General features: G+C 38.1%; 4 protein-coding genes and 2 pseudogenes across 4 annotated transcripts; 1 reads left to right on the top strand and 5 right to left on the bottom strand.

The window, feature by feature from the left end:
• Window positions 1-12,407: 12,407 nt before the first annotated feature.
• LOC142831927 (olfactory receptor 4A5-like) lies at window positions 12,408-13,349 on the top strand. Its single transcript, XM_075942349.1, has one exon. It carries the CDS (start codon window positions 12,408-12,410, stop codon window positions 13,347-13,349), a length of 942 nt encoding a protein of 313 aa, XP_075798464.1.
• A 10,961-nt stretch (window positions 13,350-24,310) lies between these two features.
• On the bottom strand, window positions 24,311-25,249 carry LOC142831926 (olfactory receptor 1468-like; annotated as a pseudogene).
• A 16,130-nt stretch (window positions 25,250-41,379) lies between these two features.
• LOC142831925 (olfactory receptor 1496-like) lies at window positions 41,380-42,318 on the bottom strand. Its single transcript, XM_075942348.1, has one exon. The coding sequence runs from the start codon at window positions 42,316-42,318 to the stop codon at window positions 41,380-41,382; it is 939 nt and encodes a 312-aa protein (XP_075798463.1).
• Window positions 42,319-52,845: 10,527 nt separating this feature from the next.
• LOC142831924 (olfactory receptor 1468-like) lies at window positions 52,846-53,784 on the bottom strand. Its single transcript, XM_075942347.1, has one exon. It carries the CDS (start codon window positions 53,782-53,784, stop codon window positions 52,846-52,848), a length of 939 nt encoding a protein of 312 aa, XP_075798462.1.
• Window positions 53,785-59,975: 6,191 nt separating this feature from the next.
• LOC142831587 (olfactory receptor 1-like) lies at window positions 59,976-60,967 on the bottom strand (annotated as a pseudogene).
• Window positions 60,968-70,350: 9,383 nt separating this feature from the next.
• On the bottom strand, window positions 70,351-71,289 carry LOC142831923 (olfactory receptor 1468-like). The gene has a single exon (XM_075942345.1). The coding sequence runs from the start codon at window positions 71,287-71,289 to the stop codon at window positions 70,351-70,353; it is 939 nt and encodes a 312-aa protein (XP_075798460.1).
• Window positions 71,290-72,089: the final 800 nt, after the last annotated feature.

Raw genomic sequence — 72,089 nt, 5'->3', positions numbered from 1 at the left:
CTCTTTCATTTGACCAAAATGTAAAGAGCTTAAAGTTTTAACCCTGTGCATCACAGAGATATTTAAAGAATTGAATTCACATTCAGCTTCTACAATGCTTAGTGCCCAGTAGCAGAAGCTACAACCCAGGTTTCTGACCCAGGGTAAATCTCACAGGTATTGAATGGGTTTCACAGCTCAGAATGGCATGAGATATGAACTCAGGAAAAGAAGCCTACAAAATCCTTCAGTAAATCCCACAGGCATAGCAAATCCCAGTTCAAACACTTCAGCCACAGACAGGAGACCTGAGTTGACTCAAGCCAATACCTGATGTTCAGAAAAGGACTAGAGATAGACCCTTTGCCCCTAACAATCAATTTCATGGGGGAAAATACTATCTCACCCATACAATGACTAAGTTTTATTCTTAATATTGTAAATACTTCCATTGAAAGGAGAATTGAACTTAAAAGCTCAATAAACTAACTTGAGACATATAATTTTCACAGTACAAACAAACAACAGAACCCCCACATCTGGAAAAAAACAAGACAAATTGTCCTCTCCAAAATTCAATAATTTTATATGATGGCTCCCACTGAAGAAGACTTGGAAAAACTTTCAGACAAAGAATTTAAAAGAATATTAGTAACTATGTTCAAACAATTCATTAATGAACCCCTAGAAAACAAAAACAAAGAGCTGAAAGAAATAAGGAGGTCAACTCAGGATAGGAAAATACAGTTTAATAAAAAGATACATTTGCCGAAGAAAACCTAAACTGAAATGAGGATAGAAGTAAGGAACTCAATAACTAGAATAAAAATCTTTTCAGAAAGCGCCACCAATAGAATGAAGCATGGGCAAACAGCAGGGCTGGATAATGAGGAAGAGGAAATGGATCTTTCAGTAAAGGTAAATGATTTTTTTTTAAAAAAAAAAAAGAAGAGTAGAATGGGAGAGTCCTGAACATCATAAAAAGATCAAATCTTCTAATTATGGGCCTAAGTGAAGGAGAAGAATACCATACCAAAGACATAAAAAATATTCTCAGTAAAATCATAGAAAAAAAGTCTAAGTCGAGAGCAAGAGATACAAGAGGCTTGCAAAACACCACATAGACAGAATGAGAAAAGTAAACATCATACCATATTACACTTTAGAAAACTAAAACACAAACAAAAGCAGGATATTTAAAGTTGTAAGAGAGAAGGGTCATAAGTCTAAAACAATAATGAAAAATCACGTAAGTAAAGTTCAAGGCTAGGTGGATTCACTGCACATTAGTACTAATATTTCAAAGGTGAACGAATATCAATATCACCAAAATTATTCTATAGAAAAGGAAGGAAGGCTTCCAAATGGTTATGAGTCAAAAATACCTGGATATTTAAAAAAGGTAAAAACAGTGCAAATAGAAAATTACATCTGAACTTCCTTATGAACGTAATTGCAAAGATTCTCAGTAAAATTTGAGCAAACAAAATTCAACAACACATTTAAAGGATCATTCAAAATCAAAAGCGAAAAAGTAAGAAACTTAAGACCTTGTGATCACATGTGCATAATGAGTACCAGAGACTAGGTGCCTTAATGAAATCACTAGAAATATAATAGGCCAGGAGATTCAGGCTTTTTACAACAGTAAAAAGTAAAGACAATAGTAAAAAGATTTGAAATATTTGAGGAAATTATTGGAACTGATGCACAGGGAAAGAAGGCACATGGACAGGATTCAGCATTGCTAGTGGCTGTCAGAGATGACTTTCCCAGGGTTATAGCTTTCTACCTTGTAATCTACTCTGACAAAGCATCAAGTTCTAAAGGCCCAAAAGGATCCAGAGAAGGTAGAGGAAAGCAAACTGTTGTAACTTACGGATTGCATTTCCTATTTGATAGGGAGATGGTAAAGACATGAACTTCTAGCAACAAAACAATCCCACATGATTGGATTCAGTTAGTTTAATCAAACCTGGATGATGGGCCTCAATTAATGTCTAGAATTTATTTCAGAAAAGAAGCAAAAATTTTGGGACAACAGGGAAAAGCAAAAGGCCTTGAAACTTCCCAAGATCAAACTATTGGTGAAGGCACTTATGCTGACCCACAGGTTCAAACACTTTACAATGAACAAATCTTGTCCCTATGCCACAAAGCAGCCTTAAATGCTTGGGACAGGATTCAATAACTAGGAAAATGAATTGAATCATATATCAGGATTAAACAGGGACAGAGAGAACCCATTAGTGACATTTTACAAAGATTAACTAAGGCTATACAAGTAAGAGTAACAGACCCAAGTGCTAGATGAGTACTTATTGTATATCTGGCTTTTGAAAATGCCAATTTAGAATGCAAAAAGATACTTGGGCCTTTAAATGTTAGATCAGCACCTACGGATGAATGGATCCTTCAAACAATGAACAGTGAGACATTTGAATATAACTGAATCTTTTTTTTTCTGTGTTGAGATTTTATTTATTTATTTATTTTTTTATTGGAAAAAAATTTCTGCCTCCTCCCAGCCTCCCATTTCCCTCCCCCTCCTCCCACTCCTCTCCCCTCTCTCTCCAGTTTGAAGAGCAGTCAGGGTTCCCTGCCCTGTGGAAAGTCCAAAGTCTTCCCCATTCCATCCTGGTCTAGGAAGGTGAACATCCAAACTGGCTAGGCTCCCACAAAGCCAGAACATGAAGTAGGATCAAAACCCAGTGCCATTGTCCTTGGCTTCTCAGCAGCCATCATTGTCCGCCATATTCAGAGAGTCCGGTTTTATCCCCTGCTTTTTCAGTCACAGTCCAGCTGGCCTTGGTGAGCTCCCAATAGATCAGCCCCACTGTCTCAGTGGGTGGGTGCACCCCTTGTGGTCCTGACTTCTTTGCTCATGTTCTCCTTCCTTCTGCTCCTCATTGGGACATTGGGAGCTCAGTCCATCATGGTATTAACCCTTTTGCTCATATTATCACTCCTCCCTCACTTTGACTGGTCTCCAGAAGGTTAGCCCAATGTTTATCTGTCAATATCTGTATCTGCTTCCTTCAGTTGCTGGATGAAGGTTCTATGATGACAATTAAGTAGTCATCAATCTTATTACAAGGGATGGCCAGTTTAAGCATCCTTTCCACTGTTGCTTAGAATCTTGGCTGGGGTCATCCTTGTTGATTCCTACTGCCATATTTCTTGCTAGCCCTTTAATGGCTTCCTCAATCAAGATATTGCTTTCATTTCTCTCCCTCTTTGTCCTTCCCCCTCATCTCTTCCTCCTCCCTGGTATGCGAAAAATGTCTATATTCTGTCAATTATATTTTAAATAAACGCTGATTGACCAGTAACCAGGCAGGAGGTACAGGTGGGACACCCAGACAAGAAGTAGGGGCAGGTCAATGAGAACAGGAGAATTCTAGGAAGGAGGAAGCCCATTCCTCTGCAGTCCCGGCCCAGACACAGAAGAAGCAAGATGTGACTGCCCTGCTGAAAAAGGTACTGAGCCATGTGGCTAACGTATACTAGAATAATGGGATAATATAAGTTATAAAAGTTAATAAGAAGCCTGGGCTAATGGGCCAATCAGTTTATAGTTAATGTAGACCTCTGTGTGATTTCTTTGGGACTTAACAATTGCAGAAACAAGGCAGGACAGAAACCCCAACAATACCTCCCCTTCTCCCTACTTCTCCCATTTCACCCTTTCTACTCCAACCCCCCCCCCAAACACTCGCAAGTTCCTTAGGAAATCTTGTTTGTTTCTCCTTCCTAGGGTGATCCATGTATGTCTCTCTTAAGCTATTCCTTGTTACTTAGCTCCTCTTGTATTATGTATTATGGCCTGTTTATCTTTTGCTTTACATCTAATATCCACTTATGAACACATACCATGTTTGTGTATCTGGGTCTAGGTTATCTCACTTGGGATTTTTTTTCTAGTTCCATCCATTTGCATGCAAATTTCAAGATGCCCTTTTTTTTTTACCACTGAGTAGCACTCCATTTTGTAAATGTACTACGGCATCAAATTAAATGGAGAAAAATGTAAAGATATTACACTAAAATCAAGCATAAGACAAGGCTGTTCACTATCTCCTTATCTATTTAACATAGCACTTGAAGTACTAGCTAGAGCAATGAGACAACAAAAGAAGATCAAAAAGAGCTGGGCGATGGTGGCACACGCCTTTAATCCCAGCACTCGGGAGGCAGAGGCAGGCGGATCTCTGTGAGTTCGAGACCAGCCTGGTCTACAGAGCTAGTTCTGGGACAGGCTCCAAAGCCACAGAGAAACCCTGTCTTGAAAAAACAAAACAAAACAAAAAAAAACAAAGAAGATCAAAAAGATACATTTGGAAAGGAAGAAATCAAAACTTTGCTATTTGCAATGGTATGATAGTATACATAAGTAACTCCAGAAATTCTAGGAGGGAACACCTACAGCTGATAAACAGCTTCAGTAATGTGTCAGTATTTAAGATCAACTCAAAAAAATTATTAGACCTCTCCTATATACAAACATTAAAGGGGCTGAGAAAGAAATCAGAAACATCACCATTTACAATAGCCACAAATAACGCAAAATATCCTGGGATAACACTAACCAAAGAAGTGAAAGATCTGTACGCCAAGAACTTTAAGCTTTTAAAGAAAGAAATTGAGAAGATATCCAAAAATTAAGATATCTTCTATGTTCTTGGATAGGTAGAATCAGCACAGTAAAATTGGCAATCCTACCAAAAGCAATCTACAGATTTAATGCAATCCCCATCTAAATCCCAGCACAATTCTTCACAGATCTCAAAAGAACAATACTCAACTTCATATGGAAAAACAAACTACCCAGAAAAGCCTGAACAATCCTTTACAATAGAGAAACTTTCAGAGGTATCACTATCTCTGACATCAAGCTCTATTATAGAACTTCAGTAATGAAAACAACTTGGTATTGGCACAAAAGCAGACAGGAGGGGCAATTGAATTGAATTGAAGAACTTGATATTAAACCACGCATTTATGAATGCCTGATATCTGATAAAGAAACTAAAATTATACAGTAGAAAAAAGAAAGTGTCATCAGCAAATGGTGCTGGCTAACTGGATGCCATCATGTAGAAGAATGCAAATGCCTATCCCCCATGCACGAAACTCAAGTCCAAATTGATCAAAGACCTCAACATAAATCTAGCCACACTGAACTTCATTGAAGAGAAAGTGGGAAGTAGCCTTCAATCCATAGGCACAGGAGACCACTTCCTAAATATAACACCAATAGCACAGACTCTGAGAGCAACAATTAATAAATGGTTCCTCCTGAAGCTGAGCAGCTTCTGTAAAGCAAAGGACACAGTCACTAAGACAAAATGTCAGCAGGCAGAATGGAAAAGATCTTCACTAACCCAACATCGGACAAAGGACATAAAGAAGTCAAGAAACTAAACATTAAATTACCAAATATTCTAATCAAGAAGAATGGTGTACAGATCTAAACAAAATTCTCAACTGAAGAATTGCAAATGACCAACAGACACTTATGGAAATGCTCAACATCCTAAGCCATCACGGAAATGCAATGAAAACAACTCTGAGATACTATCTTAAGTCAGTCAGCATGAGTAAGGTCAAAAACACCAATGATAGCTTATGCTGGAGAGAATGAGGAGTAAGGGGAACACCCTTCCATTGCTGGTGGGAGTGCACACCTGTACAACCACTTTGGAAATCACTAACTGTTTCTCAGAAAATTGGGAATCGATCTACCACAAGACCCAATAATACCATTCTTGGTCATATAACCAAAGGATGCACACTCATATCACAAAGACATTTGCTCAACTGTGTTTATAGTAGTATTATTTGTAGTATCCAGAATGTGGAAACAATTTAGGTGCCCCTCAACTGAATATATATATATATATATATATATATATATATATATATATATATATATATATATATATATACACACACACACACAAAGATAGCCTAATATTGGATAGAAATTAACGGATAAGATGAAAAGAATGAAGATTATTATGGTTCCATCTCATACAGATCCAACCCTTAATCCAACACTTTGTTTCTCCAAAATCTCTGATTTTTAGCTTTAGGAGATGCAAAAGGCTCAGTTATCAGACTTGGCAACTCAAGGCTTTCTAAACTTGAGACCATGCTTTGCAGCAGTGTCCTTATCTACAGGAATCAAGGCTGTTAACATTTCATGCTGGTTTAATCATTGCTTTATTATGTACATGCATCATAATGTGTAATTTAATAGTTCTTATACATTGCACTTTGGAAATTTTCTTCTCACATCATAGGTTTTCCGAAGCATTTTGAAAGTTAGCTACTCATTTTTGGCAAGATCTGAGGCCCTTACCTCTGGGGACTATGGAAGTGAATAAGCCTGTCCAGGAGACATTACTTCTTTTGAATTTGTTCCAAATATTTTAATTAGATTATCTACTAAAATAGAGATGCCCACACAGCTAATATAAATTAAAAACCATTTTCTAGTTTAATGATCTAGCAGCTTGTGAAAACTCAAAGGCTGCCAACCTGGATCATGTTGTCATTTGATATGTAATCCTTGAGATATTAAGTTTTTCTTGTAGTGATTATCTTTGATCATGAAAATTTGTGGAAAGTTTTGGTTTTCCTGGACCTTCAATATATAAGGACATGTTTCTAAGCAAGAAAGAAGGGGCCTTAGTGAGATTCTACTTCAAGATCTTTAAAGATAGAAGATTTCTTTTGCTCATTAAAATTCTTCATCAGTGTTTCAAAAATTTATATTATTACCTTTGAATTATTAGGTACTAATATACTTATGAGGTATGTCAATCCTATCATATCTCCTTAAAGCAAGAACGTTTTTGAGTGTTTCTCTTCAGTGGACTGAAAATAGAAAAAGTGGCAATTAATTTAGAGATAAAACTTTTTGTGTCAGAAAATAATGAAATTGGACAAATTAATTTTCATTTATTCTATTAACTTTTGCATACTTGTATAAATGCAGGTTTTTTCTGTAGATATTTTCTCATAAGATGAAACTATCCAATTGTCTTTTACAGTAATTATTGATTTTGTATTTAAAGGTTTTTTATTTTAGTTATTCACTTGGATACACTTATACCTCTCAAAAAGACTGAGATAAAGGGAAGTATTAAGGAAATATGCTGGGTACTGTCACTTGATAATCTTTTTTTGTTTACTTAACAACTCTAAGTTAGCATGTGTTGTCGAAGGCACACAGGCACATAAAGAATTTGTAATCAATACATTAAATGACCCTTCATTTTTCAGAACAAAAATTAGGCCTAAGATGTATGATTATGATGCCAGAAAACAAAACATAAATTAAACATTCCTTTGCTAATGTCTTAAAGGTCATGCATTCTCATAAGAAATACATAAATTGGAGATATTAAACAAAATTACACAAAACCATGTGGACAAAAACAGAATTTACAAAGTATTTCCATAGACTGATTTGATTTATTTCCTGTTTTACAAAATAAAAAGTGAAATACATTTTAAGGTTTAAAAAACAAGAATGGATTTATTCTTTCATTTTATTCCCTCTGTTATGTGGAATGCATTAACAAAGATGGGTAACTATTTTTAGATACATTTAAATTAAGATATTTAGATTAGCATATTATTCCAAGTCGTTAGTATGTGGGGAAACAAATGTCAATCAAGTAGCTATTCTCTAATCTTTCTCTTTTAGCTACACAAAAAGCACACATCCACCAGTCACTTGGATGTGTGCTTCTGAATGTAGCTAAAATTATTCAGTATGGTAGCGTCTATGTAAAAAATGATCCATAGGGAAATACCTCATTCACTTAGATTTATTATGTTGGTTTTGTAAAGTATTTTACTTAAACAATTAAAAATGTTAAATTTTATTGTGCTGACTTTCATAAGTTCATTTTCTCATAAGTATATAATGCACATTGAGCCCATTTCCTTCATAAGCATCTACTTGTGCCACGTTCACCCCACCACCTCTCACTTACATTGTTTATTCAGATATATCTCACTTATACCCTTTATATTCTATACATATACAATTTGACACGTCTTTGAAAATTCGGGATCAACAAATAAAAGACCATGCAATATTAACGTTTCAAAGATGGACTTAATTTCCTTAATATAATCATATCTAGCTGCATTTGTATTCCTTTAAGTAACATAGAATCATCCTTCTTTATGGTTGAAAAGAATAATAAAACTATGTTTCATAAAAGCAATTAATGCCTGGCTTAATTCTTTTTTTTCCGAAAGTTAAGAAGAGCAATTTGAATTTAAAGCATTCATAGTCTCCGATTTTTATGGAATCAGAGATGTAGTAATCTGTAGTCTAGTTTACGTGGTTTACGTATGATATGGCTGAAGGACTCTGTTCTCACTTTGCTTTGTAATAACTCTATTGATTTCTAGAAAATTTGTTCCGGTGAGACCCAATGCTGATTAAAGTTTTAAAGGTGCTAAAACACACAGAAAATAAGGTGTGAAAGAGGCAGAACCGGATGTTTTCCTACACTTATGCTCAATTATGTGTGCCTTCATCAGTCTGAAGCTTCAAGACTGGCAGCTGTAAATCTTCTGTATCAGGTAACAGCGGAAATGTGCTTGAATTACATAGAAGGTTCATCACAGCTGACATCTGAAAGAAGTGAAGATATTGCATATATCCTTAACCAGTATTATACCATGTAGACGAATCTCCCCTTGCTTGTTTCCAGTTGAAACATAATTCTTTACAGGCGATGATTGTAAGCTCTTAAATGTAATAGAATAAAAAATTCCTAAAATACGTTTTACCTATGCACTAAAAGTGACACAAATGACAGCTTTACTAACAACTGAAATTCATTTCGAGGTCACAAGTAGTGAGAAGAGCTTGAAGAAAACTATTAAAGTAAACAAAGCACCCTAGGATAGAGACATTGCAGAACCTGTAGTCAGATAACATAGATCGTAAGTAGATGATCCTGCCACTGTAGCACAAGCCCATGGCCCAGAATCCACAGAACTCTCCACTGTGTTACTCTCTTTTAAAGTGTGTTTGAGATTCTTTGATTATACACTATTAATAAAAGCCAGAATCATTATTTAGTGTCGTGTTCACCTCCCATTTATTCCTGATTTTCATTGTTAAAGAAGTAAATATGAGCTTAAAGATTAATTATGCAATTAAACTTCGATAACATCAGGATAAACCATATTGTGAGTATAAGAGACCACAAACAAGAAATGCAAGCAAAATATTCCTGTGATACACTGAAATGCAGCTGATATTTTATTCCTGTGATCTCACAGGAAGTATCTAAATTGGAAAATTAAAATGCTAATCAAACATTAATCATAAAATGCAAGCATATTTGCTATCTTTGTAGCAGACTACTTTTTTTTGTAGGGAGGTTGTACCACTATCCTTCATCTGGTCAATTAGCAAGTGAAATATGTACATATTATGAACAACAGTGTTTTATTATTTTTATTTATGGATGCTGTGTTTTGTGTGCTGTTTTTTAAAGGATGCATAACCCGTTAAGATATTTTAAGCAGAAAATTAAAAATTCTGTATCCTCACAAGTGCTTAAGCTGTACAACATCAAAATCTATTATATTTCAGTTTCTTGATGTTGTATTTCATGTGTGCATCTTAAAAATTGCAAAGGAATATGTTAATATAAATATATATATATATATATATATATATATATATATATATATACATAGCAATGCCTCACATTTTAACACTGACTTTTGTTAGTTTGGTATTGTGTGCTACTGTACATGGTATTAGAAAACTGAATCGTTTCCCTGCATATTTTCCCTTCCACTCTTATGTTTTCTGTGATATATAATTTTATATATCTCCTAAATGTCTAAAACTGACAAATGAGAGAAAATGTAATAGCGTTCCTTCTGATTCCGATTTAAACAGTCTAATATTTTTCACTTGTATCTGTGTTTTGTCAAGTGATATATTTCACTCTTCTTTATTGGTGATAAAATTTCAGTGCTATGCAAAGCATTTTTTAAAATATAAGACTATATTTCAAAAAAGAAATATTCTTAATAATGGATAATACTATTATTTTTCAAGAAGTGTGTAAACACCCAGGTGGTGGTAGTGCACACTTTTAATCCCAGCACTCGGGAGGCAGAAGCAGGTGGATCTCTGTGAGTTCGAGGCCAGCCTGGTCTACAAGAGATTGTTCCAGGGCAGACTCCAAAGCTACAGAGAAACCCTGTCTTGAACCCCCACACACACCAAAAAAAAAACCAGAAAAACAAACTGAAAGTAGTCATACTATTCTCCAGTGTTTATAGAATCGCCCCGTTGATAATGTACATTATGCATAACTCTAGCATTATGTAGCCTATGTACTCTGTTTTTCTCTATTACATAAAATTTAAGAAGGTTTGGATTGGTGAAAACCAATGCTAATCAATACTGAAGCAACTGAATGTGTAGAAGTACAATGTAGAAGAAAGAATTGAACATAAGTTACGTGATAACCCTGTGTTCCGTGACAGGCATGCCTATGGCAGTTGGGAACTTCAGGATGGACAAGGACAGATGTTCTGATTCAGGTGGCAACATATATGTGAAGGAGACATGTATAAGATCCATCCCAACTGCTCTTACATCTGCTCTGACTCTGCACATATCCTCTGGTACCAAGTCCTTGGACATGAAATTTTCTTGATTGCTATTAGTTCAATTGTTTTTCTTCACAGGTAAATATTGATAATATCAGTACATATAACAAAACAAATTATACCTAAAATGTATGATTTTAATCCAAGTCCAGAAAATAGTTCATGAGACACACATAGGCTGTTTTTTTTCTAACCCAGACTATGTCTACATTCCTGTAGCTCAGACAGAAATTCTCATGACTTATTCTCAGCTGATGCTAACAGTGAATCATCCAAGAATAGTGATCACAGCCACCACTGAGATGTCTTATATGCTGGGCAGTGTTTAGGCATTTCATAAGAACACCAACAGGTACTCTAGAAGATGGATATTATGGAAGTCGCTGTGGTACAAATGTTGAAACAGAGGCAGAAGGAGCTTTACTAAGATGGTCAGGATCAGGATGATACAAACGGAGTGAACCTCATGCTCTAACCAGGTGTGGCTTCAGGGTCCACGACTTTCCTCACTGCTCTGTTGGTGTCCAAGTATTTCTCAGACTCTTTCTTGATGGACAATGTATAAAAAAATGAAAGATAGTATTCTGTCACGGTAGTTATTAAATTTTATTCTCCATTTAATATCATTCAGGAAGCCATGGAAATATTGTGCAAATGTAAAAAGGGAAAGTTATGACAGCAGCGGAGAAAAAGGAAAGGTCAGAAGAGACAGTGCTTAGAGACTAGGAGATCTGAAATATTCTCCAATCTCCTTGGTTTTCAGGATTCAAACAGAGACATGCTGGTAATTATGTTTAGAAAATGAACTCGACACCTTTGCATTATATCTACACATTTTCTTTGAGTGTTCTGCTTTTGAAGATCTAGGCACTGATTTTCTGTGTGAGGACCCTCAGTACCTAGGATGTATTAAGATAAACACTGTGCCCCATTTAGTATTCACTCTCTCCTCTCTGTTTCTATTTCTCTCTGTATCTCTGCCTGGCTTTTCCTGAGAGTTCTGGAAAAAGTAAATGGACTGCTGTTGCAGGACCTGGTAAGAGCAATGGTTAGTTGAGGTAAAATAAAAATAATTGTATCACTGATTATTATAAAAAGCATCACACAGAATTGTAACTACTAAAATATGTCAGAGTCAGATGAATTAATTGCTACTGCTAATGATATGCTCAATAATATTTGAGGTGTTTGGTGTAGTTCAAAATCTACTTAATTTCTAGATTGAATGAGTTGCAGGTGGTGACCAAAATTATCTTGTGAGGTGTAGTTTCTATGTCTACTGGTATGAATCTTTGAAGACCAATGTCACTGTGGGCATTACACAAATTCATATTTTAAAATATTCTCCACAGGCATCACCAGCTCAACCTTGCTCTTTATTACTAGTAGATATATTTAGTTTAATGACACAATCATTTCTCAACTTTCTTAAAGGAGAGAGCTTTACTGTTTGCTGCTATCAATACCAAGATGTAATGTGCTTTAAATAACCACATTTAAAAGTATTGGGGACAGAGATACCTCTGTATGCATTTGAGAATAGAGATTCACAAATATTGAGACAAACCTAGGACTCAGAGATTTATTGAGAGAAAGTGATGGAACTTGTTTCAAGGGGAAGCTCAATAGATATGTGTTAACTCCTACTACCGGTTCGCTGCTGTATTATAACAGAATGCTTTCATAGTCTTGTTCAGTTTCTGGTAGACCCTGTTCTCATGAGCTCCTTCTCTGGAACAAACCCAATAGGAGAATAAATGCGCCAGAACAACAGTGTCACCGAATTCATCCTGCTGGGCTTCACTCAGGATCCTGCAGGGCAAAAAGCATTATTTATTATGTTTTTACTCATCTACATTGTGACAATGGTGGGAAACCTGCTCGTTATGGTGACAGTGATTGTCAGTCCCTCCTTGTACTCCCCAATGTACTTCTTCCTTGCTTCTCTTTCATTCATGGATGCTGTTTATTCCACTGCCATCACACCCAAGTTGATTGTAGACTTGCTCCGTGATAAGAAGACCATCTCCTTCACAGCATGCATAAGCCAGCTTTTTATAGAGCATTTATTTGGTGGTGCTGATATTGTCATTCTAGTGGCAATGGCTTATGATCGCTATGTGGCTATCTGTAAGCCCCTGCACTATTTGATTGTCATGAATCGGCGGGTATGTATCCTTTTCTTAGTGTTGGCTTGGGCAGGAGGGTTTGTACATGCTCTGATTCAAGTACTCACTGTGTATAAACTTCCTTTCTGTGGTCCCAATATCATTGACCACTTTGGCTGTGACATATACCCACTATTGCTACTTGCATGTACTGACACCTACTTCATTGGCCTCTCTGTCATTGGCAATAATGGGGCTATGTGCACAGTGATTTTCATTCTCCTCCTACTCTCCTATGGAATCATCCTAAGATCTCTCAAGACTCACAGTCAGGAAGGGAGGCGTAAAGCCCTGATCACCTGCAGCTCCCATATCACGGTGGTTTTCCTCTATTTTGTTCCCTGCATTTTCATGTATGTTAGACCTGTTTCCTGCTTTCCTTTTGACAAGGCCATCACTGTCTTTTGTACGGTTGTCACTCCCATGTTGAATCCTCTAATATATACTTTGAGAAACTCAGAGATGAAAAATTCTATGGAAAAACTCCTGCACAATTTATTAAGTCCCAATAGAATAAGACTTTCTTCTTGATGCTTGTATTTCTAAACACTAGGCAGCAATCATGAATGAATTCTAGTAGTATGTGTTTACATCTTGAACATTCACACTAGCCCTTGGTATTGTGAAACTACTGGAATTGTGACTGTACTTTGTAAATATTGTTCATTATTGTGATTTTTACAAAATAAATACTGTAGCTGCTTATTGTATCATTGATTTTCTAAGCTATCTATTTTAACATTTTTGATGAACTGTTTATTGTAGTTTGTGTCAAATTTTCAATAAATAATTTGCTTTAAAATTTTCCTACAAAATATTTTTATCACTTTTTCTTCTCCCGTCTTTTCCAGAATCTTCTCCCTTCCTGTCTCAACCAACTTCATGTTCTCATATTCTCTTTCTCTTTCTCTGTACTTTTCCATCTCAAACCTCCCAAAAGTAAACATAAAAAATTAAAAACAAAAACAAAGAAACAAAAACCAACAAGATAAAAATGGCAAATAGAACAATATGAAAGAACCCCCCACACACAAAACACAGACACACACATGCTCACACACACACATGTACACATACACACATGAAGCAAAACAAACCAAAACAAATCCATGGAATTAATTTTCTATTGGCCAACTACTCTTGGGCATGAGTTTGTGCTGGAGTGTGGTAGATACACCTAGTGACATTCCATTGGAAAATACTGGTTTTCCCCTCAGCAGGTATCATTTATAGGTAGCCTCTTGGTTAGGTATGGGACTTGGTTTCTATTTTCTTTTTTCAGTACTGTGATACTGTAGAACTTGAATCCGTATAGATAATGTGCATGCTGTCAGTCTCTACGAATCCATACATGCAGCAGTTTCTCAAAATCATTGCCCCATTAATTCATCTACTCCCTCTGACTTTTATAATCTTTCCACCTCCTCTTCTACGGAGATACTCCATTTAGAACAAATGTGATGTATTTAGGCCTAAATGGGTTCCTTAATATAATAAGTTTGGTGGTTGGTGGAAATATTTAGGTTTTCATTTCAGCTAATTTTATATTGTCAGTTGGATTACAAAATCTGCTCTATTTGTAATTTTTCTATACTACTTTTATTTATTTTGATTAATAAAAATTCCCAATTTAATTTAGTTTAAAATAATTTTTTTGTTCTTTTTTTTAAAAGGCATTTTTTTCATTGGGACCTTGGGAGCAGAAGGAGGGGGAACATGAGCAAAGAAGTCAGGACCGCGAGGGGTGCACCCACCCACTGAGACAGTGGAGCTGATCTACTGGGAGCTCACCAAGGCCAGCTGGACTATTACCAAAAAAAGCATGGGATAAAACTGAACTCTCTGATCATGACGAACAATGAGGGCTGATGAGACGCCAAGGACAATGGCACGCAGTTTTGATCCTACGCAATCTGCTGGCTTGGTGGGAGCCTAGCCAGTTTGGATGTTCACCTTCCTAGATATGGACGGAGGGGGGAGGACCTAGGACTTACCACAGGGCAGGGAACCCTGACTGCTCTTTGGACTGGAGAGGGAGGGGGAGAGGAGTGGGGAGAAGGGGAGAGGGGTGGGAGGAGGGGGAGAAGAGTGGGAGGAGGGGGAGGGAAATGGGAGGCTGGGAGGAGGTGGAAATTTGTTTTTTTTTTCCTTTATTCTTTTATCAATAAAAAAAAATAATCAAAAAAAAATAAAAAAAATAAAAGGCATTTTTTTATTGAGAAAAGGAGAAAAAAAAAGCAAGTTTCCACCTCCTCCCAGCCTCCCATTTCCCTCCCCCTCCTCCCACTCTTCTCCCCCTCCTCCCACCCTTCTCCCCCTCCCCTCACTCCTTTCCCCCTCCCTCTCCAGTCCAAAGAGCAGTCAGGGTTCCCTGCCCTGTGATAAGTCCTAAGTCCTCCCCCCTCCGTCCATATCTAGGAAGGTGAACATCCAAACTGGCTAGGCTCCCACAAAGCCAGCACGTTACGTAGGATCAAAACCCCGTGCGATTGTCCTTGGCGTCTCATCAGCCCTCATTGTTCGCCATGTTCAGAGAGTCCAGTTTTATCCCATGCTTTTTCAGTCACAGTAATTTTTAAAATGCTTTATAGATTAAGATGCTTACAATCTGTGATCTACTCATGATGTGTAAACATTATATAGTGGTAAATTGACTTAATTTTCATTTTGTTACCAATGATAGTGTTTATTTCTGTATGGTGAGAAACCCACAATCTACTTGCTATTCTTTGTTAGCTGTGTTATTTTTCTTATTCTTTTAGTAATTGTCTCTTTTGGTTGCTCTAAAAGTATTTCCTTGTTTGGTTGCATGCTATGTCCTGTATACTTATGTTTATGTTCTTATGAATTTCTTTTGTTCTAATTTAATATTTTATTATTGTATGCCAGTAAAGAAGGTATTGAAAAGCAGCAAAATACATTCTATTTAAATAATTTTATTTAAACAACATTTCCACAATAATAGTAGTTTTGACCGGTGATGTGTTAACCGTGAATCCTGCAATTTTCAGTGATTGTGACCAATATATAAGGAAGTTAAAGCATGAATTCAGACACTTTATCAAGAATCTTTGTACAATGTGATGAAATTTTTGTTAATTTCTTGAATTTGCAAGATAAAAATGATACTGTAACACTGATTTAGTACTTTTGTTTCTAACAGTTTCTTCCCAATATTTATAACATATTTTCTATTGTGCCTCTGTACCTCAAGGCTTTTAGAACTAGTTGAGAACTTACTTTGCTGTGGTATCCTTAATTCAGGAAAAAAGGCTGTCACCATTCCAGCTGTTTTAATCATTACTTGCCTTATGCAAATACATCAAGATGCGCATAATTCCTATATGTTACACTTTGGAAATTTTCTTTTCACATTATGTGTTTTCCAAATCATCTTGGGTGTTAGCTACTCACTATTGGCAAGATCTGAGTCTCTGACCCCCAGGGACTATAAAAGTGAAGAACCATATTCAAGAGACATTGTTTCGTTTGAATTTGTTCCAAATATTCCAACTAGCTTATCTGCTAAGATAGATGTGGTTACACAGCTAGGATAAATGAAAGAACTATTTTCCTAATTCAATTATCTAAAGACCTTTGAAAAGTCAAAGACTGCCAAGTTTATGTATGCTTTCATTTGACATTTCGTCCTTGATTTGTTTTCTTGTAGTGTTTTTCTTTGATCATAAAATTTGTGGAATGTTTCTACATTCAAGGACATGTTTCTAAACAGGTAGAAAGAGGCCTTGGTGATATTCTACTTCAAGGTCTTTAAAAATAGAATATTTCCTTTATTCATTGAAATTCTTCATCAGCATTGTTTCAAAATTTAAATCTTTACCTGTGTATTGTTAGGTACTACTATATTCATGAGATATGTTTATAGCTATATTTTGTTTGTGTTTTAACAAGTAAAGCTTGCCTGAAGATAAGAATGCAGAGCTAAGCCACTAGAGGCCAGGCAGTAGTGGCTCACTCCTTTAGAAGCAGACAGATTTCTGTAAATTCAAGACTACCATGATATAAAAGAGAAACAGTGTCAACTCGTGTTGGTCCATACCTTTAATTCCAGTACATAAAGGACACAAGCATTTTATCCCAGAACTGAGGAAGTGGAGACAGGAAGGGATGTGGTTAGGCAGAGAAATGTCTGAATCAGATGATGGGGGTAAAAGTTGAGAGATCAGAAAAACAATGCAGGCAGCCACTAGAAAGATATTTTACCTCTACTAAATCCGTAGACCCAAAGGGTGATCCTGTCCTCAGACTGCCTCTTCAAACTGAATTCTCTTACCAACTGCAAGACTCCATCCTCTCTTGTCTTCTCCCAACTCATATTCCTTTCTCTAAATTTTTTAAATATTTTTGTGACCTAATATATTCTATATTTCAGGAAATGTTTCATGAACTGCTGGTAAATGTGTCTCCTGCAGTGTTTTGATGGAGTGGATTTGATTTCCTTTGCATACTAAATTAGTTATTGTGGAGATGAATAGAGAAAAAAGAAAATTGCAGTAAGTATAGCAATTAGTATTAAGATGACAGAGAGAAAGTAGAAAGTGGGAAACAGAAGAAGTAATTACTGAAGCCCAAAAAGTTAGGAGGGAGACAATTTTATCTAAATAGACTGAAGAGTGAGAGGTTAAAAATTATGCTATTAGGTAACATAGAAAATACTATCTTTCAGGAGTCAGTGGAAGGTACCTTGTAAATCAGGCCCAACTGTATTTTTGGAGAAAAGAGAAAGCAAAATGAAGAATTTAGAAGAGATTGGGGAAAAGTAAAATCAAAACAAAACAAAAGAAAAAAAACAAAGACAAATGCAGAGAAAGGACAGAGCAGAGTCCAAATGACCTTGGTTTTCAAATATTACAATTTGAAATTTTTCTGTTCACATTTAAAATTTTTCAAATCATTTTGGCAGTTAGGTACTCATTTTGGCAAGATGCAATCTTTTATCTTGGGATAATTTAAGGGAAGAAATCTTTTTAGGGAGATTAAATTTTAAATTTTTTTCAAGCAATGTAACAAGTCTATTAAAAATACAATAATGGAGAATAAGACAATTGGCTATGTTGCAAATATAAACGGAAGAACGGTTTTCCTGGATTGATGACTCAAAAGGTTTCTGAGAGCTGAAATCTGCCGGAGCTATAGTTTTCTTCATTTTGTATTTAGTCCTTAAAGTATCATGTCTTTTGCAGAGTTCATTATTTAGGAGTAACTGGAAAGTCTCAACCTCCTGGCAGCTTCCACATAGAAGAACACATTCTAAATGAGGAAGAAACTAACCTTGGTGAGAATCTGCTGAAGGGACTGAAAGAATGAAGACTAATTTTTGCACAACATCTATCACAGTGTTTCTGAGAAATAAAATCAATGTTTGATTTATTATTTACCTGGCTTATTTGAAAGGAACAGGGGTGAATTCTTTTGATGGCTTCAGTATAATTGACTGAAAAGAAAAATTTTCACATATTTTCAGTATTGCTCACTTTTGTATTTATTTGTGTCAGCAAGTAAAATTGTTCAGCAAATTAAATTATATTTATTAGATTGACTTTTTGCATATTGGTAGTGTCATAACATTTTGATAGTGTATGAAGATGTTTTCCCAGAGTGTGAATATTTCCAATGATCTTTTTCAGTGAGTCTTGACATGATTGTTCAGTGTTATTGTATTTCAGGTATTCACTAGTTTACTTAGACACTTCTCTGAAAGAAAGAATGGGTGTGATGTTGAAATGTGTTTGTTATAGGGGCTTGTTACTCTTCCTAAATCTAAACAATGGCCATTACTTATTATGTCTTATGTAAAAGTACATGAATATATGATGTGTTTGTAGGCAGCCCAGTTTAAAGAAAACCTTTGGATTGTGGCAAAAATAAGATCAATAATATCAATTTGCAACAACAAGAATTTCAGCTAAAAATTTCTGTGAAGACAACATGTACTTCAAACACAGGACTTGGAGGACATAAGCTGTATGTGGTCTGCAATCTTCCTTCCTAAGGACTACTATTCATAGTATTGCAAGGTGCTACAAACTGCCAATGAAGAAAGCAACCAATATTCTTACCCAGACATGATGCCTATGAACCACAGCATTGACCTGAATGGCAAGATGTCCCTAAATGTGCAATAGTTATGTTAGTATTCTGGTAGTAATCAACAACTACCAATATGCAGGCAATCATTTGGAAACCTAGCCAATTACCTCCAGCTAGTGAAGTTAAGGATCATAATGGGAATTATTAAAAGTAGGCATAGTAAACGTAAATTTTTCTTGATCCCGTTCTTGTAAAGCTATTTTTAAAAGCAGCCTTTTAAACCAATCGCTATAATAGACCATCATTTACGTAAAAAAGAAGGGAAGGGAATCCCAAACTGTGAAGAGTACATTGGTTGGATCACTTTAATTATAGCTCTCAGATATGCTATTCTACAGTATCCAGATTATTTTTTTAATGACAAGTATAGGAGAAAGCCTAGGACTGGTCAATTCTCCAATACATTAGGCATTTAGCTGCTCCTTACCAGCTGTTCTTGTGCCTATAATTTTTCTGTTGTCAAGGGCCATTGTTCCACACAGACAGTTTGTCTGTTGGCCATTTTAAAGGTCAGGCTATTGGTATCTGTGAAAGATCAACAGTTGTTGTGCCTGCTTATATACAACCTGAATGATCTGTGATTTTTTCTTGATAATACCTTTTAATATTTCTCTCAGATATATTCTTTCTTTCATGGTTTGTTTCTGAGATTGGAGGAATGTTAATCTATGTTTCTCTTTGTAACAAATCAAGTCCCCATAAATTCATTGTTTACTTAGACACATTCAGCCTTAATTCCTCTATCTTCCTTTTGGTACTATGCATTTGACCCACCTTCTACTTTACCTCGGATAAAGTTCACATTTTTAGAAGCTTAACATTTACTTCCTGATTTTGGTGAAATTACTGCTACCACTGTGCCTGTGTCTATGAAACATTCCATTACAGTGTCATTTATTTATATTTTTAGCTTTGGTCTTGATGTTTGTCAACATCCTTGTTTTTGGTCTCTCTTGAGTTTTTTGTTTTATCTATTGAAGCTGTTTTGTACTTGATCACATTCAGAGATGTATGTTTTTTTAACAACAGAAATTAAGTCTTTTAGTTGTTCTATGGATAAGTGTCTTTAATACCAAAAGAGAATGATTGAGCCTTATTTGATAATGAGACTTGCAGGAGGACCCCTAAGGTGTTTCCTGTTGCCAAAGTGTTACTTTGCTTATCCTTTGTTGATCTGCATTTATTAGTTTAATGATAGACTTTGGCATACCTTCTGAATACTCCAGAAAACTGGGACCTTCTATTTGGATCTCTAGAAAAAGCATTGCTTCTAAGAGCAACTTGTCTACAATCCCATTCCATATTACCTTGCCTATCACAATTAAAACATCTGATGTACTCACTCATAATTGGTTTCTAGCCATAAATAAGGGTCACGGAGACTACATTTGGTGAACATAAAGAAACTAAATAAGAAGGTGAACCCAAGGAAAAACATATAGTTATCCTCTTGGCTATGGGAAGTAGACAAAATTGCCGGGGAGAAAATTGGGATCTTGGGGGTGGGGTGGGATGGGGGTAAGGGGAGACGGGGAGAGAAAAGTTAGAAGGGAAGGAGATGGGGACTTGGGGAAACAGGAGGATTGGGATAAAGGAAGGTTGGATAGGGGAGCGCGGAACCACAATTCTTAGTTAAGGGAGCCACTTTAGGGTTGGCAAGAGACTTGACCCTAGAGGGGCTCCCAGGAACCCATGGTGATGTCCCCTGTTAGTTCCTTGGGCAGCTGAGGATAGGCAACCTGAAATGACCCTATCCTATAGCAATACTGACGAATATCTTGCATACCACCATAGAACCTTCATCTGGCGATGGATGGAGATGGGGACAGGGACCCACACTGGAGCACTGGTCTGAGCTCCCAAGGTCCCAATGAGGAGCAGAAGGAGGGAAAACATGAGCAAGGAAGTCAGGACCACGAGGGGCGCACCCACCCACTAAGACAAGGGGGCTGATCTAGTGGGAGCTCACCAAGGCCAGCTGGACTGTGACTGAAAAAGCATGGGATAAAACCGGACTCTCTGAACATGGCGAACAATGAGGGCGGATGAGAAGCCAAGGACATTGGCTCGGGGTTTTGACCCTACTTCATGTTCTGGCTTTGTGGGAGCCTAGCCAGTCTGGTTGTTCACCTTCCTAGACATGGACGGAGTGGGGCGGACCTTGGACTTTCCACAGGGCAGGGAAACCCGACTGCTCTATGGACTGGAGAGGGAGGGGGGAGAGGAGTTTGGGGGAGGGGGGGAATGGTGGGAGGAGGGGGAGGGAAAGGGGAGGCTGGGAAGAAGCAGATACTTTTTTTCCTTTTCTCAATAAAAAAAAAAACATCTGACATGATTTTCCTTAAAACTTTTAGAAATCAATCCTCCAATCAAAGTCTCATCAGAAGTATGAGATCAAACATTAGCTGTATTTCTATTCCATTTATCTGTTGGTGTTGATCTTGGATTTAAAGATGTAATCACCCTTTTACTTGATGAATTACCATTTTAAAAAGCAAAATATTCATTCAATATTTTTCTGACTTCTGAATCAGTTACTATCCTATTTATAGCTAAAATCAATCTTTGCAAAAAAAAAAGTATTGAAGTCTTATTTTGGGCTTTGTCTAATTTAATAAATGACTCAGATCTTCTTTCTCATTTTTAAACTTTTCCCTAAGCATTTAAAGCTAAATAACGAAGCAACATGGTGTCATCAAATTCAAATTGTTATTGCAAGTCAGCATATTGATCTTCGTATAGATGTTGATCTTGAGAAAAAATATTGATGCCTCTAGGCCTGTTCCTTAGTTTTATATGCCTAGCTTCCTCTGTCTACCAAGTTCACTATTGTAAGTGAGGATCAGCTTCCAATACTACTATAGCTGAATCTTTTTTGTCTTGGGGGTTGCTCATGAATTTAGCAACTGTTTCACATAGGGTGGATTCATACCATATGAAATGAGACTTCTTTAAATCTCCTCAAATCTATTATTTCTGCAGTATTCTATTTCCTTATAACCTCAGTGGTATCTTTCATCTCCTAGTCATTCTTGTATAGTAACTAGGTAAACTAAGATTGGTTTTCTAATAACCTTGGACCACTCCTCTTCAATTTTATCATGCAGTGGTGTGGTAGATTTTTGTCTAAATTCCCTGTGTCTGAGTATTTTTCTTATTTTTATTAGTAGGTCATTTTTAAGGCTTGCATCTTATCAGCTATTTTTTTCTTATTTTATTTAGTAAATCTTTCTAAGAATTGTGTCTTATCAATCAAAATTTCACCTTTGGTACAGTAATCAAACCACTTTTTATGGATAAAATATGAATTACCAAACTGATAGTAATTATAAGCAACATTACTCAATCCCAGATAAGTCAATTATCCCTTCATTTATGTTTTATACTTTCAAGTCATCAACAGTAGTGCTATTGAGTTTCTTATTCCCTGCATTGTGACGTTTGCCATTCTTAATATAGGAAAGATTTCTCTTTCTAATATTGCTTAACTTTCTCCTTAAGAATTTTCCAGGTGTCTTACCAAATCTTCCTATTTCAGCTTGTCTGAAAGCAGTAATGTCAGCAGTGAGCTCAGAGTTGCTTCTACAATTCCAGAGTAGGAGCCCACCCTCTGGGGTCCCCACCAGTTGTGTTAGTTCTTGGAGTAGAACCTCATATTGCCATCAGTCACCTCCTGCATCACAGCATGGTGTGTTTTTTCTGTTTGTGTGGTCATGCGACATGTTGTAACACCAGAAGATTTTTTTATGTTGGCTTAGTGGATGCACCTGAATCTACTGCTATTTTAACTGCTATTTGTGTCCCCATAGCCTCACTGTTAGCACCTTGACCCTCACCTATAGCCTGGTGGATTTCTTGTCTTGCTAGCATTGGATTGCCACTATTGCCAAATGTAGGTGTGTACTAATTCTCTATTGTTCTATTTACTGATAAAGACTAAGTTAGATTTTGGGTGAACACCTACTAAATCAGAGAACCAAAGAAGAAGCCACTTGACCTTCCTTTTTGGACAGAAACTCATCACAGGAAGCATCTTTCTACTTGTCTCAAACCAAAAGACGGTGAATCTCTTAGTCCCTCCTCGTGCCTTCCTGTGTATGTCTTCATTCATTTTCATGGGTCCTTAGTACTTTATATGACTAATTCCTGTCAACAGGTTACTGGCTCTGACTCAAGATGGATTTCATTAACATAGTCTCAGCTTTCATAGTGAGATCAAATATTCACAGCAGGTTTGGAGAGGGTGGAATGGGAGAGTTCTGAAGAGGTGATTAGAAAAGAGTGACCTTTCAAGGTAAGGTATAAACCTGGTACAAGGGAAACGCCCACAAATTTTAAAGCATGACCCCCCCTTCCAGGTAAAAATTCTAGAAATGATGAATATGTAACGCAAACTGGCCATCTCCTGTGATCAGATTGTTGACTACCCTAATTGTCATCAGAGAGTCTTCATCCAGTAACTGATGGAAACAGATAGAGACCCACAGCTAAATATTAGGTCAAACTTAGAAAACCTTGATGAAGAAAGGAAGAAAGGATTGTAGGAGTCAGAGGAGTCAAGAACATTACAAGAAAATCCACAAAATCAGCTAATCTGGCTCATTAAAAGTCACAGATTCTGACCCAACAACCAGGGAGACTGCATGGGACTTACCTGGGCCCTTTACATACATATGACAGTTGTATAGTTTGGTCTACTTGTGGCACTTCAAACAATGCAAGCAGGGGCTGTCCCTAAGGTTTTGGCTTGCTCTTAGAAACCTATTCCTCATACTGTATTGCGTTGTCTACCTTTAATACAAGGATAGGAACTTAGTCTTAATGCAACCTGGTATTCTATGCTTTGGTTGATACTGGTGGGAGGACTGCCCTTTTTAATTGATTTTTATTGAGCTCTGCATTTTTCTATGCTCCCGACTGCCATTTTTGAACAGAAAAAGGGGAGAAGTGGATTGAAGGAAGGCAGAGGAAAGGTGAGGAGAAAAAATGTGAGGAGAGGAAGGAAGAGAAACTGTGGTTGGGATGTAAAATTAATAAATGAATTAAATAAAAACAATAAAAACAAAAGCAAAGAAACAAAAATATCAATCAAATGCAGTTAGTTCCACCACTGGAAGTCTTACCTTGCTACAAGAGATGACCAGTTGAAACTCTGTATACCCCATTGCTTTGTTGACCTCACTATGATCTCCCTCATAGTTATCAGGGAATTTTGACTGCACTAATTTTCAACACTTCTATTCAAATGTTTTCCAATTTCAACCCCCTCTCCAAGAACTCTCTCCTTTCATCTCATCTTTTCACTCACTGATACTGATTCCTATCGTTCCTGTCTCCTTCCACCACATTTCACCAGCAAATAGCAAGCCCAAGTGCTACCATTACAAAGAGATATTTTTGTCGTAGATAACTCTTCTTAGAGCCCTCTTCATATCACTGTTCCTCAAGCTGTAGATGAAAGGATTCAGCATGGGAGTCACCACTGTGTACATCATGGCCATAGTAGTCTCCTTCACAGTAGAGTTATTGGATGATGGACATAAGTAGAGACCAATAATCGTCCCATAGAACAGGGAGACCACAGACAAGTGGGAGCCACAGGTAGAAAAGACCTTGTGTATGCTCTGGGTAGAAGAAACCTTGAGAATGGAGGAGACAATCCTTGCATAAGACATAACAATGAGTAGGAAGGATACAATAATGATGGGCCCTCCCATGATAAATATCATCAACTCATTAACAGAGGTATCTGAGCAGGCCAACTTCAGGAGTGCAGATATGTCACAGAAAAATTGGGAGATCACATTCTTCTCACAAAAAGACAATCTAGCCATGAGCAGGGTATGTATCATGGCATGGAATGTGGTCAGCATCCACAATGGAATCAATAGACTAGCACAGAAATTAGGACTCATGATGCTGGTGTAATGAAGGGGGAAACAGATGGCCACATAGCGGTCATAGGCCATGACCACAAGAAGGAAGCTCTCCATGTCTCCAAAAACCATAAAAAAGTACATTTGTGTCAGACAATCCGCATAGGAGATGAATGGGTCTTGGGCCTGCATGTTCTTCAACAATTTTGGCATGGTGACAGAGGAAAATCAGAGGTCAGAAAAGGATAAGTTGCCGAGAAACAAGTACATGGGTGTGTGCAGATGGGAGTCCAGTAGAATGAGGATGATGATGATGAGGTTCCCCAGGACAGTGGTGAGGTACATGGCCAGGAACAGGGCATAGAACAGGTGCTGGTGCTCTGGAGGGATGGGCAGGCCCCGGAGGAGGAACTGATGAATGACACTTTGGTTGTTTCCCATCATGATCTGACCCCAATGACTTTAAGAAATATAATTAACAGTTTTATAAACTCCCAGTGGTTGAATCTGTATGAGTTCATAGACCAATTCTAGTCATTCTTTCATTTCTTTACTTTAAAAAGATTTTTTCAATTTTTTATATTCTTTAATCTTTATAATTTTTGCTCCACTACAACATGCAGGTTCCTAAGTTGTTCTTGGTAATAGGTTGCATACAAACCCAGTCCTTTAAACAGTGTTGGCAACTGCCCCGCCAATTCATCTCAATGACCTAATAAAATCAGAAATGTATTTTTACACACATGACATGTCGTAAGTTCTATAGTTACTAATATTACTCTCATCAAAATTATTGTAACCTTTACATCAAAATATGTTCAGTCATTATAGGCAAGGATGGCTTTTCTAAATGTTGCTTTATCATGTTCTAATAGTCTGGTATTGCCTAATGACTCATAATTGCTCTGTTATACAAAAGATATTGACAAATCTACTCCCTGCCTACCTTCTTATTCTAGGCACCTGTAGTTCAGCTCATTCTACAGTTTTATTCTGTGAATTTTCTTGAAGGGTTTTTGTACACACAATTTCATCATTTTAAAAAACTTCCCAAATATATACAAATACTTTAATGTGCTAGATTACCATTTAAAAGTCAGATGTACCTGTCTTTCTAACCTATAGAATTCACTACCTCATTGCTAACTAATAATCATCCTTGTTTTTTTAACAGCCATCAAATACTCAATACATCCCAAGAGAAATTCTCTCCTCCCTTCTAAAATCTTTCTCCCATATCTCCTGTCTCTCATAATGTAATAAAAGGTATTTATTTTATTGCACTTCATTTTTTCTTACTTTGAACTCCTAAATATTCTTATTTTCATCTTTCTCTTACCAGACATTTAAAACAATCCAGTCATATTCTTAGAATTGGACACCACAATTTCTTATCTGAAATATTTTAGTCAGCATTAATTCCAACATATGTCCCATGCTTCAACAATATTTACTTCAGTATGTTTAAAACACACTAAGATTCTCTGATGGAAATACACTCTTCTCTCTCCTGATGCATTACTTAGATGACCATCATGTTCTTAGGGGCAAAATTCCTAACATGTGCACAACCAATACTTGTTTGCCTGACTTGTGGCAACCTCTACAGCCCAATATGGCCTCACATGGTGCCTGTATTCTTCTCTTCATCAATGTTGTACTTCAAATTGAAACTTGTGTCTCCATAATTTTGGATTTGATATTGTCTATCACATCCTCTCATTTGTGGTGTGACTTATCTAACTTATCCTTCCACAATATGACATGACATATGCTAAGTTGAATTTTCTTGTGTCTCTACACACAGTAACACCTGCTACCATAATCCCCCAACATCTTGTATAATCTCATAGATTCTGATGGCCCTGAGCAGAGCTATTGTTGCCAGACTTAAAATTCATGCAAGAAAGGACATGCATGCTCTTATCCTGAAGCAAGTACATCCTTGCTTCTATGTGACCCAGTGTCCATGAATATTTTCTGGATGTCCTGTAGCTTGAGACGTAGAATCTTAAATTTAAGGCAAAAATGCTCATTAAATCAAAATAATTGTTCTTCTTTAATCTCTCAAGAATATGAATTCACTAACCTTGAGATTTTACCATGAAAACTTGATACTCTGTGATTAGTTTTACAGACATAATTGTATTTATGGAAAGTGTTAAAGTTGCAGAGATATTTTTCCTTTTTTAAAAAATACTAATGACTCAAAACTTTTGTGCTTCAATTCATATGATTCCACAGATAGTGATGTAGGAAAATAATTATAATGAATATTCATAAAGACAAAATCAAATATGAAGCAGTAGGTATGTTTAATCCTTCACTGAAATTGATCATATATTCATAATGTGAATTATTTAATGTGATAGTTAATTATTGTAGGAAGTAGTATAGATCTCAAAAACAATTTGGGTCAAAATGATCTTCTGCATGTTTCAGGAAGATGGTCTACATACGTAAATTAGTAACTCATATTATCAAAAATAGTAACTCCAATCTCTAATAATGTAATAATCCTCACATGAACGGCTGGAAAAAAAGACAAAATCTACAGTTTCTCAAGAAACATCATCCAGACTGCCTTGGATTTGAAACTGTAACCTTCACTCTTTGCAGGGTCTCTCTCATCTACAGACTTCTCAATTCCCAATTATGTAAGCTTCACCTTGAAATAGTTTCTTGTCCTGTTCTGGTTTCTTCTACATCATTCTCTCTAACAAATCCCAGTCTTTATCAAAGCTGGCAAAGAAAATCAAGGAGAAGCACAAAGAGATATAAGGACAGAGCTTGAGCATTTAGTTCAGTGGTACTATATTTACCTAGCATGCCCAAGGCCCTGAGTTCACCTCTAGATGAAACAGACAAAGAAAATTAATGACACCCAGGGAGGTGGGAAATCCTTTCACCGACACTATCTGACTGAGCTCAGCTGGTGGGGTCTCCACCCCGCTAAAGGTCACTAGGGCAGCAGCATTAAAAATTTCAATATTCTGAGGTTATGTTTGGTGACAAAGGAAGAGCACCACAGGAGAAATCATGCACCTAGTTTCTCAGTACTATTCGTATTCTGTGAATAAGTGAGCCCATGTCTCATGTAGGCTTACATACAGATATTGCAAAGCAGAGATTATCTGAGAAGCTTACTGCTGATGACCTAATGGACTTCACTTCTTCAATTTTTCAACTCACAATTCTTGATCTCAATAACAGACAAGAATCTCCCATTGGACATGGTTCTAGCAGTTAATATACATAAAAGTCACCTAGGATTCTTTGGAAATACAGACTCTGGGTTTGAAGCTGACATACAATTTTGTAAATGGACACCCAAGTGATGTCAATACTCTGGTCAGCATTGTTGCAATAAGGAGGAAGCTCTTTTTGATAGGAAATGTGATCAAAGTTTACTAATGTTCTAAAACAAAAGATGGCAAGTGTTGCAAAGTATGGAAATAGCAAAGAATATTATCATACCTGAAAACTTCCAGTCATACTGTCATAACTCTGGAAATACAAGTTCAATATGTAGGAAGAAATTAGATACCGCATGACAATTGATTTAGAATGACTGAAGATGAATTAAAGTCCCTGTTTCAGACCCTGGTCATATTTATTCCTTAAAAGCTCAGGAAAGAACAACCTGTGTAATCAACACCTTCTTACATGCCCTCTTCTATCATTCTCTGGACCCAAGGGCTCTGCATCCCAGAGGTGTCCAGAACCTGCATAACAGATTAGAGATATAATAATTACCCAGGACCAATCTAGTGCCAATTCTTTCGAACCCCTTAGGTGGGGACTGATGACGGCCTCTGATCACTCCTGAACATACCTAGAGGAAAGTAGAAACATGGAGAAAATCAGATGCATACTTACCTTTTCTGTTCAGGCAATGTCCAGCATCTATGTGTAACTCCAGTGTAAATTTTTTGAGTCAGATAAGGGTGGACCATGTAAAAACCACTGAAGTAACTGTAAATACTTTTTGTTTAAAGAAAATGGTTCTTTGATCTAGATTATTAATGTGTGAATATGGAGTAGTTCATAGTTTTCTATTGTTACGCTAATTTTATTGAAACATATAGCATCCCCCTTTCTTCATTTTTTTAGTTTAACTAATGGCTTCTTTTTTAATCACTCTACTAAGAGGACCAGCTTTTGGCTTTATTGACTCTCTTTAACATTTGGTTTTTAATTTCAACTAATTCTATCTGTTTGCCTTTCTGTCTGTTCATCTGTCTGTCTGTGTTTGTATGTATATGTGAGTGTGTGTCTCTCTGTGTGTATTTTCTCCGGTCCTTTGAGTTCTTAACATAATTAATTTTAAATTGTTTTTTATTTTCTAAACTTTGTGTTCTGTGACATATATTTCCCTCTAAATTGTATGTTTACTGCTTCCCCAATAATTTTGATAGTTGTATTTTCTTTTTTATTAATTTTTATTGAGCTCTACATTTTTCTCTGCTCTCCTCCCTGCCTCTCCTCTCCCCTTCAACCCTCCACCAAGGTTCCCATGCTCCCAATTTACTCAGGAGATCTTGTCTTTTTAAACTTCCCATATAGATTAGATCTATGTATGTCTCTTTTAATTTGTAATAGTCATAACCTGGAAACAATCTAGATGCCCCTCAACTGAAGAATGGATAAAGAAAGTGTGGCACATCTACACATTAGAGTACTACTCAGTGGTAAAAAACAATGACATCTTGAATTTTGCATGCTGGTGTAGGATGGTCTTTTTTTATGTATTGCTTTTATTGGATGAACAAAGAAACTAACTTGGCCTTTTGATAGGACAGCGGCTTAGATAGGTGGAGTAGACAGAACAGAATTCTGGGAGGAAAAAGACAGTAAGGCAGACTCCATGGCTCTCCTCTCTGAGACAGACATAGGTTAGACTCATCCTGGTAAGCCACAGTCAAGTGGTGATGTACAGATTATTAGAAATGGGTTAATTAAGATGTGAGAGTTAGCCAAAAAGAGGCTAGATATAATGGGTCAGGCAATGTTTAAATGAATACAGTTTTCCATGTAATTATTTCGGGTGTAAACTAGCCAAGAGCTGGGCAGCGGGAAGCGGCCCGCTGCTCCTTATTGCAACAGCATGCAAATGGATGGAAGTAGAAAACACTATCCTGAATGAGGTAGCCCAGACACCCACAAAAAAAACTATTATGGTTTGTACTCACTCATAAGTAGATATTAGCCATAAACAAAGGACACTGAGACTATAGTTTGTAATCCTAGAGATGCTAAGTAATAAGGTGAACCCAAAGAAAAACATATATAGACACACATGGAAATTGAAAACAGATAAGATCATGGGATAAAATTTGGGAGCATGGGGGTAGGGAGTAGAAGGAAGGGAAGAAGGGGAAGGTTAAGAAGAACTTGAGGAAATGGGATAGTTTAGATGGAGGAAGGACAGATATGAGATCAAGGAAAGAGATATCTTGATTGAGGGGGCCATTATGGGGTTACCAAGAAACCTTGCTCTAGAAAAAAATACCCAGGAATCCACAAGGATGACCCCAGCTAAAACCCGAAGCAATAGAGGAGAGGTTTTCTTAGCTGGTCTTGCCCTGTAGTCAGACTGATGATCATCTTAAATATCACCATAGAGCCTTCATCCAACAACTGAAGGAAACAGAGGCAGAGACCTGCATTGGCACACAGAACTGAGCTCCCAAGATCCAGTTGAAGAGTGAAAGGAGTGAGAGTATGAGCAAGGAAGTCAAGACCATGAGGGGTTCATCCACTGAGACAGGTTGCCTGAGGTAATGGGAGCTCACCAACTCCAACTGAACTGGGAGTGAATGAGCATGGGAACAAACTAGAACCTCTCTGACTGTGGCTGACAGTTGGGGTAGACTGAAGGGGCACTGACAGTGACACTGGGATTTGTCTCTACTGCATGTACTGGCTTCTTGGGATCCTATTCTCTTTGGATATATACCTTGCCCAACCTAGATGTACTGGGGAGGGCCTTGGACTTTTCACAGGTAGGGGTGCATTGTCCTCTCTTAGGATTGGAGGGTGTGGGGTAGGAGGGTGTGCGAAGGGAGTGGGAGGGGGTTTGGGAGAGGGGAGGGAGTGGGAATTCAGATTGGTAATTTTTAAAGTAATAAAATAAAAAAGAGCTATTAATGACCAGTGATTTCTATCCCATGTTAATTTAGTTTTCATTGTTGGTAATGTTAATTTGTGTGATTTTCCCTTCTTTGCCATTGCTGCTATAAGAACATCAATTGTCTGTGTTTTTGCTTGTGTAACCAACTTCCTTTGGTTGGAGTTTTCCTTTACTATTTTGTGTAGGGCTGGGTTTGTGGCTAGGTATTGGTTAAATCTGGTTTTGTCATGGAATATCTTGATTTGTCCTCCTATGGTAATTGAAAGTTTTGCTGGGTATAGTAGTCTGGGCTGGCATCCATGGTATCTTAACATCTGCATAAGGCTTGACTATGACCTTCTGGCTTTCATTGTCTCCAATCAAGTCAGGTATAATTCTGATAGGTCTACCTTTATATATTACTTGGCCTTTTTCCTTTGAAGCTCATAATATTCTTTCTTTACTCTGTATGTTTAGAGTTTTGATTATTATGTGGCTAGGGGACTTTTTTTGGATCCAGTCTATTTGGTGTTCTATAAGCTTCTTGTATCTTCATAGGCATATCTTTCTTAAAGTCATGAAAAATTTCTTCTATGATTTGTTAAGTATATTTTCTGTGCTTTTGAGTTGAACTTCTCCTTCTTTCATACCCATTATTCTTAGGTTTGGCCTTTTAGTAATGTCCCATATTTCCTGAATATTTTGGGCTCAGCTTTTGTTAGATGTAATGTTTTCTTTGACTGATGAGTCTTTTTCCTCTATTCTCTCTTCCGTCTCTTATATTCTGCTGCTCATGCTTGCATTTGTAGTTCCTGATCATTTTCTCATGATTTGCTTCTATAATTCCCTCAGCTTGTGTTTTCTTTATTGTCTCTATTACAGTCTTAAATAGTTTCTTTCATATGTTTGATTGCTTTTTCTTGGTTTTCTTTAAGGGATTTGCTGATGTCTTCCAATTTTTGTTTGTCTTTTCCTCCATTTCTTTAAGGGAATTTCTCATTTCCTCTTTAAGAGTTTCAAAAATTCTTCTGAAGTTATTTTTAGGTCATTTTCTTCTGCTTCATCTATATTGGTTGTTCAAGTCTTGTTGTTGTAGGGGCTTTAAGTTTTACTAGTGCATGTTGTTCTTTATGGTGTTATGTGTGTTCTTATCTTTTCTACTCATCTTTTCCTCAAATAGCTTTGGTTGGGGCTGTCTGTGATTCTGTTGATTAATCATCTTGGTGCCAGTGAATCCAACGCTCAGATGGTTGTTCCTTGTGGTACAGTCAGTGCCACAGTTCAGGTTACCCTGATGGTCACTCCATGTTCCTGGAGATCACTCAGCATTCCGGGGTTTATTTCATTGCCTTGGAGTTTTCTGTCTCAGGCCTGCTCTAGCCTAGGTTGTTAGCTCAGACCTGTTTCTGTAAATGTTTCTTGTCTTTATCTCTTCTTGTAGAGGTCCCTGGTTTGGGGTTGGTCTTGCAAAGGTCTCTGGCTCTAGTCTACTACCTCAGAGTTCCCAAGATCGGGTGTACCCAGACCTACAAAGGACCTGGCTCAAGTTTATTCCCTCTGAGGTCCCAGACCTATGTCTGGACCCACAGAGATCTCTGGTTCCTGCCTACTCCCTCAGAGGTCCCAGATTTACACCCAGACTGGCAGAGGTCCTGGCTCAGGCCTAGTTTCTGGGAGGTCCTAGGCTCACACCCAGAACCACAGGGGTCCTGGCTTAGGTCTACTCCCTTGAAGGTCCCAGAGTCACATTTAGACCCTCAGCAGTCTCTGGGTCTGTCTCACTCACTCAGCAGTTACTCCCCTGTACTGTTCTGGTGGAATTCGCTGTCTTAGGTCTATCTGCTCTGAACCAGGATGCTGGCTCAGTCTTGGTCCACCAGTGTCCCGAGACAGGATCACCTGGCTCCTGCTCCCATGGAGCTTGCTTCTTCAGGCCCATTCTGGCTTAGGTAACTGGTTCAGTCTCACTCCTGTGGAATTTGTTGCCTAATCCCGCTCCAGCCCAAGGTTGATAGTTATATTTTCTTTCTTATCATTTAAAGTATATTTAATAAGTCTGGAAAACTTAACCCTTTTATTATAACCCTTTGTTATAATAAAAACTTAACTTTTTATTATAACAAAGGAGAACAAGAAAAATAACTAAACTGTTTATATATTGTGGAGCATGTGATCAAGCTATTCATAGGCAACACAGTTGTTCATGCAGAATTCTAGAGAATCTGGAAAAGCATTTTAGAATTATCACTCTCACAACAACACAGGATACAAATCTGAAAGAACACACTAAAATATTGCCCAGTAGCTAAAAGTATGTTATTAATATTTTAAAATACATCTAATTCTCCCTCACACAGGGGAATACATTCCAGTACCTCAAAAGATGCCTGAAAGCCATGGTAATATAATAATTTTGTATTGTAGAGGTTTTTTTCCCCATAAAAGGTTGCCTAAAGTAAAGTTTCACTGAGAAATTAGGCACACTAAAGACTAACAGTGACTAATAATAACAATTTCATTACTCAAAAATATTTAACCATATCACATATTCAAACATATTTCAAAAATAATAGTTTACTATTAAATACATATTAATTATTCCATTCACATTTCTACTTTTGATCATAAGAATTCCTATGCAACCTAGGGAAGTATGGTGAGTGACCCAGGCACTGTGGTATAGTTTTAGTCTGCCAAGTAAGCCTCACTGAAAATGTACTTTAACCTCCCTGTATAAGGCTTCACAGCACAGGAGTTGAGTTAGTACTAAAGATGGCAGAAGAGCCGCTTCATCTAGCATTTGTTAACTAACAAATGCTAGATGAAGTTATTGTAGGGGAATGTGGTACAGCATGGTGTTTGATATCCTGACTTATCAGGAAGCCAGGATACGCTTTGAGCCTCAATAGGACAGCTCTGGAGGCGGAGCCACAATAGGACAGCTCTGGAGGCGGAGCCTCAATAGGACAGCTCTGGAGGCGGAGCTACAACAGGACAGCTCAGCAATGGAGCAAAGGTGTTCTGACTACCAGGACGTCAGTCTACCTAGAGCTGCAATAGGACAGCTCTGGAGGCTGGAGCTGCAATGGGACAGTTCAGCCCTAAAAGAAAGGTGTCCTGACTATGGGGAAGCCAGGCTACTGAAAGCTGAAGTGCAGTGGGGGATGGTCTTTCTGCAGGATACGGGGATCCCGCTCTTCTCCTGGAGAGCTGCTATAGCTGAGTTCTGCTGTTTCCTTACGGGAGCATTCTAGCAGAGCTATCTGCTTCTTCTGCCCAAAATGTTTCTTCTGCTGACCCTCTGCTAAAGTGAAACCCACTGCAGAAATGAAGCAATCTCCTCCATCTCCAGCAAAAAGTTATTACTTTTCCTCAGCTGGCCTTACTCAGCCCCCTTAAGGAGCTTCCTAGCAAGGTTCTTCTGTTCTGTTGGCCTTGCTAAGTCCTGCTAGGGAGCATCTCAACAAGGTTTTTCAGCTCAGTCCCCTAAGGGAAACATCCTGGCCAGGTTCTTCTGCTCTGTGCTGGCAAATGAGGGTTGTCACACAAGACTCTTTTGAGAAAGAGATTTATTTGAGAAGGAGGAATCCAGGAGAGTGGCTATCTCTGCCAGGGAGGGATTAATGGCAGCTCTTAACTAAAAGGATGGAGAGGCTTGTATAGGGCTTCTTAGGGGCAGAGTTTTCCCAGGGAGACAGGGGATTGGTTAGGATTTCCATGCTCAGGGATTGGTCAGTTTAGCTGGTCAGGGGCAGAGATGGCTTGACTTCGTGGCCAAACTGTGTTTCTTTCACTGGTTCTTTTTAAATTTTTGACTCTAATCTTAGGACCAGGGCATACTTCTTTCACTGGCTCTGATTCTAGGGACAAAGAATCTTTCTTTGATTCTAGTTTCAGAGCCAAGGCACATGTCTGGGTTCATGGATAAAGATGTTTCTCTCCCTGGCCCAGGTCTCAAATACAGGGTGTGTTTCATTTCTCTGAGTTCAGAGTCAGGGTGCTCAGTGATCGGTCAGATTCCTGCTCCAGTTGTCCCTTTTCCCCTACAGTTATTTCTGGGATCTCCTACCAGATGGAGACTGAGTGTACTCAGATTTCATCGTACTATAAGGGGCAACATATCATTCAAAACCATGAACTGTTAATCTCTGGGATTTTCCATTTAATACTGTCAAACTGTAACTGAGTGTAGGAAGCTTAAACTGTAAGTCTTTATTGCATTCACAGGCAGGAAATACATTGACGAATGTTGGCATTCTGTCATATAGCACTGTGTGTATGAAATCTGTATTTTCAAAACTGAAAAATATAAATTAAAAACATAAAAGACTTAAAACATATTTTTGACATACCATTTTCTTGGGTGGTAAGGTTAAATTTTGTCAAGACTTCATCTCTTTAAACACTGATTTCAATAGCCAATTAGATTACCATCATATTCCAACAAAAATCATTGTGTACAAATTGATGATGCTATTTTAATGTTCAGAAGTAAAGCAATTAAAATTTAACATTTCATGTTGTTTTTCTTATTTCAAACTAGATTTTTTTCATGGAATATATTCTTATTATGATTTTTTTCTCCATCTTCTTCCACATAGTCCTCATAATTCAACTTCATGATTCTTTCTCCATCTCTTTAGAAAACAAACAGGATATTATATAAAAGAAAACAAAAGAAAAATTACAAGAAATAATACATAACACCCAATCAGTAACCATAACATATAAGGCTTAAAAAATGCCCTCCAAAGCAGTATGAGACAAAAATAATCTCCAAAATATATCATAGAGTTTATGTAGGCTGTCAACTGCTGGGCAAGGGGATTGCCCTTATGTGTGCTTATATATCCAATGAGACTCTATTGGGCAAAATTAATTTTTCCCTTTTGAGTTGTCAATTGGAGATAACTTCTAGGTTACAGATGGGGGATCATGTCTACTTCCCCTTCCCTGTGGAAACAGAGTCCAGTAAGTACCAGCATTGGTGGTACTTCCTACCAGAAAGTCTCTCACCTGACAGCCAGCTGCTGGGATCTGTACCAGAGGAGTATAATTCCTCCAGAGTTTGTGTCAGGGCCCGGATGCCTTGCTGAGACTGACATGAGAAAAGGAGAGGCATAGAATGTGCTCTGGGCTTTAGGACTTGGAGGTTGGGGCATTTCAGATGGAAGAAAAGTTACTCACCTGTTCTTCTAACTGGTATGGGGGCACGTGTGCAACTTGTGTGTTGCAGGAGAGTGCTGTCCTTAGGGAGGATGCTGGGGTAGGTGATGGTGAGCAGTGGATTGGATCTTGTGGGAACAGACTCCAGTGGGTGACAGTAACAGTAGTGTGATCTGCCCACAGATGTCTTACCTGTTTGGCTGCTGGAGTCTGCACCAACTTATTTCTGTTAGCATGTTTGCAAGGTATGCTTGTGTGGTTCTATGTGCCAACAATTGATTTTTTATTATCAGATAATATGTCTTTGTACAGAATGCATTGGCTCTTTACTTGATTATTGTTTGTTTTTTTAACAACTTACAGACAATGAGTAGTACAACTTCCGTGAATTTTAATGTACATTCATTTGCTTGAATATATTATTGTAGGTATGTAGGTAGTCACATGATAATTCTACATTAAAATGCTATTTTGCCTTCTTCATTTTTAATATATTGTAAATTAAAAACTATCCTTGTCTAAACTAGCCCACAAGGTATTTGGATTCCTCATGAAATTTTATTACACTTGATTTTATTCATAATCTGCTCAATGCCCTTTTTTCCCCATCTCTCAATCCCCATCTCTGTCCTAACCCTGCTGGAATTCAATATTCTCTCCCCTATTTTCATATTACATGTACTCTGTTGTCCTTCCGCACGTCCCTCTAAGGCCTGCAATTTTCCCTATCACAAGCATATTTTTAGTATTCTGTCCTCTATACACAACCCCACATAAATACAAATATGCAAAAATTATTAATGGTACAGGAGAAATATCTCAGTGGTTAAGAGTACTTGGTGCTCCTGCAGAGGATACAGATTCCTTTCCCAGCAACAATGGGGCAGCTCACAAGCCCTTTTCAATTCTAATTCCAGGAGATCCACAACCTCTTCTGGCCTCTGTGTGTACCAGATACGCATGTGCTGCAGTAGGATTTTCATATGGGTAGATAAAACACTTGTACGCATAAAATTATAAAAGAATCAGTTTTCAATTAGTGATTTGAATTATGCTGGTTTTGTAAAATGGTAATTATAGGTTCTTATCTGAGATCCATAAACTTCACTCCCCCAGGTAGTTGATTCCACAGATACATCTACAAGAGAACTCTTGCACACATGCCACTGCCTATGACACCTGCGGTGCTCACAGTCCACAACTTGCACTGACAGAAAGGTTTGTGTTTTCTCTTTATCTTGGTCATCAACTTTTAGAATCACTGTGATTGCCTTATTAACTGCTCTTAATTTGTTAAACAAAGCATATTTTTCAGTACCTAAGAAAGCAACACCCATTGTTCACCTCTCCTAGCCTCTCTTGTCCATGCTATATCTGTAACACCTACTGGCTGATAATGATTATTACACATATTCCAATTCACCATAATTGCCTTATGACAGGTAAGATCTGACTTCAAAAATTACTGAATGCATAATTATGCAGGAGTTTGATAATTATTTTGCTGATGCTATGGATGGTATTGTGCAAGGCTTATGTGATTTTCCTTCAACATCACTTTATTTGATTTTAGGAATAATTTTTGTTTTTCATGTCATCTCATTAATAGTAGTTTGATAACAGAGCCAAAAATAAGGCATTTTTAGAAGTGATACCATCAGTCCCAGAAGATGAACCGTTCCACTGCTTTGGAAGTGCTCTATGATGGCAATGAGATTACAAGGACAAGGCCAGTTCAAACACCCTCTCCACAATTGTTTAGGGTCTTATCTGAGGTCATCCTTGTGGATTCCTGAGAATTTCTCTAGAGCCAGTTTCTTGCTAGCCCCATAATGGTGCCCTCAATCAAGATATCTTTTTTCTTGCTCTCCATCTGTGTCCTTCCCCATCTTGACCATCAGTGAAAACTTTTAAAGCTTCTATGGACATCAATATGGTGGTTCCTCATATGGACATCAATATGGTGGTTCCTCACACTCTTGAGCCTCTTGGGCATATACACAAAGGATGCTTTATCCTACCATAAGGGAGTTGCTCAACTTCGTTAATAGCAGATTTATTAATAATAGTGAGAAACTGGAAATAACCTAGATGTCCCTTAACCAAAGAATGGGATGTGGTATATCTATACAATGGAGTATTACTCAGCTGTTAAAAAAATATCATGAAATTTGCATGCAAATAGAAGGAACTAGAAAAAAAGTCATGCTTAATAAGGCAATACAGATCCAGAAAGACAAGCATGGTATGTACTCACTTATAATTGGATATTAGCTGTTAAGTAAAGTATAATCATATGAAATCCAAAGACCCAAAGAGGCTGAGTAACAAGGAGGTCTCAAGGAAGGATCCATAGATCTCATTGGGAAGGGAAAACAGAATATTTTCAAGTGTACTTGGGGCCTATAGGGATGGAAACAGGAGGGATAAGACAAAGTATGGAAGGGCTAGAGGAACTCATAAAGACAAAGTATGGAAGGGCTAGAGGGACTCATAAAGACTGAAGCAGCGATCACAGATCCCAGACTGCTCTGAAGTAGATCCTCTGCTTATACATTATGGTATGCAGTTTGGTGTTCTTCTGGGACTCCTAACAGTGGGAGCATGGCTGTCTCTGATTCTTTCCTGTGCTTGGAACCCTTTTCCTCTTACTGGGTTGTCTCATCTATCCTTGACATGAGGATTTGTGCCTAGTCTTACTGTAACTTCTGCCATGTTCAGTTGATATTCCTGGTAGGGTCCCGCTCATTTTAGGGAAACAGAGGAGTGGATCTAGGGGAGAAGGAAAGTAGAGGAGGGTCTGTGAGGAGATGAGTGAGGGAAACTGTGGTTCGGATGTAAGGTATGAGAGAAAATAAATAAAAATTGTACTTGCATAAGAAATAAAACAATACCATTTGATGGAATCCCACAACTGTTGTAGCTATGTGCTCAGATGCATAATTTCCCTTTCATATTGTAACTCTATGTTCAAATTTTGAGGAGCTGTCTAATATTTTTTACTAGAGAGGCTACAATAATTCAAAGGCCCATCACTGATATATGGGAGTTCCATTTCCTCTCTGCGGTCTCATTTTGCAGCCAGGCTGACCTTACAGGGTCATACTGTTCAGTGAGGCTGACCCCACAGGTCCTGCTGTTCAGTGAGGCTGATCTCACAGGGTCTCACTGTGTAGCATGTGCTGACCTCACAGGATCACGTTGTACATGGGCTGACCTCACAGGGTCTCACTGTGTAGCCCGAGCTGACCTCACAGGATCTTACCATGCAGCTAACCTGACCTCACATTTACATTAATGCTTTTTTCTGAGCCTCAGAAGTACTGGGATCACTGGAATAATCCATCACACAAGGGTAGGAGGCCACTTGTTCATTTCCCAGCCACCCAGACTCCTGAAATAATCACACAGAAACTATATTATTTAAATCCTTGCTTGGGCAATTAGCTCTAATTTCTTACTGAATAACACTTACATCTTAATTTAATCCATCTCCATTAATCTGTGCATCACCATGAGGTCATGGCCTAACAGCAAAGTTTTAGCTCATATGTATCCGGCAGCAGCTCCCTGGCTTCTCTCTTAACTCTGCCTTCTTTCAGTTTAGTTTCCCCCACCTAGTTCTACTCTGCCCTGTCAGACCAGGCCAGTTTCTTTATTCATTAACCAATAAAAGCAACACATAGACAGGACTTCCCATACCACACAAGCATTGATTTCTAATTTTGTGTGTGTGTGTGTGTGTTCTGTTATTCAGTTAAACTCTCTTGTTATGCAACTCTTCTCTGAATGTAGATGAAAATGAGGGCTGAATGAAAAGCCATTGATAAAGGCACTGAGACTTGTTTCTACTACATGTCCTGGCTTTTTAGGACCCTAGTCTATTTGGATGCAAACTTCCTAGGCCTGGATGTAGAGGGGAGGGCCTTGGACTTCCCACAGAGCAGGGTTCCCTGCCCTCTCTAAGGAGGGAGGGGGAGAGAAGAGGGGGAATAGGGAAGCAGAAGGGGAATGGGAGGAGAGGAGGAAGTGTAAATTTTTGAATGGAAAAAAATAAAAACAATTAAAAAAGAAAAAATAGAACACAAATAACTCAAATAATACTCAAATAACTATAGGCATCACTAAAAAAGAAAAAACATCATCTATAGCTATAAATATTTATTAAAAGTCTTTGAAATTCAAAAAAAGAACAAAGAGAAAACTATGTGGGAACAAAAGACTTCAAAGTGTGCATGTTCTTATTGAAGTTTATACAGAGGCTCAAGTAGAGGTGTTCACCAGGCAGTGAGAAACCCTAACAGCAGGATATGTTTCACCTGGAGTTGGATGTCAGGGAGGCCAGCAGAGCATGAAGAACTGGGTTTGTATATCATCTCCTAACAAGAACAGCTGAGAAAATAAATGAACCAAAGTTATTCCATGCCATAGTGAGGTAAAGAGTATAAACAATAAAGTTCTTTCTGAAATAAAGAGACAAAAGAGTTGAATTGGTCTGTGATTTAACACATGCTCAACCATTGCTCCTCCGTGTGAGATGGGAAGTCACTGAGACTCATACACTTCAGTCTGTGAACAGAACCTTCTGTATCTCCCTGAGACTGTCACATGGGTAAAATAAATCCATCCAGTATAAACAAGAGATTGACAAAGTAAAATATGAAACATAGATGAGACTCTACCAGCTTCTAGATTTCTTTCTTCTTTCTTTCATCTTTGAGAAGTAAATTTAAAGGTTCATGGTTATTAGTTTATTTCAAATTAAGGGGAAAATTACATAACTGACGTGGTTGTACAAAATGGTTATCCCAAGTTGCTTCAGTATCAAGAACAGACAGACAGAATAACACGGGTATGAAAATAAAAGAGGAAGTTAAGAGAAAAAATATTTCAAAATCAGTGTGGTAGAGCCGCCTATGGGAAATATTAGGAGGAACCTGGATAGTAGGGAGATTTCATTGTCATTGAGTGTCTTGAATCTATTACTTTCACTATTTTGACTGATGTATCAGTGAATGCAGAACCTAGGGTAAATGATAAAATGTTCCAGTAAATTAATAATTTAAAGAGCAGAGAACATATTAGTCAGAACCTCCTCCACTACGCATTTCTAGTAATATTTATACAAAGTAAGGAGGCAGATGTAGCCAGCTCTCAAAGATAATCTTTCCAACTTTGACTATACCTTTTTAACTTTCATGTAGGTCCTGTGATGAGGGTCAACATCTGACAAACTATTAATGTCAATACATTTATTACATAAAATTAGGTAAAAAAAAAATCTCAAGTGCTACCATTACAAGGAGATTTTCTTATTGCAGATAACTCTTTTTAGGGCCATCTTCATATCTCTGTTCCTCAGGCTGTAGATAAAGGGATTTAGCATGGGAGTCACCACAGTGTACATCATGGTCATGGTGGTTTCTTTCACAGGAGAGTAATTAGTTGATGGACACAAGTAGAGGCCAAAAAGTGTCCCATAGAACAGTGACACCACAGCCAGATGGGAACCACAGGTGGAGAAGACCTTGTAGATACCCTGGGTAGATGAAATCTTGAATATGGAGGAGACAATCCTTGAATAGGATGTAACAATGAGCAGGAATGGTACAATAATAAAGGACCCTCCCGTGATTAATATCATCAACTCATTAACAGAAGTGTCTGAGCAGGCCAGATTTAGAAGAGGAGATAGATCACAGAAAAAGTGGAGAATCACATTGTTCTTACAAAAAGACAATCTAGCCATGAGCATGGTGTGCATCATGGCATGCAATGTGGTCAGCATCCACAGAGGCAGCAATAAACAAACACAGAGCTTGGGGCTCATGATGCTGGTGTAATGAAGGGGGAAGCAGATGGCCACATAGCGGTCATACGCCATGACCACAAGGAGAAAGATCTCCATGTTTCCAAAAAACATGTAGAAGTACAGCTGTGTCAAGCAGCCTCCAAAGGTGATGGACGGTATTTGACTCTGCATGTTCTGCAGCAATTTGGGCGTTGTGACAGAGGAAAAGCACAGGTCAGAGAAGGACAAGTTGCTGAGAAACAAGTACATGGGTGTGTGGAGATGGGAGTCCAGGAGAACAAGGACAATGATTAGCAGGTTCCCCAGGATGGTGGTGAGGTACATGGCCAGAAACAGTGAATAGAACAGGTGCTTGTACGCTGGGGGGATGGACAGGCCCAGTAGTAGGAACTCTGAGAAGAAAGTTTCGTTGTTTCTAGTCATGATATGCTTCCAATGGCTTTAAGAAAAATAAAACTTTCTTAAACTCCCAATGGTTTAGTGTGTAGGAGATCATAGATCAATTTGACTATTTTCTCTTTTGTTTACATTAGAAAAAAGAACTTTATTTTTCATATTCTTTAATGTTTATATTCGTTGGGCATATATTCAGTCCATCTATTTCCTCAGATGTCCTTGGTAAGTTCCAGCATCCCAGCCTAGGCCCTTCACTCTGTCAACACCTACTCCCACACATCCATCTCCATGTCCCTATGTAAAGCAGACATGAGCTGTGACACACATGGCATGTTGCATGCTCTACGTAATTAGTCATACTATTATCAAAGTAATTGTATTTCTACATACAAATGTGTTCAGTCATTAGAGTCAGTGAATAACTTCTTTTAATGTTGCTTTAGCATGTACTAGGTAGGACTGCCTAATGACACTTAATTGCTTCTGGTATGCAAAATATATTGCCATATCTTTTTTCTGCAGCCTACTTATTCTAGGCAATCGTAGTTCACCCCATTCTACAATTTATTTCTGTGAGTTTTCTTCAACTCGATCATCATAATTCTTATATGAACCCCTAGAAAAACACATATGCTTTGGTGTATTAGATTACCATTTAAAAGTCAGACGTAGTTGTCTCTATAATCTAGAGTATTCTGTCCTTCACTGATATCTTCTCTATTACCCCACCCCTGCCTCAGCAGACAATATGTCAATACCCTAGTTGATGGATTACAGTAAGGATCAACTTGTTTTAATCGAAGATCTCAATAAACTGTATTAATGTTCCAAATCTAAAGAAGTACTAACTTAAGACTTAAGACACCAGCATTTCCCCTAATCTAAAGAGCTGCTGTTAGTTTGAAATAAAAAGAGACTTACCTTTTATGAAATTGTAATAAACCCCATCATTACCAAAATGTTTATTGGTGCAACTGTGAAACAGGTATTTCTACAGTATGGCAGTGCTACAAAGTATGAAAATGACAAAAAATGTTATCATACCTGAAAACTGCCACAAATCTTTCAGAAACTGAAAATGGAAGATCCACAGGTTGGAAGAGAGTAAAGTACCCGCTGACAATTTATCTAGAATAACTAAAAGTATATTAAGGGCCCTGTTTCAGAATTTGGTCACATTTATTCTGTAAAAGCACAGGAAAGAATATTTTCTGTAATCAACAATTCTTACATCTTCCCTTATAGCTATCTCTGGACCCAAGGGGCTCAGCATCCCAGAGGATGTCAGCATTCACTCATTAATGATACAGTTAATTGCCCAGGATCTATCAAGAACCAATTCTTCATTGAATCTATAGCTTGATTTTGGTAGAATTGCCATTTTCACTATGTTGATCCTCCCAATCCAAGAGCAAGGGAGATCCTTCCATTTTCTGGTGTCCTCTTCAATTTCTTTCTTCAAAGACTTAAAGTTCTTGTCAAATAGATCTTTCACTTCCTTGGTCAGAGTTACCCCAAGATATTTTATGCTATTTGTGGCTATCGTGAAAGGTGATACTTCTCTGATTTCCCTCTCTGTTTCCTTATCCTTAGTGTATAGGAAGGCAACTGATTTTTTGGAGTTGATCTTGTATCCTGTCACATTACTAAAGGTGTTTATCAGCTGTAGGAGTTCTTTGGTAGAGTTTTTGGGGTCACTTATGTATACTATCATATCATCTGCAAATAACGAAAGCTTAACTTCTTCCTTTTCAATACGAATCCCCTTGATCCCCTTATGTTGTCTTATTGCTATTGCTAGAACTTCAAGCACTATATTGAAGAGGTATGGAGAGAGTGGACCAAATCTCTGAGATGGAGGCTCTTGATGGTCACTGATTACTCCTGAATACACTAAAGGGGAAGGTGGAAATGAAGAGAAGTCAGATACATAATTACCCTTTCCTGTTCAGGGAATGTTCATTATTTATGTGTAACTCCAGTTTAGATTTTTGAGTCAGCCAAGGGTGTACTATGTGAAAACCACTGAAGTAATTGTAAATGCTTTGTGCTTAAAGAAACTTGCTGCTTTGATCGAGACTGTCTATCAATGTGTGGGGATGGAGTTGTGCTTTTGTTACTCTCTAAATTTTATTGGAACATAAAGCATACCCCTTTTCATTTCTCATCTTTGTGACTTATGCCTCCCTTTCTTCATTTTTTAGCTTGGCTAATGACCTTTTTAAAAATTACTCACTGAAAGAGACCAGCTGTTGACTTCATTTACTCTTTTTGACATTTTGTTTTCAATTTCAATTAACTGTGAGTTTATGTGTGTATTTGTGTATGTGTGTGTGATTTGTGTGCGTGTGTGATTTCTTGTTCTCTGCTTCCTTTGAATTTTTAAAACAATTAACTTTAGATCTTTCTTCTTTTCCAATGTTTGTGTTCTGTGTCATAAATTTCCCTCAAAACAATACATTTACTATTTTCCTAATGATTTTGATAGTTGCATTTTTTTCTGTATTAAGTTCAAAGTATACTTAAGACGTGGAAACTTAACACTTTTATCATGATGTAACAAAGAACAAGAAAAAAACTAAAAGAACTAAACTGTTTATATTTTGGGGAGTAAATGATTAAGCTATTCCTAAACAACATAGTAGTTTATAAAGAATTCCAGAGAAGCTGGAAAGGGTTGTAAAACTATCAATTGCACATGACAGGATACAAATCTTCAAGTACATATCAAAATATTGCCCAATCACTAAATAGGTTATGATTGACTTTTAATAGTACATCAGCTTCTTCATCCAACAGGGGACTGAATACATTCCAATGCCTCAAAAGATGACTGAAAACCATTAGAGTACAGAAATTCTATGTCGTGAGGTTTTCTTCCACAAATGTTTGTTTATGGTAAAGTTTCAAAAAAAGGCTATATTAAGCACAAAAAAGGCTAACAGTAACTATAACAAGAATTTAGTTACAATAAAAATCTGTGTGATGGATCTATATTTCTCTCTCAAAAGTATTCCATGGTGGTACAGATTACACTCACCTTCTCCTTTTGGTTATGACAACTATTACAGTGCCTATGTAACAGCAAGGAAGCTGGATGACACAGGCAATGTGATTTAGCTTTAGGCTGCTTTATAAACCTCACTAGAAGATTTACCCGAACCCCTATAGAAGGCATCGCAGCATGAGAGCTGAATCGGTAATAAAGACGACTGAAGAGCCCCTCACGTGGAGGACAGCAGATACAATATGGAAATGCTAGATAAAGGGATTATTCAGATCTCTTACTGGATGGAAACTGAGTGTATTCAGTTTTCATCTTACTATATAGGGCAACATATCTTTAATATTGAGATTTGGTAATCTCTGGCATTTTCCATTTAACACAGTCCGACTGCTACTGAGTAGAGGGAGCTGAAACTCTAAGTCTTTATTAAGGATGAATCAGATGTGGAACTTTGTTAAATGAACTAAATACACATCTGAAACTGTCAAGGAGTTTGCTTTAGCTTATGATTAGAGGGTATAGGTTCACCAAGGCATAAAGGCATGACAGCAAGAAGATCAGGCAATGGTCACATTGCATCCACAGGGAGGAAACACAGTGCTGAATGCTGGTGTTCCATTATCTAGTACTGTGTGTATAAAAATCAATATTTTCAAAACTGTAAAATACAAATTAAAGACATAAAATACTTAAGACATATTTTGATATACCATTTTCCTAGGTTTAAAATTTGTCAAGATTTCATCTCTTCAAACACTGATTTCAATAGTCAATTAAATTAGCTTCATAATTGGAACATGAATTATTGTGTGTAAATTGATAGTGTGATTCTAAAATTCACACGTAAAGCAGCTAAAAACGTAACTTTTCATGTTGTTGTTATTCTTTTATTGAAAATAGGGTCTTTCATGCAATATATTCTTATTATGATTTCTTCTCCATCCCCTTTGGATCCTCCTCATATATTCAACACCATGTTTTTTCTCCATTTCTTTAGAACACAAACAGGAAAGTTTTAAAAAGAAAATCAAAGAAAAAGTATAAGAATCATATACCCAAGCACATATATAACACTCAAAAAGTAGCCATAATTTATAAATCAAAAGACAAATAAGGTTTTAAAAAAGCAAGACAAAACATTATGAGGCAAAAAAATCTACAATAAATATTAGAGTTTGAGTTAGCTGTCTACTGCTAGAAATGGGGACTGCTCCTAAGTGTGGTTTGTATACTCAATAAGACTCAATTGAACAAAATGAATATTTTTTTGTGAGTGATCAATTGGTCTAGGTTGTGAATGGGCTTTCATGTCCACTTTCCCTACTCAGTGCTTGGAAGCAAGTACGGACTTATGTAGGGCCTGTGCAAGCAGCCACAGTCTCTGGGAATTCAAGTGCATATATTCATAACAACCCTGTTGTGTCTAGAAGGCACTGGTGTCTTCCATCCTCACTGACTCTTACAATCATTCTTCCTTCTTTTACACGATTTTCCCTGAGCCATGAGAAGAGGGGCTTGATGCAATCATCCCATTTAGGACTGGGTGATTCAAGATCTCTCGACCCCTGTACATTGCCCAGTTGTGGGCCTCTGTGTTTGTTCCCATTGACTGCAGGAGGAAGCTTCTATGATGATGGCTGAGAAAGACACTGATCTATGGATATAACATAATGGAATGAAGAGCCATTATATTGTTACATTTCACTAGCAAAACAATAGTATCTGATTTTCCCATAGCCTATGGCCTATCTGTTCCCAGGTTCTTGGTCATCCAAAGAGTTTTAGGCATGGGAGCCATCCCACAAAGTGGACCTTAAAACCGATCAGATAATGGTTTCTTACTTCCAAAATTTTGCACCTCTCTTGCACCAGAGTATCATGTAGGCAGGTCACCATGGTGGAAAAAGAGTTTAGAGGTGAGGGGATGTTTGCTCTTATTAGACATTAATTAGGTACCAGCTCAATTCTTCGTATTCAATGAGATATGTGCATGTCAACTTTAGCAATATGGTCTTACTATCAGTTTGTAGAGAAAGCTCAGTGCCTGAAATGGGTTACATCTAACTGAGTAGAGGCCAAAGGCACAAAATATAAGAAAACACACAAATAACCCAGGCCATTGTCAAGACAAGATTATTGCTTTCTAAAAACATATTTTACAAATGCACAGTCTTCTATTAAAGTGTTCAAAAAATCTCCACATGTAGAAAAAGAACTCCAGTCCACCTGGCCCAAGTGAGATGATACGCATGATGCCCATTAAGGTATTAATAGTTAGGATGTAAATGGATTAAGGAAAAAATGAAGTTTAAGGTACATAGGAATTAATAAATTTGGTATACATAGAAATTGGGTGTTGTGAGACGGAAGAATGAAAGAAAAACAAAACCTTGGATTTTTGCTTTGATCATGAATTCCCTTTCTGATGTGAGAGACCAAAGGAGATTGGAAAAGAAGAGAAGAGGGTGGAGGTAGGAGATTCATTTGTTATCTTCTGTGCATGGAAGAACAGCAAGGGAATAGCTCATTCTGATCACTGGTCTTGGATGGGCAAGGGTGACTCCTAAATCCTGATAAGAGATCCTATGTTTCTTATTCACTATGGGCACTGGATGTCACCAGATCTGCAGTGCTCTCCAGTGTGTACACTACATTTCACACACCTCCCCTGCTATGCATCCGTACATAAGAGACTCTGTGTCCCAGAGGAGTCCAGGTGCTTCAGTAACTGATTACAGGCAGTAATTATCCAGGACCTCTGCAAGAAAGGAGACTGATAGAGTCACTGCTAACTTGTGACTACACTTTGGGGGTAGGTGAGTTAGGAATAATCTTATGGGTGGGTAGCTTGTTTGCTTAGTGTTGCCTGTTCATTGTGGGGCGAAGAGAAGAGTTTAAACAGTTTCTAAAAGTAACCAGAAAATACATGCCAAAAAATAATATTTTTAGAACATAAATTTTTTTAGTAAGTAGTTTTTAAATGCACACCGTTTGGAAAGATTGCCACCTGACAGTCTGTGGATACTTTGCAATTCCCTGTTAACAAGCCTTTGAGGAATGGGTGTGCTACTGGCATAGATCAGACTTCTATGACCCAACTTTCTACATCTACTAATATATGTTCAGGATAGGAATGTGTAAAAATCACACTTTTCCACATCATGTTTAATTGCTAAGAAAGAAAATGAAGCACATATTTCCATTCATTAGATTACTTTTGTCTCATTAGCTTTAATAAAAATCTTAATGCTACCCATCACCACCATCTTTCCAGCCATTCTCCCTATTTGTTATATTACAGCCTAATGCCGACATCTCTATCCCTGTTATTTGAGGAAATGGCTGAGATCCATAATTACATTTTACATTTTTCACTAATGATTTATTTTACATAGCAATCATTAGTTGGATGAAATTCATGATGTTGTATTTTAATCAATTTTTTATTCTGAGGGAATCTGCATCTCCATTATTTTTATATTAAGTGGGCCAATATAGGCAATAATCACATTTACTTTTGGACATGAAAATGCTATTTCTTAAAGAATAGGAAAAAAATACATGGAAGTTGTTTCAACTTCCAATTTAGTAAAACATTGTATTATATGTCATGATGAAACCATCCCTGAGAATTCTATTATTCACTGCTATGAAATGTATAAATGCAGTTTTGTGGGTTCAGGTATACAGTTACCACACAAATATTTTCTTTGAACAAGTAGACAGAAGTTTCTGTCCCACCCAAGCCCACAGCCATTCAGTCCCAAATAAGCACACAGAGATTAATATTAATTATATACTGTTTCACCTATTTTTCATGCTTATTGCTAACTAGCTTTTACAACTTAATCTATAATTCTTATCTATGCTATGCCATATGACTTTCTCATTAAGAAATTCTCATCTTACTTCCTTTGCTTCTGGTGGGTAACTCTCTGCCTTTTCTCTTCCCAGAATTCTCCTAGTCTGATTGCCCCATCTCTACTTCCTGCACAGCAGTAGAGAAGAAGATATTCAAGGATTTAAGGTATTCCCAGTAAGAGAACAGCAGGATACTCAAGAAAATGTAGCCAGAGTTCACATAACTATGCCTTATAAACAACTTAAAGAATTAAAATCTGCCTGTCCTCAATAAGAACCAATGGCTCATTACTCAAGCAGTTTTAGAAACAATGGAAATTGAAGCTTTACCTTCTGGAGATTGGAAATAACTGGCTAGAGCTTGTTTATCTGGAGGAGATCATTTATTATGAAAAACAGAATTCCATGAGCAATATGAAATTACAGCTAATACTAATAGATCTCAACATATTCCTACTACTTTAGACGTTATCAGGAGAGGGTGATTATAGAGACACAGAAAATCAGTTCAAATTTAATGTGGTAGTGTATACTCAACTTAGTTTTGCGTCAAAGAAGACCTGGATTAAATTGCCTGGCCCTGGAAAACAAATAGAAGAATTATACAAAATAAGACAGGAACCTAATAAGTTATTCCAAGATTTTGTTTTCCAGCTAATGACAACAGCAGGAAGGCATCAGGGAACTCTGAAGCTCGACCTTTACTTGTAAGTCAGTTGGCGTATGAAAATGTTAACTCTGCCTGTCAAGCTGAGATAAGGTCATTTAGGAAGAAGGGTAACATTTCTGATTATATTTGACTACGTTCAGATACCAGTCCTTTTTATAATCAAGAGCTGGATGCAGCTGCTGCTTTGCAGGGTAGAATGTCAGAAATAATTTGGTAAAGAACCCTGTACTATGAGTGCACCTTTTACTAACAAGCAAGTCAACAGGTTATTACAAAATGGTGATTCTTGGGCAATTGCTTGCACGCTGTGTACAGGACATATCAATAATCATTTTCCTACTCATATATTACTACAATATGTAGTACCCTAGTTGACTCAGCAGCAACAGTAGAAAGAACAGAAGGAGATATTAGACAAAGGTTGTGTCTGAGATATTTGAATCCTATGGAGCATCTGCCTTAGGTCATAATATATCATTTGCTTTAATTTAAATATTATACTGCTATCAATATCTAAATTCAATAAAGTAATAAAATCTTGGGAAATGGGGGAATCAATCAACCTCAAGACCCAGGTATACCACTCTGGGGCATATACCCAAAGAATGTTCCATTCTACCACAAGGACACTTGCTCAACTATGTTTATTATGGTTTTATTCAACAGGAAGTAGAAACAACATAGATATCCGTAAACTGAAGAATGTAAAAAGAAAATAAGGTATCTTTACACAATAGAGTATTGCTCAGCTGTTAAAAAATTACATGAAATTTGCATGTACATGGATGCAACTAGAAAATGTCATCCCAGGTGAGGTAATCCAGAAGCAGAAAGACAAATATAGCATATATTTACCTTTTAAGTGGATATTAGCTGTTATGTAAGTGATAATCAAGCTACAATACAAAAACCCAGATGAAGTAGGTAAAGAGGAGTGTTCTGAGGGTGGGGGGCATAGATCTCCATTGAAAGAGGAAATAAAATAGATTCTGCAGGTATACTGTGTTGGGGGAGATGGGAGCAGGGGAGTGCAGGGAAGAATGGAGGGAAAGAGTACTGGGATAGACAGTTGGAAATTGGGTGCAGTGTGGGAACCTAGTAGAGTGGAGACATCCTGTAATCTATGAGGCTAATGATGACTCCCAGTACTGAAGGATGCAGATCTTAACAGGTCATCATCTGTAGCCAGGTAAGGCTTTCAGTGCTGGAACTGGGTTATATTTGGTTGAGCATTTGCCCAAGGACATCTTGGCAATCTCCAAGCAATCCAGGCTGACACTGGGACAGAAGTAATCTCTCTGACAGCTGACAGTGGGGTACCATTGCTGAGGACACCATTCATACCTCTCATTGAAATTCCAGAGGTTGAGCTGGCATGTGCTTGGAACCTTCACCCCCACATTCTGGGCTCTTTGGTATGGGAAGGTAGTCTGCCAGCTGCAAATAGAGAAACCTGGACATCAACCCAGTCACAAAAACTTCCACCTATTATCTGTCCTGCCTGCAAGATGTGCTGGGGCAATGGTGGTGTAGAACTTGTGGGAGTAACCAATCATAATTTGGCTTAACTTGAGGCTCAATCCATGAAAGGGAGCCCACACCCTACACTGCCTGGGTGGCCAGGAATGGGAGACAGCATATCCCAGAGACCTAGGGTAGAACCAAACATGACTGGTCAAAAAAATAATCAATGATTCCTACTGATATTCTGCTATACTCGTAGATCAGTTCCTTGTCTAGTTTTCATCAGATAGGGTTTCTCAGGCAGCTGATATGAACAGGTGCAAAGGCTCATAGCCAGATATTATACAGAGAGAGAGTCTAAATTAAACGTCTCTATCAGGTCCCTTCTTTTGGAGACCTGGGAACGCTGAGGAAGAACAGGAGGGAAGATTGTAAGCATCAGAGGGGATGGAGGACTCCCAAAAAACAAGGGCTACTGAATCAGCTAAGCAAAGCTCATATGGGATTACAGGGATTGAAATAGCAAGTACAGCGGCCTCTTTGGTCTGTACCAAGTCCTCTGATTCTACATTAGGGTTGTTGGCTTGAGAACAAGCGTATCTCTAACCCTTTAGCCTGTTCTTGAGACTCCATTGCTCTTATTGGATTGCCTTGATATGAGAGTTTTTGACTTGTATTATTGTATCTTATAATATTTTACAATTTCCTCTCAGAGGCCTGCTCTTTTCTGAAGAAGAAATGGAGGGTGTAGTAATAAGGGGTGGCGGGGCTGCGTCCCCAACACCCCAGCCGCCTGCTCGGCTAGCTTGTGCCCCGAAATAATTACACAGACGCTGTATTCTTTTAAACACTGCTTTGGCCCATTCCTATCTAGCCTCTTCTAGGCTAATTCTCACATCCCGATCAACCCATCTCTAATAATCTGTGAGCACTGGTCTTACCGGGAAGATTCTAGCCTAAGTCCATCCTGGGTCGGAGCTGGGGCATCATGGCGTCTCTCTGAAGCGTCTGCACCAGAGAGGAGAGCTGCAGAGTCTGACCTCACTTCCTCTTCCTCCCAGCGTTCTGTTCTGTTTAATCCTCCCACCTAAGGGTGGGCCTATCAAATGGGCCTAGCAGTTTCTTTATTGCTTAACCAATGAAATCAACAGATTGATATATGACACTCCCCCATCAGGAGGGGGGATGGATCAGGGTAAGAGGGAGCTATACGCTATGAGAAGTGGAGGGAGGGGGAATGATGAGTAGGATTTATTGTATGAGAGAAGAATCTATTTTCAATTTTAAAGAGGAATGTAGGAGTGGAGATCTGATTTTTAAAGAGTGGCTTTTACCTAATGCTTTCCTACAATCACACATACAAGGCAGTGGATGGCATGACTGAGCCCATAAGTTCCCTTTCTCTAACTGAACTACTTTGCAAAACTGCACTTTGCAAAAGGAAATATTACGTAGTATGTTCATGAATGTGCGTTCCATTGTAGGGATACATTTTTAATATTATTATCAATATATTTACCAGATAAATTTAAGTAAAAGTCCCAGCATTGCCTTATAAAGAGATTTTCTTCTTGCAAATAACCATCCTTAAGGCCTCTTTCATGTCTCTGTTCCTCAGGCTGTAGATAAAGGGATTCAGCATGGGAGTCACCACTGTGTACATCATGGCCATGGCAGTCTCCTTCACAGTGGAGTTATTACCTGATGGACATATGTATAGACCAATAATTGTTCCATAGAACAGTGAGACCACAGACAGGTGGGAGCCACAAGTGGAGAAGACCTTGTGGATAACCCGAGCAGATGAAATCTTGAGGATGGAGCAGACAATTTGTACATAGGACACAATGATGAGTGAGAATGGGATACCAATAATGAGCCCTCCCAAGATAATTATCAATAGTTCATTAATATAAGTGTCAGAGCAGGCCAACTTGAACAAGGCAGATATGTCACAGAAAAACTGAGGGATCATGTTATCCCCACAGAATGACAGTCTAGCAAAGAGTACAGTGTGCAACATGGAATACAGCATGGTCAGCACCCAGGACAGCACCACCAGACACACACAGAGCTTAGGGCTCATGATGTTGGTGTAATGGAGTGGGAAGCAGATGGCCACATAGCGGTCATAGGCCATGACCAGAAGAAGGAAGTTCTCCATGTCTGCAAAAACCATTAAAAAGTACATTTGTGCCAGACAACCTGCATAGCTGATGGATGGGTCCCGGCCCTGCATGTTTTGTAGCAATTTGGGCATTGTGACAGAGGAATAGCAGAGGTCAGAGAAGGACAAGTTGCTAAGAAAAAAGTACATGGGTGTGTGCAGATGGGAGTCCAGTAGAATGAGGATGATGATGATGAGGTTCCCCAGGACAGTGATGAGGTACATGGCCAGGAACAGGGCATAGAACAGGTTCTGGTGCTCTGCAGGGATGGGCAGGCCCAGGAGGAAGAACTTGGAGACAACAGTTTGGTTGCTCGTTATCATTTTTCTTCTCCAGTGTCCTAGTGAGAAAATATAAGGATCCTGTGGAATTAAAGATATATATGACCTACCACAATGGATCTTACAGTCATCATAGTGGTTTTAATCTCAAACTCCAAGTGTCTGTAATCAGTACAGAAATTTATGATTTTTCTTAACTTCTCCTTAACTGCTTTTTATATCCCATCCTGACATAGACAGATCTATGCATTTCTACAGAGATTTTTAAAATTCACTACTTCTCTCTCCTGCTGCCTGCTCAACTGTTATTTGTTCATTTGTGATTTTCTCTTTGTTATTTTGTATATTTATATTCTTGAAGAGTTTGGATAAGCTTTCTCGTCATAATTTTACATAAATTTCAGGAAAACCTCATATACTCCAAAGCCTAGATTACCATTTCAAACACAGACATGGAAGTTTCTTTAACAAACATGTTTCTGCTCCACTATTCACTAATCATCTTCCCTCCATTGCATGTGCAACAGGCATCAGAAGCTCAAACACCCCAAATGAAATCCATGTCTTCACTTTGTTTTCTCCCAAAGCATTCCTCATTCTCTTACTTCTCCAGTATCCCACAGTGTATTAAATGAAATTCAGGTTTGAGCCAGATATCAGTAAATTTTGATCTATTCACTCTTTCTTACCTTGAAATGCTGTCATAAATTATATAGAGTCTCCCCTTTGTTGTCTTATTTTATCTATCCCTTTATGTGAATATATCCATGTAGCAGGATCACATCTTGTCTTTACATGATCACAAAAGCAGATTCAGTTCATGTCTATGTTCTCATGTCTCCTGATGCTTCTCTTCTCCTCCAACGTGCTTCATTTACAACAGAAGAATTCCATTATCTCTTGTCTTATTTATTCTTCATATTATCATTGTTTCTGTGAATATAAGGACACAGATCATATGAGGGACACAAAAGTTGTTTTGTTATCTCACGTGTGCCGCTTGCATTCTCTCTTCACCAATGCTAGGGGTAAAACACATTTTAGAGTTTCTCTTTCACTGTCCTATCAACTTCCTCCCTTCTGTTTCCTAGTCATCTAGTTCATCCTTCATGTAAGGGATATTGCTTATCACATACACAGCTCAACTTACTCTACCTCTCTATATTAAGTCAGACATTCAGCCTTTTTCTCTAGCATCCTATACATAACCCAAACACTTACTTCTTTGATTACTGCTTTAAGCTATCTTTCATCAATTGTAAATTACATGCAAAAATATCATATATGCTTTTGTTCTGTGTGGTTGTTTACAATCTCTCTTAATATCCAGGTAGGAAAACTATCTGTCATATGCACGAATTTGGTCAGAAAATATTTGTTACCTGCTGCTCAAATTGATACAGATTTCTGCAACTTTAATAGTACAAAAAAATCTCAAGACTGTACTCAAACATGTAACACTCCTGTCTTTGCTTCCTGAGCACTGTGATTACAGGCATGTGCTACCATGATTGTCTTCTTCTGTAAATGAAATGAACAATACCTTAGTGTTATATAAGCATGTGTACAAAGATCAGAATCCAGAGAAACCACCACCAACTATTACCACTGATTAACCAATGGACTTCATACCTTCTTTAGATGTTATGTTCACAGTTCTCAAATTAATTGCTCATAGAAAGACCAAAGGATATGTTTCTAGCATTTGGTATACCTGCATATCACATTGGATATGCATATCACATTACTTCTATAGAAGTAATGATTTTGATTGAGTAGCTTTTATTGTAGATTTTACATGAATATCTATATGATATTAATGTTTTCCTTGATGGGTTAAACTTAGAAGCAATCACAGATGTTACCGTGAAAACACAGATTTGTGAATTTGTACAAATAAAATTGATCATCATCTTGGGTAGAGAATTGTTCATAGTTTACTAAGACCCCACAGGGGAAAGTATAGAAAACAACTGTTCAACACTACAGCAGTGAACTCTATCTTATTGTGCTGTTCTTGTGTTGAAATGGTGTGAAACTGAGAGAAAATTATATAATGAGCAATTATAATTAACCTGTCAGAATGAAAGTATTTATATTATGATCATGAAGCAAATACTTGCACAGTGTGGTAAAGTCTTGTGAAAACGAGAAAAGAAGGTTATTATACCTTGAAAACTATCCTACATAACACTGGAAATTCATTTAAAATGACAATAAGAAATCAACTTATTTTTCTAAACATACCCAGTTCTGCTGAGACTGAGTCGAAGTTTCTGGTCCAAGATCCTGCCTACTTTTATTTCGTTTGCAGGCACAAGAACTATCTATTTAGCTCTCTACTCACCATCTACCTTCACCATCTGCACTCATATCCCTCTGCTGCCATCCCTGAGCCTTAGGGGCTCAGTACCCCAGAGGAGTCCAGATCCTGTATAACTCATTAAAGACACAGTAATTACCTAGGACCTTTCTAAGACCAATTTACCTCAGGGATCTCTAGTGGAGACAATTATAGACATACTCTCTCCTACACATAGGGGAAGGTAGAATTTAAAGAACAACAAATAACACAAAGAAATAGCAACAACAGAACAAAAAGCATGTAAAGATACATACTCATTGCCTACTCAGGTGATGAACAGGGGCTTCTACGTGATGGTTGCCAACTTTGCTAGTGGAGAAAGTGAGGGATGGTGACCTGAAAACCACTCCAAATTATCATGAAGTATTCTGATTGCTAGTGACTTAAAAGTGTCACAAAAAAATAAAAATTTACAGAAGAAGCTACCAATAGTTTTTATGGTTTTTGGTTATATGCCTAGCCTTTACTGGCCAAGCCATCTCGCCAACCAATCCAATAGTATATTTTAAGCAGAAAAAGATTATATAAAACCATGCATACTGGGAAGGCTTCAAGGACAGCACCACAATTCAACATGACTCAGTACTTGCAAAAGGACTTATATACAAAACCTTCTAGATAAATTTAAATTTATCAACTTTTATATGAGCCGATATGTGAAAGGGTAGGCCTAAGGCAAGCAGAGGGCATGCTTAATGCTTCCTTAAGCCAATAGAAAAGCAATCTACATTCATACACATGTTCACTCATTTTAGATTTTACCTCTCTATGAAAACCTTAATTGTGCCTACTACCACCATTACCCCAATCCCTCTCCATATATGTGATATCACTTTCCTAATGCCATGTTCTATGAGTTCTCCATTAATCATGAAGACATAGGTGGCATTTAATTCCTTCCTTCAGGATAGTCTTAAACTTGGCAATCATTTGTTGAATGAAGTTCTGTATAATAATGAAACACAAACTTTCTACCCCAGGGAATCTTGATCCTTATTGGTCTAACCTTTGCTGGGTTCTTAGAGATTACAAACTATTGTTTTGAATGTGGAAGTAGTGCCTGAGATAGAAAGACATATCCAGAATTTTAGACACAATCCTACTCTGGCAGCAATCACATTTTGCTTGCTAATCAGTTGGTTTCAGTTACTCCAAGAAGAATGATATGTCTACTCTCTGTATTTTGGTTGACCTGAGAAGTCAAATTGGTTGGATGATGAGCTCAAGTTCTAATTTGATCATCCTAAAGACTGTGATGTTCACTTATATAAGGATAATTAAATAGCTTTAGTATTTTCAATTCATTTAAAGCAATCTATAATGTATTTTAGAACCCATAATCACCCAAAGAAGTGCTGTGCCCATTCACACATACGCTTTACCTCCAACCAGCCACATGCACTTCCATACTACTTTATGTTCTTATAGATTGCCCTGTTTTTCATATTTTATGTGAATATAAGCTCTCCATGGTTGGAGTCTTCCTATTATAATGTTCTCAAGGTATGTTTGTGTAGTTGAATGTGCCAATAATTGATTTTTAGTTACCAAATAATACATCATTGTACAGATATGTATTGGTTATTTACTTAATCATTGGTTGACAGGTCTTTCTGCTTTGGATCAATGATAGGTAACATTTATGTGAATGTTAGTGTACAATCATTTGTTTGAATCAATTATGCATCTTATTATATAATAATTCTACATTAAAAGGTTTTTTGCCCTTTTAATTTTTAGCTTATTTTAAATTAACAACTATCCTTATTTGAATTACCCCACAAGGTAGTTGGATTCCTTGTGGCATTTTCATTATATTTAGTTTTGTTAAGTATTCATTCAGTGCATTCTTTACCCCATCTCTCTGCCCTCCAATCTCTGCTTTACGTTTACTACAATTTAGTATTTTCTCATGCATTTTCATATCACATGTATTCTGTTTTCCTTCTATATCTCTCTCTTAAGGCTTACATTTCCCCCTCTCATGGGTTGCGTTTTTAGTGTTCTACTCTCTATACAAAATCCTATACAAATACAAATGTATAAAAATTACTAATGGAGCTAGAGAGATGGCTCAGTGGTTATGAGTACTTCCTGACCCTGCAGAGGATATATTTTCCTTTCCCAGCACCAATGGGGCAGCTCACAACCATTTGTAATTCCAATTCCAGAGATTCATACCTTCTTCTTACCTCTGTGTGCAGGCATGTGTGTGCTGCACTATTTACATATGTTTAGACCAAACCACTTGTATGCATCAAATAAAAGCAAAATATTTTTTGAACCAGTAATTTGAACTATGCTGGCTTGGTAAAATGGTGGTTACAGGTCCTTCTCCAAGATCTATGACTTCACATGCCATGGGTAGTTGGCACCACAAATACATCTACAATACAACTCTATCCATGAATAAAATTTCACTGTATATCGGTCCATTTTTCACTTTTCATTCATCAGCTATACACATCTAAGATGGTTCAATTTCTTTGCTATGAGAGACAGAGCATCAATAAACATAGGCATGCATGTATCTCTGGAGAGGATTGAGTACTTACAGCATATTTTTATGAGTTCTAGATAATATGATTATACTATTTTGTATTTTATTAGGAAATGCCCATACTGATTAATACATTTTTATGGATAATGGTCAGGGAATAAAAGCTAAATAGGGTGCTAGAAAAGAGCTGGGAGTTCAACATCTGGATCCTCAGGCAGTGGGAAGAGATTTTATAAGCCACTATGTCTGGTTTGAACTTTTAAAACCTCAAATTCCACCCCCAGTGATACACATCCTCCAGCAAGGCCACACCTCTTAATAGTGTCACTCCCTGTGAGTCTATGGGGACTATTTTCTTTCAAACCATGACACTAGCATCTTTATTCACTATAGCTGGAAAGGAATGTAGCCAAGGTGTCTTTCGACTGATAGAAAAACAATGAAAATGTGGTGCAGAGACACACAATTCTATTCAGCTACAAAGACAATGAAACTTGTAGATAAATGGATGGAACTAGAAAATATTACAGTGTTGTTACCCAAGACCCAGAAAGACAAATGCTACATATTTTTTCTTATTTGTATATCCTGGCTCTATTTAAATTAATATTTAAATTTGAACACATAACCTCAAGAACCAGGAAAGCAAAAAGGACTCATAATTTGAAGAACAGGCCTAAAAAGCAGCCTTGTTTAGGTTACTTCTAATGTATTATTTTTGGTGACAATTGTGAATATGTATTATTGCCATCATTCTTCCTTAGTATGGTTGCTATTTGGCTATTGCAAGGCTACTGGCTTTTGTGATGCTTATTTTGTATCCTGGCACTTTATAGAAGATGTTTATCTGTTCTAAGACTTTTCTAGTGGGGTCTTTAAAGTCTTTTATGTATAGAATATCTTCAAATAAAGATACTTTAACTTCTTTTGTTGTTTGTATGTTTTATTTTGTTATATCAAAATGAGTTTCTCTGTATAGACTTGGTTGTCCTGGATGTCCCTTTGTAGACAAGGCTGGCCTCAAACTCACAGAGATCTGCCTGCCTCCCAATTGCTGAGATTAAAGGCGTATACCACCATCATCCATCTGGCTGACTTATTTCTTTCTTTTTTTTTTTTTTTGGATTTTTGAGACAGGGTTTCTCCGTAGCTTTTTGTTTCCTGTCCTGGAACTAGCTCTTGTAGACCAGGCTGGCCTCGAACTCACAGAGATCCACCTGCCTCTGCCTCCCAAGTGCTGGGATTAAAGGCATGCATCACCACCGCCCGGCCTGACTTATTTCTTATGTGCATCCTTTTCATTTCCTTCAATTCTCTAATAAAATTGTTCTCAACCTTCCTAATGCTGTGACCATTTAATATAGTTCCTCATGTATTGATTATAATTTATATGTTAATATGAATGTCAGGACAGACCAACTTGAGCAGGGCATTTATGTCACAAAAAAACTAAGGGATCATATTGTCTTTACAGAATGACAATCTAGGCAGAAGTGAGTGTGCAACATGGAATACAGCATGGTAAGTAACCAGCAGAGCACACACACACACACACAAAGCTTGGAACTCATGATACTGGTGTATTGAAGGGGAAAACAGATGACCACATAGGAAGCATAGACCATAAAATGGAAACTCTTCCTGTCTCCAAAGGCTAATAAAAAGTACATTTGTGTCAGGCAACCCACATAGGGAATGGTTTGGTCCTGGCTCTGTATGTTCTGCAGCAATTTGGGCATTGTGACAGAGGAAAAGCACAGGTCAGAGAAGGACAAGTTGCTGAGAAACAAGGACATGGGTGTGTGCAGATGGGAATCCAGTAGAATGAGGATGATGATGAGGTTCCCCAGGGTGGTGGTGAGGTACATGGCCAGAAACAGGGCATAGAACAGGTGCTGGTGCTCTGGGGGGATGGACAGGCCCAGGAGTGTAGTAAGAGCAGCAGGCTGCTTCCCGCTGCTCGGGAGGGCTCCCAACCACCGGCTAGCTTTACCCGAAATAATGACATGGAAACTGTATTCTTTTAAACACTACTTGGCCCATTAGTTCCAGCCTCTTATTGGCTAATTCTCACATCTTGCTTTAACCCATATTTAATAATCTGTGTAGCACCACGAGGTGTGACTTACCAGGAAAGATCTTAACCTGCGTCTGTGTCGGGTGGGAGAATCATGGCAACTGCCTGACTCGGCTTCTTTCTCCCAGCATTCTGTTCTGTTTACTCTGCCTACCTAATTTTCTGTCCTATTAAAGGGCCAAGGCAGTTTCTTTATTTAACCAATGAAATCAACACAAAACAGAAGACTCCTACATCACAGGAGGAGGAACTTGGAGATGGTAGTCTGGTTGTTCATTATCATTTTTCATCTCTAGTATCCTAATGAGAAAATATCATGTTTCTTAAAACTCAAAATAAAAATGAACATATATTAAATATATATATTTATAACAATGAATCCAATGGTAATCATAGTAATTGTATTCTCAAAAAAAATCAAAATTCCAAATATCTCTAACCATTAAAACCACACATGACTTTTCTCAACTTCTACTTAACAATATTTAAAATCCCATCCTTTCCTAGACTTTTCTGTGCCTTTTCTTCTAGATATAAAACGCACTAATGCTTCTTTATCATGCTGCCTGTTCACCTTGTGTAACTGTTTGTTTATAACTTGTTCTATGTTAATCTGTATATTGATGTTCTTGAAGAATTTAGATAAACTTTTGCATCATAATTTTATATAAGTTTTAAGAAAATATACCCCATTACATATACCCCATTGCTTTAGATTCTCATTTCAAACTCAGGCATGCATGTCTCTGTAACATACAGATTTCTGCTCCACTGATAACTAATCATCTTCCCTCCGTTGCATCTATGACAGACATCAGAAACTCAAAAGCCTCAAGTGAATTTTATGCCTCCACTTCATTGTCTCCCAAAGTGCTTCCCAATCCCCTTCCTCTCCAGTCTCCCATAAAAAAATTTAGGTTTATGACAGAAATTCATGTGGATTAACAACAAGATACCATCTTATTTTCCTGACAATTTACTTAGCTCTGCTGAGGTTGAGGCAAAGTTTCTGGTTCAAAACCCTGCTTATCTTTTATTTGCAGTCACAGAAACTACTGGCCCCTGTACTCATGGCCTCTCTGGACCATTCCTACTCTCAACCCCTGCTGCCATCCCTGGGCCTTAGGGGCACTGTACCCCAGAGGAGTCCAGATTCTGTATAACTCCTTAAAGACACAGTAATTATCCAGGACCTTTGGAGGACCAATTTACCCCAGGAATCTCTAGTGGAGACCAATTATAGTCATCGATCACTCCCTCTACACATACAGAAAGGCAGAATTTAAAGAACAGCAACAAACAAAACAAACAAATAGCAGCAGCAAAGCCAAAAGAGCATAGGAAGATGCATATTCCTTGTCTGTTCAGGCAATGAACATGGCTTTAATTTGACTGAACCCCATTTTGTTAGGGAAGAGGTAAAGGAAGGTAATTGGAAAAACCTCATGAAATTATCAGAAGTTATTCTGATTATTAATAACTTAAAGTATCTGATATAACAAATATTTACACAAAAAATTCATTAGTAGTTTTTATACTTTGGGTTGAGAGCCTAGTCTTTGGTTGAGGCCAAGCCATCTCTCCAGCCAATCCAACAGTAGTTTTTATGTGGAGTGTGACAATAGAAAACCACAAATGCTTGGAAGGCTTCCAAGGACAGCATCTCAATTCAACATGAATACTTGCAAAAGGACTTATATACACAACATTTTAGAAAAATTGAAAACTCATTAGCTAACTTACTCTGTGTGCAGATATGTAAGGAGATAAGAACACGGCAAACAGATAGCATTTTTAATGTTTCCTCGAGCCAACAGAAAAGCAGTTCATTTTCCTATGGCTGTTCACACATTTTAACTTTGTACCTCTCCATGAAAACCTTAATTATATCTACTATGATTGTGAATCAATTGGTTTCAGTTTCTCCAAGAAAAATGATGCATCTACTCTCAGTGTTCTGGTTCATATGAGATGCAAAAGTGGTTGGATAATAGGCTCAAGTTCCAGTTCCATCAGCCCTGAGTACTGTGATGTTCACTTACATAAATAGAATTAAATAGCCTTAGTATTTCATGTTATTCAAAACAATCTACATTAAATTTTAGAACCCTTAATTCCCCAAAGAACTCCTGTGCCAATTCACACATATGCTTACCTCAACCATCTGCATGCAATTCCACTGTACTTTATGTTTGTACAGATTTTCTATTCTTCATATTTCATATGAATATAAGCTCTTCATGGCTGGTTTTTCTCCATTAGTATGGTTTCAAGGTATGTCTGTGTAGTTCTATGTGCCAATAATTGCTTTATTGCTCATTAATATGGCATTGTACATATACGCTTGATAATTTACTTAATCATTGGTTGGTGAGTCTTTCCACTTGGGTACAATGATAAGTATAGTGTCTGTGAATGTTAATGTACAAGCATTTGTTCAAATCAATTCTTGTAGGTATGGATCTAGTCTTATAGTAAGTGAATATTAGAGGGTTTTTTCCCTTTTTTATTTTAAACTTATTTTAAAATAAAAACTATTCTTATTTATAACAGCCTATAAGGTGATTGGATTCCATTTGGCATTTTCATTTACATTTAGTTTTGTTGATATCTGCTCAACCCTTTCTTTAACCCATTTCTCTGCCCATTAAACTTGCTGCAATTCAGTATTAACTTATAATTTTTTTTTTGATTTTTTGAGACAGGGTTTCTTCATAGCTTTTTGGTTCCTGTCCTGGAACTAGCTCTTCTAGACCAGGCTGGCCTCGAACTCACAGAGATCCGCCTGCCTCTGCCTCCCAAGTGCTGGGATTAAAGGCGTGCCCCACCACCGCCCGACTTTAACTCTTATATTTTTATAACACATGTATTGTATTCTGTTTTCCCCTCTTATGAGTCATTCTTCAGTGTTCTTTCCTCTATACACAAGCCCACATAAATATAAATATACAACAATTATCAATATGGCTGGAGAGATGGCTCAGTGGTTGAAAGTATTTCCTGCTCCTGCAAAGGATACAGATTCCTTTCTCAGCACCAATGGGGCAGCTCACAACCATTTGCAATTCTAATTCAAAGAGATCCAATATCCTCTTCTGTCCTCTAAAGGTACCGGGCATGCATTTGTTAAACTATTTACATATATATATATGCAAAAATTCTTATATACATAAAATAAAGAAAATCTTTTTCAAATTACTGATCGGAATTATGTTGGTTTAGTAAAATGATAACTATTCATTTTTCTCCAAAATTCATGTCTTCACAAACCCTGATTAGTTGGCCCCACAGATGCAGCTACAAGACAACTCACACCTAAATAAAATCCATTATACATGGGTCCATATTTTTACTTTTCATTCGTCACCAATAAACATCTAAGAAGATTCAATTTCCTTGCTATGGGAAGCAGAGCATCAATGAACACAGGCATGCAAGTATCCCTAGAGAGGATGTGAATACTTAGGACATACGATCATGAGTACTAGAGAATATGGTAATTCTATTATGGGTTTTATTAAGAAACCCCCATAGTGATTCTCATATTGGCTGCAACTGTATGCACTGCTGTCAAGAGCAATAGGGAATAAGGGTCCCTTGCCAATGTTTAGTGATATTTGTTTTCTTGATGATGGCCTTTCTTACTGGAGTGGAATTGAATCTCAAAGTAGTTTTCATTTTTATTGCCCTGGTCATGAGGGATGTTGAGTACTTTAAAGGGTGTATTTTGGCCATATGCACGGCTTTTCAGAACCCTCCATGTAGTTTCTTCTGCCCATTTTTATTGGGTTTCTTGTTTTCTTGTTCTTTAGATTTTGAGTTCTTTGTATATTCTGGATATTTATCTTCTGTCAGATGTGCACCTACCAAAGATTTTCTCACATTTTAAAGGCTATTTCTTCATTCAGATCATTCTTTCCTTTGTTGTGCTGAAGCTTTTTTGTTTCTTGGTATCACATTTATTGACTGTTGTCATTAGTTACTGAGCAATTGGAGAAAACTTCAGAGTGTCTGTACATAGTCTCATCTCTTGTACCTTTTTCCTGCTCTGTCCTCTAAAAGAACATTTTCAGCGTTTCAAGCCTAATGTTCATCTTTGATCCATTTAGATTTATTTATTTATTTGGTTGTTTTTTATTTATTATTTTTTAAAAATTTCATTTTCCATTCCAACCTCAGTTGTCCCTCCCACCTAAACTCCCACAATCCCTTGCCTCCCCCAACTCATCCCCATCTACTTCTCCCAAAGGGTAAGGGCTCCCAAGGAGAGTCAACAATGCCTGGCCCATCAAGTTGAGGCTGGACCGAGCCCCTCTCTGCTGCATTAAGCCTGAGCATGGCATCCCATCATAGAGAAGGCATGAAGCATAGATCCTGGTCCTACTGCCAGGGGCCCCTTCGATAGACCAAGCTATACAACTCTCTCCCACATGCAGAGTGTTTACGTTGGTCCCATATTACTGGGAACATTTGTAACAAAAGATAGAATGCGGTGGGAACTCCTTCAGCCAAGACCCTTAAAATACCAGGCCACTTGGGCATGGTCTCTTGTACTATAAATGTAGACGTAAAGTTTGTGTGACCTCTCTCTCTCTTGGCTGCTGGATTCAGTTCCTGTTCCCCTCGCATGCAGAGGACTGTGATCTGTGAGTCTACCCCTACATAAAGAACCCTTTATTATGCTCAATTCTGAGCTAGTGTGGGACTACTTGATAGTGTCCATCTACAGAGAAGAATAAAGAAACATGGGTAGACAGAAGCTATTGTGAGTAGACTTCGTAACCCTAGGATTCTAACCTCCTGACTTTAGTCCCTTTCACTTACTGTGGTGTCTTTAATTGAACCGTGAGAGGGGTTTCTTAAGAGTTGAACTCTTAGGGACTCTGTTAGATTCTGTAGGTTTTCTTGTGGTATCCTTGACCCTTCTGGCTCCCACAATCCTTCCTCCCTCTCTTCAGAGGATTCCCTAAGCTGTGCCTCAAGTCTGGACGTGGGTCTCTGCAACTGTTTCCATCAGTTGCTGAGAGAAGTATATCTAATGATAATTGGGCTAGGCACCAATCTATGCGTATAGTAGAATATCATTAGGAATCATTTCATTGACTATGTATGTTGTCATTCATGTTTGGCTCTATTCTAAATCTCTAGGGTCTCCAGGCTCTAGGTCATGATCTTCAGACTGTTTCAGGAGTAAGTTCCCTCTCATGATATGGGTCTCAAGCTGGACCATTTATTAACTGGCCATTCACACAATTTCTGTGCCACCTTTACCCCAGCACATCTTGAAGGCAGGACAAAATGTAGGTCGAAGGTTTTATGACTGGGTTGATTTAATTTGTATCATATTAAAGAAGTGGGAGCTACTTTCATTCTTCCACATGTAGATATTAAGTTCCTCAGCACCATTTATTACAGCTTCTTGTCTCCTTGTAAGCATTTTTGGAATCTTTGTCAAATATTAGGTGTCTGTATCTTCAGGGGTTTATACGCAGACCTTTGTACTGCTCTGTTGATGCTGTTATTGCTGGCATAACTCTGAAATGTAGCAGAAACTAGGGATGGTGGTTTCCTCAATCATGTTTATTTACTATTATTTTTGAAGAATGCACTGATTTACTTGGATATCCAAATTTTCTGTGTTCCCATATAAATGCTATTTCTTTTTTATTTCAGTGTGGAGTATCAGCAGATTTTGCAGGGGTTGTAATGAATCTGTATATTGCTTTCAGTAAGACATCCATTTTCTCAATATTAATTCTTTCAACTCATGAGCATGGGAGGTCTTTCTGTCTACTTGTGTCTTTTTGCAATTTCTATTTTCAGTCTTCTAAAGGATTTATGATAGAGGTCTTTGACTTCTTTGTTTATGTCTGTTTTCTCTTGATTTTTAGAGAATTGTATGCATAAGTATTGTGTTCACATCATTTCTACTTCTAACTTTCTTTCTCTAACTCTTCCCTTGTCTCCCTACTCCCTTTAAAATTTATCACCAATTCTTCTTTAATTATTATTGTTTCACACATACACAACACTATACTATATCTAGTGTTGCTAGTATGCATATGTGTTTGGGGATGACCACTTTGCATTGGGTAACATATCAGGGAACTAGACCCTGAAGAAAACTGGTTCTCCTTCACACAGAAGCCATTATTGCCATTTTATTAAATAAACATGATTTCTGATGTATTTTAAATTTACTGAGGGGTTGAGAGTTCATGGGTGCTGCTTTCCCGTCATGTCCAGAAGACAGTATCTTGCAACAAGGTACTGAAATTTTGGTTTTTTAAACTTTTTGTCCCTTCTTCCAAGATGGTGCCATGCCCTTGGTATAGTGGTTGCATGGAAGATGGAGCAATTGGGACTGTGGACACACAACAGTCACAAGTTCTCTGAATTTTGACCATTTTTAAATCTCTGTAAGAGTTTTCATCAGTTGCCAAAATAAAAAGCTTCTTTGATAAGACCTGATAAGCTACAATTACTTTTGTGTATAAGGATAAGCATTTAGAATACAATTAACTATTCTGTTTAAAGAAACGGGGCAACAGCTCTGTGCCATGCCTGGTGCCTGGTGTCTGGTATAGGCAAGACTCAACCAGCACCAGGCAGTCAGGAACAATTATGGTGAACAAGCACAGGGTGGGAAAATGGAAGAGAGATAGAGGCAGAATGTTTAATAGACTGGGAAGAAAGGTGGATCTGAAGAGGTGGGGGTGATGAGGAACAGGCTGATGTGAATGGCATGCTATCCATTCAATTCCAAGGTGATATTTGGGCCTTATTACTAATGGCCAAGTCTTGGATGAATATGGCTCTTATCACCACTGAGGGCAATGTAGAGGCTTGTATTCTAGGCTGCCACCTGGGGCCATGTTGGTATCCATGGGCTATGCTACCTTGGGGATCATGTTAATCTGAGTTGCCAGTGCTGTCATCTGGAGTCATACTGACACCCAGGCTTGGACTGCTACTGAGGTCCATGTCTAGATCCATAATCCTACCACAGACAGGGTTTGTGTTGATGTCTGTGGCCCATGTTGCCACTAAAGGTCATGCAGAAACCCAGGGCCTAGTCTGTAACCTCTGGCCATGTGAGTGTCCAATGGATATGCTGCTGACAGGCCCATGCTGATCTGAGTGGCCTGCAGTGTCATCTGGGGTTATAATGTCATTGGGCCAGCGCTACTGCTGAGGGCCATGTCTGGGTCCACAGCCCTATACTAGCCACAGTCTGAGTTGACATCCAAGTCCATGACTCTTGTTGCCACCTAGGACCATGAAGATGACTGGGATCTGGTCAACCATGTCAGTGTCTGAAGGCCATGTTGCCTTCGGGGAAATCCAGATCTAGGTGACTTGAGCTGACACCAGGGCCATAGTGACATCCCGGCCTTACCTGCTGCCAATAGTTTTATCTGGGTCTATGGCCCTGCTGCAGCTGGGGTCTGTGTTGATGTCTATGGCCTGTGTTACCACAAAGGGGCATAGGAACCATGCCTGTTGAAATCTGAGTGCTATTTTAAGCTGGCCCTGCCCTTCACTGGTCCTGGGATAGCTGGCCCTGCCCTTCTCTGTATACTATATCAGGATACCTGGTCCTGCTACTCAGGGAAGAGTTGCTCCCCACTCTTAGAAAAAAAATGATCCCACCCCTCACCACTAGCCTACACTTTACCTGGGATCACACTAGAGCTGACCCTGTTGTCAGGGATACAGGTGAGTTAGCCCCGAGGGAGTGAGAGGAAAGCTGACACTGCCCACCTCTGATATAGGGTGGAGTGGATGAGAAAAAGATGCCTTCCCCCTCCTCACTGTATCCATTACCACCTGCAGTGGCTGAGAAAGCTGGCCCCAGAGTCAGGGGAGTGGGAGCACCAGCCTTGCCCCTCACCAACTGCAACAAACAAGAGATTAGAGTTGAGCCTGTTGTCAGAGCTTCCAGGAGTCAGCCCTGAGGGTGTGAGAGCAGCAGTGCTGATACTCCTCCCCCCCCCCCCCGGGCATCTATGCACCTACAGCAACTGGGAGGAAGGGCCCTGCACCTCACCTGGGCAAACAGTAGAGCTGGCCCTGGTGGTATGAGTGTGGATGAGCCAAAATGGTGAGAGAAAGAGAACTGGGACTGCGCCTTGCTTCGAGCTGCACTGAGTGAACTAGCGGAGGCAGTGCTGGAGAGCTCATCTGGGTAGCGGCCATAAGGGAAAGCTAGGGCTGACCAACCAGGCTACCACCCAGACCCAGAACTAGGGCTATGAGTTAGCCCACCCCAACACCCACCTCATCCATGAACTGCTGGAGCATGTAAAGGGGACCAAACTATAGATCCAAAATTGCAGGATCTCCATGACACAAGACAATAGTAGGATATCCAAGAGGAGCCCCAGTAAGAGCCCAGTATCATTAGTGTAGCAGAAGCCGGAGACCTCAAAGAAGAGCAATGACCCAGCAATGAACACTTACAAGATGAGTAGACTAAAGGGTAAACCGTGTGGCTCAGCCCGTCACACTACAGCTTCCACAATGAGAGTCTTCTCCCTTTTTTCTGCTTGGTTTTAGTTTTAGTTTTTCTGTTAAATTTTGGTTTTTTTAGGGGGGATTGGAAGGGCAGATGTGAGGAGATGGAGAGATAAGTGGGATCAGGATGCATGATATAAAATCCATGAAAAATCAAAAAAGTTAAAAGAATTTTTTTTAAGATGACAGTATTGGATTGCCTTTAGTTCCTATGACTGGCTAGGTTTTCAGGAGCCAGGCTTGAATTCCTTCCTATTAATAAAAACGTTTATGTAATTAAAGAACTGTTGGTTACTCTCGGGATAAAAGTGTCACTATCGCACCACTAGGACACATTGGGTTGCTTCCCATTGTAGAGGTTCACAAACTTTTAGTGGAGTAAGACTATTGATTGCCGTTCTCCCCCAGCACCTGTACAGCACCTTCCAATCCTACAAGAGCTAGTACCCAAGGAGGGGGATTCTGAATCAGTTCTAGCTCAGTTCTTCCAAGTCTTATGTCTGAAATATGTGGTTTCTTCAGCGATGGGATCTTACCTTCAAGGTCTAGGAAAAAAACTAAGGACAAAGGTAATAGCCTGTATTGTTTTGGGAGCCTCTTGCCCTCAGTTAATCAACAACTTGAATAGGGGTTCCCCATGTCTAGCATTGGAATTTTTGCTAGGTAGTCTGTGATTCTAGTGAGGAACATTATCATACAATTATGCAAAACTATATTTTAAAAATATATATACACACTCATATACACTGTACTTATTTATAAATATGGTCAAGAACTAAGGTGCTTGCCTACGGCCTTTTCAAGCATCCTGAGTATAATTTATCTCTGTTTCATCCCTCTTTCTCGATGTTATCCTCTTCACTCCCCAGATAAAATCCTCCCTCTGGTTTTCCCTTTCCCACTTCATAGCACCTGTGCCTTTCTATTCCGGGAAGTACCTGGAGCAAATGCTGGTGAAGAGAAAGATGTAGACAGATATCAAAGGCATTCCTTCCTCTCTTGACTACTTTACTAAACTTCTGCTTTTTTTTAATTGAACAGTTGCATGGCATGCCCTTTCCTGTACATAATGAAGGACAATATCTAATATTAAATGTTAATACTACTATATTTATGTCATAAAATAGATAAAAATTTCGCATGCTATCATTACAAAGAGATTTTCCTATTGCAGATAACTCTTATTAGAGCCTGCTTTATGTCTCTGTTCCTCAGGCTGTAGATAAAAGGGTTAAGCATAGGAGTCACCACTGTGAACATCATAGCCATGGTAGTCTCTTTCACAGTTGAGTTGTTAGCTGATGGACAGAAATAGAGACCAAAAATTGTACCATAGAACAGAGACACTACAGACAGGTGGGAACCACAAGTGGAAAAGACCTTGTGGATGCCCTTGGCAGAAGAAACCTTGAGAATGGAGGAGACAATCCTTGCATAAGACATAACAATGAGTAAGAAGGGTACAATAATGATGGGCCCTCCCGTGATAAATATCATCAGCTCATTAACAGAAGTGTCAGAGCAGGCCAACTTGAGCAGTGCAGATATGTCACAGAAGAAGTGGGGGATCACATTGTTCTCACAAAAAGACAATCTAGCCACAAGTAGGGTGTGCATCATGGAATCAAATATGGTCAGCATCCACAATGGCATCAATAAACTAGCACAGAACTTGGGGTTCATGATGCTGGTGTAATGGAGAGGGAAGCAGATGGCCACATAGCGGTCATAGGCCATGGCCACTAGAAGCAAGCTCTCCATATCTCCAAAAGCCATTAAAAAGTACATTTGTGTCAGGCAATCCACATAGGGGATGGTTAGGTCCTGGCTCTGCATGTTCTGCAGCAATTTGGGCATTGTGACTGAGGAAAAGCACAGGTCAGAGAAGGACAAGTTGCTGAGAAACAAGTACATGGGTGTGTGCAGGTGGGAGTCCAGTAGAATGAGGATGATGATGATGAGGTTCCCCAGGACAGTGGTGAGGTACATGGCCAGGAACAGGGCATAGAACAGGTGCTGGTGCTCTGGGGGGATAGGCAGGCCCAGGAGGAGGAACTGGGAGATGACACTTTGGTTGTTTCGACTCATGATGCCTCCAAAGACTCTAAGAAAAATAATTAAAAGTAATGTAATCTCTTAATGTTTCAATATGTATGAGATCATAAGCCAATTCTAGTCTTTTCTCATTTCTTTACTTTTGAATTAATTTTCTTTAGTTTTTATATTCTTTAATTTTTATAATTTTTGCTTCACTATACTATGTAATAATCTTGATAGCTTAACTTTTTCACTTGTCCTTGGTAAGAGATGGTGTACGCTGCTGAAACCCACCAATCTATCTCCAATACATAAGAAAAACAAACATTCTGTTACATGGCATTTTGCAAGTTCTACAGCAGTTAATCTTACTCTCACCAAAATAATTGCAATCTCTACATCAAAATACGTTCAATAATTACAGGCATGAATTGCTTTTCTTAACATTGCTTTAGCATGTCCTAATAGTCTAGTATTGCCTAATGACTCCTAATTGCTTCTGATACACAAAATGTATTGACATATCTATTTCCTACCTGCCTTCTTATTCTAGACAACTGTAGTTCAGCCCATCCTATAGTTTTATTCTCTGAATTTTCTTGAAGAATTTTGTACACACAATCCTCATAATTCTAGGAAAGTCCCAAAATATACACTAACACTTTGATTGCTAGAGTATCATTTAAAAGTCAGACATATAGAATTATACATATAGTCAGTCTAACATATAGAATTCACTACCTCATTGCTAATGAATAATCTTCTTTGGTCTTTTTAACAGGCATCAAAGGCTCAAAAAATCCCAAGAGAAATTACCTCCTCTCTCTTCCAACATCTTTCTTCCATGTCTT

The sequence above is a fragment of the Microtus pennsylvanicus genome, chromosome 11, assembly GCF_037038515.1.
Source record: "Microtus pennsylvanicus isolate mMicPen1 chromosome 11, mMicPen1.hap1, whole genome shotgun sequence".
Classification (NCBI taxonomy): domain Eukaryota; kingdom Metazoa; phylum Chordata; class Mammalia; order Rodentia; family Cricetidae; genus Microtus; species Microtus pennsylvanicus.
The sequence above is the reverse complement of the archived record's forward strand: the minus strand, read 5'-3'. Positions and strand labels throughout refer to the sequence as shown.

What these genes read in the sequence shown, in the direction of transcription:
- LOC142831927 (XM_075942349.1), top strand. Translation starts at nt 12,408, where the DNA reads ATGCGCCAGAACAACAGTGTCACCGAATTCATCCTGCTGGGCTTCACT.
- LOC142831925 (XM_075942348.1), bottom strand. Translation starts at nt 42,318, where the DNA reads ATGACTAGAAACAACGAAACTTTCTTCTCAGAGTTCCTACTACTGGGC.
- LOC142831924 (XM_075942347.1), bottom strand. Translation starts at nt 53,784, where the DNA reads ATGATAACGAGCAACCAAACTGTTGTCTCCAAGTTCTTCCTCCTGGGC.
- LOC142831923 (XM_075942345.1), bottom strand. Translation starts at nt 71,289, where the DNA reads ATGAGTCGAAACAACCAAAGTGTCATCTCCCAGTTCCTCCTCCTGGGC.